The 72,089-nt window shown below is 40.5% G+C and overlaps 2 protein-coding genes and 1 long non-coding RNA gene across 3 annotated transcripts in view; 1 reads left to right on the top strand and 2 right to left on the bottom strand.

The window, feature by feature from the left end:
• Positions 1–32,031: 32,031 nt before the first annotated feature.
• LOC309385628 (retinol dehydrogenase 14-like) lies at positions 32,032–39,324 on the bottom strand. The gene is made up of 3 exons (XM_081940244.1): positions 38,329–39,324; positions 33,683–34,929; positions 32,032–33,540 (listed from the first exon to the last, which is right to left on the bottom strand). Exons 1-2 carry the CDS (start codon positions 38,704–38,706, stop codon positions 34,312–34,314), a joined length of 996 nt encoding a protein of 331 aa, XP_081796370.1. The 5' UTR covers positions 38,707–39,324; the 3' UTR covers positions 32,032–33,540; positions 33,683–34,311.
• Positions 39,325–46,414: 7,090 nt separating this feature from the next.
• Positions 46,415–53,662, bottom strand: LOC309385627 (cytosolic 5'-nucleotidase 1B-like). The gene is made up of 6 exons (XM_081940243.1): positions 53,328–53,662; positions 52,764–52,931; positions 49,942–50,071; positions 48,618–48,740; positions 47,796–47,980; positions 46,415–47,043 (listed from the first exon to the last, which is right to left on the bottom strand). Exons 1-6 carry the CDS (start codon positions 53,481–53,483, stop codon positions 46,681–46,683), a joined length of 1,125 nt encoding a protein of 374 aa, XP_081796369.1. The 5' UTR covers positions 53,484–53,662; the 3' UTR covers positions 46,415–46,680.
• A 2,155-nt stretch (positions 53,663–55,817) lies between these two features.
• The window catches only part of LOC309387737, a 20,726-nt gene continuing 4,454 nt past the window's right edge, over positions 55,818–72,089 (top strand). The window contains exons 1-2 of the long non-coding RNA XR_014174654.1: positions 55,818–56,333; positions 71,249–71,384. This is a non-coding gene — a long non-coding RNA (uncharacterized lncRNA). The remainder of the gene's footprint in view (positions 56,334–71,248; positions 71,385–72,089) is intronic.

Raw genomic sequence — 72,089 nt, 5'->3', positions numbered from 1 at the left:
ACTTTCTCTCAGCCCTAGGATGGGGGCAATGGCAAACCACTTTTGAAAACTTGCTAAGGAAACTGTAGGGACTTGTTCTTTGAAATACAAAGAACAAGGTAACACAACAATTACATTGATAGAATCTATATCTATCTATCTATCATCTATCTATCTATCTATCTATCTATCTATCTATCTATCTATATCTGAGTGTGATATATAAATAGCAATATTTATGCAGATGTTTTTATGATTTTGAAAAATACAAAACATAATTAAAAGTAACCTGAAGGATTTGAGAGATATGACACACTTGTGTGTAAATATATGTATTTGATGCTATAAAACAGAAGTTGGAAGGCAGGGAAAATCCACTCAGCCTAACCTTGTCATGATATCTTCTCCACTTTCCTTCACTGTTCTTGGGTCACATCCTTTTGCCAGAAAAAGGTTAACCACAGTACACTCACACATCATTCAGCAACAGGTTTTTCAGACTTGCAAATCCACACTTAAAGCTGTGACAGATCTAAGTCTCTCAATTCAGGTTTTCTTTCTTTCTTTCTTTCTTTCTTTCTTTCTTTCTTTCTTTCTTTCTTTCTTTCTTCTCTTTCTTTCTTTCTTTCTTTCTCTTCCTTCTCTTCTTTCTTTCTTTCTTTCTTTCTTCTCTTTCTCTTTCTCTTTCTTTTAAAAAAGCCCTTGTGGTTTAAATAAATTGGTGATTCCATCTAATGTCTTGGGATGTTTGGACTTTCAAATTCAACATTGTCGAATTCTCTGTTTAGTGCCAAGAAACACAGGTTAAATAAAGGTCAGGGCTGATATATAAGCTCAGGAGGCTGAATTTAGATTAGCATCTTTCAGGAAATCTATAATGGCTGTGCTACTACTAGCCCAATTTGCTTAATGATAATGCAGAGGGCATATATGTGTGCATTATGCCCAAGCAGATACGCATAGGCTGACACTTAAAGGGACTGTAATTGGCTTTCCCAGTCCTTCATATCATTTTTTTTTCAGTGTCACTTTGCATTTCTGATGTTGCCAGCTGTTTATGCTTTGTATACGAGGTTCATTTATCCATTCATCAAGGCTGAAAATCTATATGGCATACACATGCTTACTTAGGAAGAAGGCCCATTGCAGATAGCGGAGCTTCATTTTAACTAAAGAGATATCCGTATGCCCTCCAAATGCACTTTCTTTTATACTCAATTTGAAACCTTAAAGCAATTGATTAAGAAATGAATTTGATTCCTAAATTCTGTAAAAAAAAATCATGTAAAAGTTTTATTTAGAAATATACCTTAATATAATGATGAGTGGAAGGATATGTTTGCATATTTAGCAGTAGCCTGCTCTCAGATGTCTTTGAGGAATATAGTAACAAATAAAAAAGTTTCACTGTTTTCATAAACGCAAAATAGAGGAGGATGAATGCAAGCAGGTCTTTGCTTCCTTGTTCTAGAAGCTGACCCAGTAGAATGCAGCAAAACTGGAACTTCAAGAGAAAACAAAATGAAAGCAGTTTTTTTTTAAAAAAAAAAAGTACACAAAAGTTGTCCAGAAAAGGGAGATGTAGCAATTTGGGGGGCCGGAGGGTGTTAGGCATTTCTGGAATATGTTTCGGTCTCCATTTGGATGGGTAAAAAATAAAATGTAGATGTTCACAGTAAAAACTACATTTTTCTTCAGCCCCATTCACCAATCCCTAAACCAATCTGTTCTTATGTATTCTTACTCCATTCTTAAATGTCTAAATTTAATTTACTTGTTGAAAACCAGAGGCTTCTACCATATGGTTTGAGCTGGATATGAAAAGAAAAAAAGGTTATTATGAAGGGACCTTGGATAGAGATTAGACACCATAAATTTGATAACTCTACCATCACTAGCAAGCACAGTGAATGGGAGTTCTCTTTGCAACATTTGAGTGCCATCCATTTGTTTCCCCAGCCTTTAAAATATCATTGGCCCAAGTTAATGAACTCTAAACAGTGTCTGATCTGTTATTTCACACAGTAGCTATTCTTCCTAGCTACTTCCACCATGGCTCATTTGATTCTTCTGCATCCAGTCTGCACAGACACCAAGAGTAGCAAGGACAGGGCAGGCTGAATGTGTATTGGATGGCCATTTGCCCGGAATGGTATAGGACCATGATGATGAAGCTATGGCATGCCTGCTTGAAGTGCCATGCAGAGCCATCTCTCTGGGCATGCGAGATGTCACCCATTACTCTTCTGGGTTCTGGGCCACCCGCCAGCTGGTCTTCACACACACAGGAGTGCAGACACCCAGTGCGCATGCATGCACCAGGAAGATGGTTTTTGCACGCACATGTGCACCAGAAACTGGAAGACCAGGTGGCTGGTGCGCATGCACATGCCGAAAACCAGAAGACCATTTTTCCAGTGTGCACATGCGTACCGGGCTGCTGTCCTTCTGGTTTCCAGCACTTGGTGCCGAAAAGGTTTGCCAACACTGGTATAGGATTTCCTGCTTGAACGGGTAGTTGGGCTAGAAGATCTCCAAGGTCTCTTCCAATCCTATTGGTCTAGGTTTTGTGTATTCCCCTCTCCTCCCTCTTGAACTGATAGCTCAGATCAGAGCAGTCAGTTGTGCCCACCAGAACACAACCCTACAATACACAATAGAACTTCACTATGATGTTTAGTGAAAATGCTTTCTATATCCAGTCTGACCTACAATGGCCAATTCACTTGTTTCTTTTGAGGGCTGCGGTTCTTCTGATGGGGAATTCCTGAGAGGCCCTCTTTTCTTAGGCCACTGTCTCTTCAAAAAGGCAGTCAATCTCAGGCAAGTCTTTTAACTCCATCTCCCTATGCCCAGGCTAAGACAAGCAGAACTGATTCAAAGCAAATTGCTGCTACTAGTAATAAATATTTGCTCTCCATTTTACAAGGAACCGCCAGGCCACTGCAAAGGGGAAAGGGGGGAAGTGGAAGCATCATATAGTTTTGTGTTCTGCCTAAAAGTAGCTCATCGTATTTGGTCATTATTGTGCTAAATCTGGTTTGTTTTTTTGTTTTTTTAGTTCAGAAACTAATATAAGGCTGCATAGTTGTCAAATCATTCTTAGCTTTCGCCATGGTTCTGTCAATCCACTGGGACTATAGTGGAAAATTTGTTTTTATATGAATCTGAGTCAAAACTAGCAAGGCAACATCAATCTCAAATTTGTCTTTTGGGGATAGCCTCGTTTACAGGATTGCTACTTTCTTTGTGACATGGCTTTCATATGGGGATAGAATTAGACTATTAAAATCATTGCTTCCAGATGCAAAAGTTTGAGAAGACCAAAAAAGGAGGAAAAATTGGCAGGGAAAAGATGGACAAACTGGTGGGATAATGCTAGGACATACTGAAACAATCGAGACAGAAGATACAACATTAGCCAAGGCTGTCAGATGAATGCTTTCTATATATTCTTTGTTATAAACTATTGCATCTCCTGCAAAATCTTCCAGCCAAAAACTGGGAAATATGCATACAGAAGAAGATTTCCTTGTTTGGCTTCAGTTATTTAGGGCAAGAGCTAGTATATATTATTGGGAAATAGGGCCATTGATTGGGAAGAAACTTACATCTCAACAAATATGAACAGGCTTCCACCACATACCTGATTCTCAACATGTCTATGGAGATTCTCAGTTATCCAGGTCGTGGTTGTCCCAAAGGTGCTTTTTTCAAGAGGCAACTGGACTTTCTTGTTTTTCTTTGGAGACATTTCACTTCTCATCCAAGACTTTAGCCCTGACTGAATGATGGAGAATGGAAGCATTTATACTCTTTGCAAACAGCAGGTCATTTGCATTTTTTTAGCGTCGTTAAGGCCACCAGGAAGTTTTAACAACGATTCTCAACAATTCTCAAACCTACCAGTATACACGCTTTTGAGGAACTTTGGGCTGGCTTTTTCATTGCAATAAATCCTTCCTTTACTTTCAATGAAGTCAGCACATCGTAGTCCTACCAGGTCTCTGTACAGAATCAGCTCTGCTTAGCTTTAGCAAGATTGTTTCCCCTGGCCCTTTAAAGGATGTTTTGGGAGATATTGTTTATACTTTGCAGATAGTGTGCATCAAGCTAGCAATGCTTAAATGACTGCAGAGGCAGAATAATTGCTGGATTATACATCCATTGCTTATACAGCAATTGAATAATATATTAAATAACACTCTGGGTTTGATTCTGTACAGACTTACTTGAGGTATGTAAATTTTTGCTCAACGAGTTAAGATGTGCACACAATTGTGTGTGAAAAGAAATCCATGGCAGATTACTTCAATATCCCTACTTCACCAATTTCAGCCCAGGGTTCAACTTACTGACCAATTCTGAATTTGATAAATATTACCCTCTTCCCCCTCAATTTCCCTTGTCTTATATGAAACACCTAAACAAAGAGCTCTAGACACCATGACAATTTTCCCATCAGAGAAACCCCTTTGTGGTTGATCCTGTTGAGGTGAACTTGGATGGGTTTTGATAGTTACACTCAGATTGATTTCCACTAGGGGTCACCCAAAGCCCACAAAATTAATTACTCCTCTTTATTATACAGTACTTATATATTTTCCAGATGGCTGTCAGAGGAAAGTGCTTAGGGCTCTCTTGATTTGAATGACATTACAAGGTATGCAGCATATATACCAGCTGCCAATGCAACAGCTGAGTTTTTATAAAATGGAGAAAGTTCTCAACATATTAGTACAATCTTAAGTGAAAAGTGTTTGCTGGGTTGCGGATTTGTTGTGTTCCCAAAAGGATAGAACAAATCCCCCTGAAGAGAGACAGTCAACTGGTAAAGCAACTGCAGATGGATTTTCCATTTTACAAAACATATTTTGCCTTATTTATTTCTATTTAAAAACATTTCTCTTCTTCATACTCAAGGTTACTAAACAACTGTGAAAGCCAGTTCTTTCTCTATGTTGCATTATGTTGGAGGCTAAAATCAATCAATCAATCTATCTATCTATCATCTATCTATCTATCTATCTATCTATCTATCTATCTATCTATCTATCTATCTATCTATCATCTATCTATCTATCATCATTATCTATCATCTATCTATCTATCTATCTATCTATCTATCTATCTATCTATCTATCTATCTATCATCTATCATCTATCTATCTATCATCTATCTATCTATCTATCTATCTATCTATCTATCTATCTATCTATCTATCTATCTATGTTTTTCTTTCTTTCCTTCTTTCATGTTCTATATATATATATGCTTGAGAAGGAAGGAAGAAGTAAGTGGCCTCATATTAATAGTCTCTTGGGCAAAAAGCAGGCAGATAAATAGACAAAGAGGGGACATAAAGTAAACCATTAACTTTCTATCTATACCACAAAGTCCTGTTGTAGTTGCCAGCAACAACTCACTTGTGTCCCGAACCTGGATGAACCCATAGCAGCCCACCCCGAGTCTCTTCCCATCTTTTAAATTGCAATTATTTTATTCTTGTTTTTAACTGTTTTTATTACAATATTTATGGCTTTTACATTTCTTTGTCTATTTGTACACCAACCAGAGTTGCTCTATGAGGAAGATGGGTGTCTTTAAATATGATACTTAACTATCTAACTAAGTAAGCAATGATGAGTAGTTTGTTGATTTGTGTAACAGGATCCAGGACCTTTTTATTCCTTGCAGTATTGTGAGTATCAAACATTCCCTCTCTTTTCTCACCTCTGTGGTTCACCTTAGTTGTTAGTTTAGCCTTCCTTCTGTGTTTTAGCTTGTAAGAATTGCATCTGTGGCTTTCATTGGGAGCACATTCTCCAAGTACTTGGCTAGGGGGGGCCTTTTACCAGGTTCGCCTGGTACGTCAGTTGCGCCCCTTCCTGGATCGGGATGCTCTGTGCACAGTCACTCATGCCCTCGTCCTTTCTCGCCTGGACTACTGCAACACTCTCTACATGGGGCTGCCCTTGAAGAGCACCTGGATGCTTCAGCTGGTCCAGAATGCAGCCGCGCGGGTTATCATGGGGGTACCTAGGTGCTCTCATGTTACACCCCTTTTAGGCGGCCTGCACTGATTGCCGGTTGTTTTCCGGGTGCGATTCAAGGTACTAATTATGGCCTTTAAAGCGCTCCATGGCATAGGCCCAGGGTACCTGCGAGACCACCTACTGCCACCAGTAGCCTCCCACCGTCCAGTACGATCCCACAGAGTTGGCCTCCTCAGGGTGCCGTCGGCCAGACAATGTCGGCTGGCAACCCCCAGGGGAAGAGCCTTCTCTGTGGGAGCGCCTTCCCTCTGGAATGAGCTGCCTCTGGAGCTTCGCATAATCCCTGACCTCCGGTCCTTCTGATGCACCCTAAAAAGTTGGCTTTTCCAGCAAGCCGGCCTGGCCTGTTAATTTTATCTAATTTTAAAAATGTTATTGTTATATTAATTGTGTTTTGTTTTTTTGGATACTATCTAATTTCCTTTTAACTTTTGTGATACGTGTTTTTTAATGTTTTACGCCGCCCTGAGTCCCTTTGGGAGAAGGGCAGCATATAAATCCAATAAATCCAAATCCAATACATGGACTGCTTTACCTCAGTATTTGTCCCCCAGTCTGCATCTTGAAGCGGACACCTCACCTTCTCAGTCACAGAATGATTTCTCTGCCATAACTTTCTCTTCCCAGGGTATAGTCACAGTGTGGTTTTATGCCTAATCCTTTTCTTTTTCAGGTAGGTTTTAATGTTGCTTGCTACCTATGCACCCCCATTGTCTGTGGAAAGTCTTTGAGGTTTTCTTCTCTAAGGCCACATATTCTTTATTTTTTTCCCTAGCACTTGACCAAGAACCAAAATGGGTAACTTGTGTAATTATTTATGAACATGCAAGTGTATACATTTCCATCAGGCTTTAATGGCTTAGTAGCTTGGCCTATATGCAACATGCACACCTGGACTGATTTACAATAGCTGTAAGCTTTCATTCTCCCCTCCTTTTTACTAATAGCATCTGGATTTCTGGATCCTGCTTTTTTGGTCATATATTTATGTAATTTCTGTGATGGCAATTCTTCACTGTCTTTTCTTTATCTTCTGCACAATCCAATTCAAATAATTTTTCTGGAGCAATTCTCTGTTCTCGGTTATATAACAATGGTAGCCCTTAAAACTTACTTCACAGCCACTTAGTATGATATATTGTACTAACCACTGACTTATATTTTAAATGTAAGGCAATCTCTGCTTTGCCTAATGTACAACTGAATATGGTGAGGATGTCTTTCTGTTAGCAGAGCAAATGTCTGATAGACATTCATTGAGTTCTGTAAATTTCTTTCTGTTTGATCAAATTAGAGATTGCTGAAAAATCTAAACAGACACCATTTGATGGTCCATTTGCTTCGACATTCGTTGCTTTATTGCCTATCTGCCTTTTTCTTTTGCTGGGCTTAAACAAGTCAAGGCCTTTGGACTGCAGTCTAACAAGTTTGTATTTTCTCCCGTTCTTAGTTTAAGAGGTTTATAAATGACCTGAGTTATTTGCCTATGAAACACTTTCTTTTTTCCCCCCTCCTGGCCTTACCAGAAAATTCCTGATTAAAAATTGCATTTTGTTCTTCCGAGTTATGTGAATTACTTACAAAAAACTCAAAACAACAAACTTATCTAATATTCCTTCCTATTTCTCCCCAACAACAACAACCCAGTGTGTTGTTTTGGGTTGAGAGAGAGTGACTGACCCAAAATCACCTAGCTAGTTTTTCATGGCTACTGTAAGACTAGAACTCATCATCTCCTGATTCTTAGGCCAGCACCTTAACCAACATTCACAAGCAATTTACCATGAAACTAACATTTGTTTTCATTATCTTTGTCTGTATTGCTTGGTAACTTCTAGGCAAAAAAGTGCTATTTATAATCATTTGTTCCAGTGGTGGGGTTCCAATTTTTTTACTACCGGTTCTGTGGGCGTGGCATGGCTTGGTGGGCGTGGCAGGGGAAGGATTCTGTAAAATCTCCATTCCCTCCCCACTCCAGGGGAAGGATACTGCAAAATCCCCATTTCCTCCTGATCAGCTGGGACTCGGGAGGCAGAGAATAGATGGAGGAGGTATTTACCAGTTCTCCAAACTACTCAAAATTCCACTACCCGTTCTCCAGAACTGGTCAGAACCCGCTGAATACCACCTCTGATTTCTTCCTATAAGGGCAGGTTTAGTCACAAGCTGATTGGCAATAGTTTTTATTTGATTTAAATACAGATTTAGATCCCTTCCCCATGCTTGCTGCATTTCTGAAAAGATGCACTTTAGAGACTGTTTATTTTTCCTTGTATAAATCTGAGGGGCTTTTTCAAATATCTTCGCCTTAATCTAAACCTTTGAAATGCTCAGTAATGAAGTCATTCACCATCAGGCAGATCATTCCAGCTGTTCTGTTATTTTCAGTGGCTCAAACTCTCTGTCTCTGTGGGTCTCTTTTTGTCCAGACAAAGGTGAGTCCCTCAGACCGCAGGAGCATTTTTGTCTTGAATGCCCAAATGGAGAATTCCGACTCTTCCAGTTTCTCCATGCGCTGAAACTTTCCTGATTCCCTTTCTGATAGTTTTCTGCTTTCTTTTCTAAACTCTCCTTTAGCTCCTCAGGACGCTTGCCTTTTTTGGGTCTCCTTTTATGGAACCGCTTTGCATGTTTACTTTAAGTCTTGCAGTTGTAATCTCAAATACCACCTTGACCAACCTGACAATCAAAATGGGATGTTCATATCCATAAATACAGAGTCATTGAAGATTTTTCAATTATGACCTAGCTGCTTTTATTCTCAAGTTTTATATTGTTTTTGAAGGTTGCTGCAAAATGCCAAAGATATAGGTGGGTGGGTGGTTGGGTGGTTGGGTGGGTGGGTGGGTGGATGGACGGATGGACAGATAGGCAGACAGATCTTTGAATCTTGAGTCTCAAAACAACGGACTGAATCAACCTACCTTCAAACTGGAACCATACATTTGAATTTAATTATTTTTTCTTTTACTCTCAAAGGTTCAACTCGAATCAGAATTTATTCAAAATGATCGATCGATCGATAGATCCATCTATAAGTGTCTCATCCCTCTCCTATCCATCCATCCACCCATCCATCCATCCATCCATCCATCCATCCATCCATCATTATCTATCCATCGTTATCTATCTATCTATCATCTATCTATCTATCTATCTATCTATCTATCTATCTATCTATCTATCTATCTATCATCTATCTATCTATCTATCATCTATCTATCTATCTATCTATCTATCTATCTATCTATCTATCTATCTATCTATCTATCATCTATCTATCTACCAACTATCATCTACCATCCACCTTTCATGATTAAGAGGAAATGTGACAATGTTTTCTCACTGTTTCTCAGTACATGCAGATAGTATCAGCCCCAAAAGGTATTCTAGACTAAGTAATTCCATACAGGCCAAGATTACTGCAAAAGATATAGTAACAGAATCTTGTAAACTTGCATATGCTTCCCCTTCCTTCCCTTTATGTTCATGTAAACTCAAGAGAGGCCTCTCTGAAATGTTCAGTCAAACAAATTTCTTGACTTAGGCTCGAGTCCCTCTTATCTAACCATTGTCTTGGTAGCAGCTCTTCCTCCTGTACTTCAGGGCCATTCTCTATGTCTCCTACAGATGGCTTGATATATCTTTATTTATGATTCACAGTTGACGCTACACACTCTATCTGTTCTATATTGAAAGTGGCATGAAATACCTAACTTTATTGGCTGTTTTTCATGCTGGTAAACATCAACATGGGGGATATAATCTGATTTTTCCAAATTGGGTGGAAAATAACAACTCATGAGCATGTGTTTTGGTGCTCTGGAGCTTCCCAGAATTGATATCGAAAAGTTTCAGACCTATTTCCATTGTTGTTGAGTTTAGGGGTGGAAGGGGTTTAAGGGTGTCTTAGTCCTTGTTGACACTCACTCTTCAAAATCTCCAACACCCTCCAATAGTTCAAGACCCTACCTGTTTAAGCAGTGTAAGATCTGAGATGTAATGCTAAAACTGGAATGGCCTTGGCCAGCAGAAGCTCAACATTCTAGGCCAAAACTCTACATTAGTACAGGAGTAAACAATGGAAGCTTCTCCAGTGGTTAATGATCTACAGCTGCCTTTAACGCCAGCCAATACAGATAGTGATATGAAGAGCTGCATGTATTAGATGGGCACAAGTTGGCTATGTGTTCTTTTGAACGCGTGTCACTATTCTGGAAACGTATCAGTTTAAATACTTTATTTTGGTCATAGGAATTTACTGTGCAATCTTAAATAAAATCCTTTGGGTAGCTATCAGCAAAATAATGTGGAAACTCCAAAATGTCCAGGATATGTTGAACCTATGACTTTTTTTTTCCAGAAAAGAAAAGCAATCACAAAAATTAACTTTTGTGGAAATACATGCTACATTACCAGCTGATGTGAAGGTTCCATGTAAAGAGTTTAGAAGATGACCTTGAAGGGGAAGGGGAAGTATTACCAAGGCAATGACAGATAAACATGGCTTAACCCTCTAGAAAGAGAGGTGTTTATGAAAATGTCTCATGCAGACAGCTCCTCTAATTCAAGAAGATAAAAGAGGAAGGAAGGGAAGCGTATTTAGACTTGCAGGATCCTGTTAATGCAGACATTCTAATAAAAGTAGTTTTAGGCCTATATGGCACCTGTTTCTTGGTCTAGTCTATCTTGTAGGGCTAACAGGACCAGAGAGAAGAACATTATCTTAACATTAAACACTATTCAGGAGGCGATATGCCATGAGTTTATTGTGCTTCCAAAGCACATAAGTCTTTCATTGTCTGCAATGTTGACATGCCCAGGCTTGTTTTGTTCTTTTCTGTCCACACTGTAAATAGCTCTAGTTATACAACTACTGTAGAATATGCAGTGTTTATTGCAGGAGTTCTACTGTGATTGCATGTCAAAATGTCGTTGCAGTTTGAAAGCAACTACTTGGACAGCTTTCTACCAATCCAGTTTAATGCAGAAACGCTATAGCACGAGCAAAAGAAAATATGATATCCAGCCATTTACATAAGCCAATACAATAAGCTTCTGTAAGGTGTTTTATTTCTTGTAAGACATGTAAGAAACTTGTTGACTTAACCTTGAAACTGATCCAGATTTTCTGAATCCTGGATCTTAACCTCTATAACATTCTTGTTCAAAAGTGACCATCAAGATGAAATCTGCTACAATCAATTATTATTTTCCATTCCACTGTCTTAAAAGCTTATATCAGAAACATTACTTGGAGAATTCATAGGATTCTATTTCATTTTACTAGTCTTGACAATACACACACACACACAATTTCCTAAGATCACCTTTTTCCACATGAACTGTTTAGTTTATGAATGATTTCTCTTCACTGAATGTTTCAGCATTTCTATGTTTTTAGAACACATGTTTATAATCACAAAAAATTATGAGCAACTCCAAAAGGCTTTATTATCTCTGAAATCAAATTTACCCAGGGGGGCTGGCTTCCAAGAAAATTTAGTCAGGATTAGAAAATGGAATTTGCTAAAGCTCCAATGCTTTCTTTGCCATCATTTTCTGTTTCTTTCCTCCCAAACTTCTGCCTGTTGTTCTTTTGTACTTTGGAAGTTTAGAATGCAAAGATTGTGGGAAAGCAAGAGAAGGAGAAAAGTCAGCATGACTTCAAGTATGCCTAAATTTAGTGGAGAAAATGGCTGATTGGTGGGTCTTCAGATGTATGGAAGAGACAAAGAGACAGAAGAAGAAAAAAATGCATTTTAGTGAATAGGGAGGAAAATCCAGCGGGCTCTGCTGTGCCATATTTTTATGCAATTTGCTTTTAAGCTAATAACTTCTCTGATAGAGAAGAATTTGTTTTCCACTGGGTTCTGTTCAGTGGAACTCAGTCCTTCCAGATTTGTATTCCAGCCATGACCATCATGTAAGAAGTGATGCCGATCAAATCCTATTTCTTTTCTCGAATAAAAATCTCTAGTTATCCCTAAAACATGAGTTTTTGAATGCCACATACTTTTTTGTGTGCTAGAATTTCCTATGAATAGGATTCATCTCCATCCTAGCTGCTGCTTCTTCTTTTTCTTCTTCTTCTTCTTCTTCTTCTTCTTCTTCTTCTTCTTCTTCTTCTTCTTCTTCTTCTTCTTCTTCTTCTTCTTCTTCTTCTTCTTCTTCTTCTTCTTCTTCTTCTCCTCCTCCTCCTCCTCCTCCTCCTCCTCCTCCTCCTCCTCCTCCTCCTCCTCCTCCTCCTCCTCCTTCTTCTCCTCCACCTCTTCTTCTTCTGCTGTCTTGGCACCAGTCTTTGCCTATAAATTTGGTGTAATCTTATGAGATTTAACTCATCAGACCTGCAGCCATCTTTTCTTTTGGATCTTTGGCCTGCCACACTTTCTATTATTCTACTATGCATTTTCTATGGGAAAATGGGAGGGGGGATTGTATGGAGTTAGATGAAATGTAGCTATAACAAAATTCTTTCTAGAAAGCGAAAGTCATCCTTTGTCTTCGCACCTCTGCACCTGACCAGAACTTGATGGGTGGAACTGCCAGCATGGCAGTGGAAGATTGGACCATGTGATGGGCTTGTGGGTGTGGGGCAAGATCTTGAACTTTCAACTGGGTGGGAAAAACTGGGAAGCTTTCATTATTCGGGTTTCCCCAGGTATGCCAACATGGCTCTCTTAATACATTGGAATTTTGAGCAATACTTTGCCTTGGACTCTGATTTAATTTTGGATGCTATTTGGGACCCTGAAAACTCCATCCTTTCTTTAATGCCACTCTAGAGGATTTAGTGAGACATTTGCCAAATACCTCCTTTCCCACTTGCTGAAAGATGAATCCCACCTCTTCTCTGGAGGCCCTTCTAAAGATGGCACAAGCTTTTGTTACCCAGTCCAAATCCTTCCCAGTGACATTTTACATACCCAGTTATTGATTTCTAGGATTGTATACACTCTTTTCGTATCATGACCCACTCACAGGAAGAAATGATGAGGAAATAAACTACCTGTACTCCCATTTTCTTCACCTTGTGGCCCAAGATTTTATGAACTCCAGAAATTATTTCAAGGCCTTTTCTGGCCATGTTATTTATCACATGGATTAGGAGGAAAGGAGAGTTTTGAGAGCATTTAACTGCACTTAATTGCACTGTATCCCCTTCAGAAGGACTTACCTGTTTCTGAGGAAATCTGGGAATTAAAGTCCACAAGTCTTAAAGTTGCCAAGTTTGAAGACCCCTGCTCTACAGGAAGAGGTCAACATTAGATCCTGAGCTCCATTGGTACTAAATGTCTCTTTAATGTCTTGCTTCTGTGGGTCACATTCTTCCATATGATTGCCTTCGCCAAAATTTGCCCTTGTTATTTACTGTTCTCTTCACTTCTGTGAAGGGACATGGTGGCTCAGTGGCTAGGACTCTGAGCTTGTCGATCAGAAAGGTCAGCAGTTTGGCAGTTCGAATCCCTAGCACTGCGGAATGGAGTGAGCTCCCATTACTTGTCTCAGCTTCTGCCAACCTAACAGTTCGAAAGCACATAAAAATGCAAGTAGAAAAATAGGAACCACCTTTAGGGGGAAGATAACAGCGCTCCGTGCACCTTTGGCATTTAGTCATGCCTGCTACATGACCATGGAGACATCTTCAGACAGCGCTGGCTCTTTGGCTTTGAAACGGTGATGAGCACCGCCCCCTAGAATTGGGAATGACTAGCACATATGTTCAAGGGGAACCTTTACCTTTACTCACTTCTGTGACCCTCTTAGAGAGCTTCAGCTCTCGGTGGATTTGTAAAATATGTTCACCCATCATACCAGATTTGTGTTTGCATTTACACCTGGACATATTGCTCATCTTGTATTTTCTTCAGTAGGAATGCATTTTTCTGGAGTTCCATTGGGATTAGGAGTTATTAACTTTCATAAATTACCTGGCTGGAGGCAAGCAATTACAAATTTCCAGATGATACATTGGCTTGGCTAACCTTCTATATGAAGAAAGCCTGCATTGCTTGGCTCACCTTCTATATGAAGAAAGCCTGCATTGCTTCAGGCTTTTTAGCAGTTTTGAGGGGTCCCCCCCTTTCTTTTGGTTTAGGATGGGTAGATGGAAGAACATGACTAATCGGGAACGTTATACAAGGTTTTGATGTTCTGCATGATCAAAAGAGGAAAAGTGAGTAAAAGTCTCCCTCTTTCTCATAACACTAAAAACCAAATCTTTCATGGCAATATGTTTAGGACTGGGGGAGAAAAAAGAGAGAACTCATAACATAAGCTGAATGTTCCAGACACCAGGGATAGTTCTCAAGTCCAGATGGCGTTAAAAGTAAATTAGGCAAAATTCGGGAGGAAGATTGTTAGCTGTCTTCATAGCTATCAACTATGATAGATAAGTAGATCTTTCAGATTCAGAATTGGGATAGAAATCTTTGTACAAATGACAATATTGAAATACACTAGCATTTTTTTTTCTTCTAGGAAAAAAAATCAACAAAAATCCCATTTGCTCTGCCAAATAGGCATTCAAAAATTCTATAATTTCTTAAGGATGATATAAAAGTGACTGCATAGAGTTTGAAAGTTGTGGTTTACTTAACAGGTATCTCTGTGAAGCCTGCAGTTGCTGTGATTCAAAACAGTGAAATCATTTTGCTTTGCTGGCAGTAGGAGTTGATGTATGTCCAGGCAGAAACCACTGTTCACAATGTGGATTCTTTGATCAAGGAAGACCTCCCTCCTTCCCTCCCTCTCTCACTCACACACACACAAACAAACACAGAGTGAAAAGCCACATCATGGTGGATCACATAAGTTCCACGTGCTGAGAGAGCGTGACAGAGGGAGGGAGGGAGGGAGGGAGAGGAAGGGTGGGGGGAGAGAGGGAGGGAGAGAGGGAGGGAAGGTGGGGAGAGGGAGAGAGAAGGGGAAGAGGGAGAGAGAGGGAGAGAGGGTGGGGGAGAGAGGGAGGAAGGATGGGGAGAGGGAGAGGGAAGAGAAAGAGAGGGAGGGGGAGAGAGGGAGGGATGATGGGGGAGGGAGGGATAGAGAGGGAGGGTGGGGGGGAAGAGAGGAGAAGAAGGGAGGGAGAGAGGGAGGGAGGATGGGGGAGAGGGAGAAAGAAGGGGAAGGAAGGAGAGAGAGAGAGAAACAGAGAGATTGATTTTAGATTGGGTAACTTTTAAAAACCTTGAATTTAAACAAAGGAGGACAACGGGGGATTTTGTCACAGAAGGGATACTGAGAAGATGTACGTATATTAAAAACTGCATAAAGGGGCTGTGCATATAAGCTCTGTATGTTAAGGTGTGTAAATAAATATTGTTAAATCTTAACAAGGTTTTCATAAAATCTTAACAAGGTTTTCCTAAATACTCAAGAAATTTAAAATACAGCTCTACTTTGACAATAATTCTTATACATTTATTTATTATCTATTTATCTGTTCATTCACTTATTTATATTTATCAAACTTGTATGCTACCCATGCGCACACTGGGAACAGGCTCCAGCTGTTCTTCTGCTCCACTGATATCTGACTCCGAAGGCAGCTGATAACTGGCATACGGCCCTGGCCCCCTCTCTGCCTCCGACACAGAGCCCTCGTCAGAGCCTTCCCCAGACTCCAGGACTGGCCCATGTTCCTCCCCAACCTCCTCAACTGTCTGAATCTGCCACCAGCTCTGCTGGTCACTGGTGTGCCACAACATGAACTTCCTGGCATCCAGCTGGCTATTGTGCAAAGAAGGAGAATGATCTTGATCAACTTGATGATTTGATAGGAACTTTTTATAATTTGGTAGCTTAATGGAATGACGGTGGCTTTGATTTCTATACAAAACAATAAATCAGACCTCTTGGACTAAGAAAAGCAAAGGATAAAGAAAATCCTGCAACCACTTTTTGCCCTCAACATTTTCTCTTTTTTTTAATGCTGTATGTTTCTCACAGGAACTTATAGATGGGACTGTTCCAAAAAAAAATTCTGATCAGTTGTAGGAGTTAAATCTATGGATCTGAATCAAGCTCAAATGCATACATCAGAACAAGAAAGCTGAGCCGAAGATAAAATTAATGGACCTTTAACATCCTGCCTCTGAAGGTATTATGGAAAAAGTGAGATTTCATATTAAGAAATCTTTCATATGGTCTAAACATGTCTTACATTTTAAACACCTGCCTGGTTAAATGCAAATGGTAGAAGAGGAATCCCATATGTGGGATATATTTGAAATAGTTTCTGTAATCTTCCTGTGAGGATCCTTAATTATTCGAAGAAGCTCCACATACAATAATAGCAAGTACAGGAATACAGGAGAACAAAGTCAGCCTAACTTTCCCATTTGTATTTCATTGGCACCATTTCTTCTCCCTCTATGGGTGCGTTCATCACAATCTTGCCTTCTATTGAGCAGCAATGGCTTCTGCTGCATTCCTTGACTTTAAAACATTGATATAACATGACAGCAATTCAAACGAATGGAGCAAAATACCCGCTTGCCCCATGCTGGGGTTTTCACATGGATTTTATTTCCAAACTCCCTTCCTAACTTTGAAGGGAAGCAAGCATTAGCTTCTGCACTGTATCACATGTGATATTTTGATCTGGTTAGTAAGTGATTTGTAGTAGGCAGCCAATCAGGCTGCTTAGATTTCTAAACGTTGTTGCAGTCGACAATATTTAAACATCAGATGGAAAGGAGACGGTAATGCTAAGATCCATTTTAATAATGTTATCTTTGTACTGCATTCTGTTCCTGATAAGTTGCAGCATATATTGCTTAATAAACGCATTTAGGCTTGCTGATCAAAAGAGAATCCTTTGTTTTTATAATAATTTTAAATTAAAATTTCTAATTTTGGATACAAAGGGAAATAAAGATAGCAGGGAAATGAGGAAGGGAAATGGGGGAAATAAAAGTGTGGGGTAGGGGGTCAAAGAAGAAAAAAAAACCTTAACTCCCAACATTTTTCAGTGCAGTAGAATAAAAATAGTACAGTACAGCCTCAACTCTTTAGTTATATATTATTTTATATACTAGCCATTTCTAAAACAACAAACTTATTTAATCAGCAAATTGCAAAGTCAATCTTTCATTATTATTTTTTTTACTGTCTTGAGGCATCCTTTATGATGCAGTTAGGACAAAGAAGTTCCAATTTGCTTAACAAGTCTATGCTCTGGATCCAAATTGCTCACAGAAAATAATGAAATATAAAGAGAAATAATTCTGGATAACATACTGTATACTTTTCCAAACTATTAGTAGGTGTCTAAATAGCTGGGAATCGAATGTGTTGGGTGTAAGAGGCAAAAGACAGTTGTAACTTAAAAGGAAACCTACAACCACCCCTTTCCTCGTAGTATAAAAGATCATGAGAACGAGAAGGAAAGCATTCCCTTCTCTTCATTTGTGGACCTCCATGAATCAGAGAATTTCCACAAATTTTGTTTAATCAAAATTGTGTTGGGATCCTAGCCAGATTCCCATGGAAACGAAGCCATTGTTTCAAATACTAAAAAAAAATAAAAGAAAGAAAAGAATCTTAAGAATTTGAGATCTACTGAGCTATCGCTAGCCTCTTGAGTGAACATCCGCCAAGATAATATACAGTATGTGAACTATTGGCAAATCTGAGCAGGACAAACATTAATTTTTTTGCTAATATGGTCAAATATGCCTCATACTGGCCATGCACCTATTGGAAACAGCATCTCTCAAATTATTTTAGGTCACTGTTACCTTAGTTGAACCAAGTTTTCATAACATCCCTTATCCAATTTTATATGGATCGTAATTTTTCAATAAATTATTTATTTCTGCAAACAAACAAAAAACATTTTAACAACAGGTTAGGTGGCCTGAACAAACTGGAACATCCTTGACGGCAGCCCATCAACTGTAAATTTTGTGGGGAAATGCATGATTTGAGGATAAGATATTAAGGAGGAAGTCTGCTTTCACTTTGCATTTATTGCACCAGTCCCATGCATATTGTTATCGAAACCAATTATACAGAAAAGGGTAAGAAAAATGTGGCAATGATGGAGGACTTAATTATAAAATGTATAGAATGTTCCTGCTTAATGGGTTTGTGATGCCTGACATGGGGAATCCCATAAAACTAGCCACTTTCATCTATTCCGTGTCTATGCAAACAAGTCTCAATTGCAGTAAGCACAAGTAGTTCAAGCACTTTTTAGCAATGCTCTCTTTTTTTTCTACTGGTATGTAATTCAAGATTTTCCATGCTTGTTTCCAAACTGCAAACAGAACTTAAGTCCATCATCCTGAAAGATTTTGAACAGCTCTGCTTTATCCACTCCTGCATTTTTGTTTGTTTTCTGTTTTTATAATTAGCAATATTTTTAAGGGTCCATTTAACTTTTCTTTCCAGAATGCCAGGCTGTGCTTCAAAGGACAAAGCTATCAATTTTGGTATTCTTTTGTATATTTCCTCTGTGTATTCGTTTTTCCTCTGTATATGTTTTCTCTGTGTATTCCTATCGTCTCTTTGTGATGTCTTCTTTCTTCCGTAGATCTTTACTTTTTTTTTGTCTTTTACCCTGTTCCTCACTCCTGGTTTATTGCAAACGTCTTAATGGCAATTTAGTTTCCATCAATGAAATTCCCAAGAATTGTGAATAGTTAGAATCGGGGGTGAGTTGCTGCTGGCATTACTGCGCACACAATTTTGCATGTGTGCGCACGCACAATTGCCCATAAATAGGTCTGTGCATGCACAGAACATTTAAAAATAGAAAAAAAACAACATGCCGTGCCGACCGGGGTACCAGTTTGGAGGCGTGGCAGGCATTGGTCGCTGCTGGTTCTGGAGACCCAAGCCGGCAAATCACTACTGGTTTGGCCAAACCGGGCCGAACAGGTAGGAACCCACCTCTGGTTAGAATACTGAACTAGCATGTAACACAATCTGGTGCATCTGATACAGTATCTATGTAAGAAGTAAACCTCATTGAATTTAATAGGAATGGCTTCTTTTGATACAAAATTGCAGGTACAATATACCTTTGTAAAACAAATGTTAGCAGTCCCAATTCAAGACAACATTGTGATTTGTTAGTTACTAAAATTTAAAAACATCAAGGGATGCTTCTGTTTTAAACCATTCTACTTCTTCTTTGCACTGTAATTTAGTTGAGAAAATACTTTGAAATTTTCTTTTTAAAACATAACACTAATGCCTGCTAATCAAACTGTATAACTGTAGATTAGCTATTCTTCCATTAGGGTAATAGTTTAAAATAAAAAGGTAGCTTATGTTTACCTATATCATCTTCCAACACAAGAATCCACATAAAGGGAAATATATCGCAGTTGTTATCAGTTGTGTCAAACTTACATAGCTAGAAAAATATTCCACGCATTCCAAGGCCTTAATTGGAATGTTTTCATAACTGGACATTTCTAATCTCCTTGGACTTTGGAGCAGATGTTTGTGACTTCAAATAATTCCCTTTCAAACGAAATCACTGGGCTTATTATAATATTTGCAATATGTTTCTTTTGATCCCAATATTGTGACATAGTTCAGGCATCTTCACTGTTTGCATGCTGTTTCTCCAACACTGGTGACAGATGATGTCACTCTGACCTTGATCCAGAAGGCAACTGGTGAGCCATTGGCCTAGGTTTCCTGCTGCTTGAAGTCAGCATGCCTTGCTTCAGAGTTGTTGGATTAGAGTTTCAAAATTGGCACAACAATAAGAGAGTTGTGGAGAAGATAGCTGGAGGAAATCTTCAGTGATAACAACTGTAGAAATTGGAAGAATGAAGCTTATACAGATGGTGGGTTTCAGCCTTAGGAAAGGCAGAATTTGAAGAGCGAGCTGGAGATACAGAAAGACGGAGTTTATAAGATGCTTCCCTTCAAAACTGATTAAGGATAAGAGGCCCTGTTCCTTTGCATGTAGATGTAATATTTTTGAACTTTTAAAGTATTAAGCTTAAAGTGGAATGCTACAGCAATTGAAAAAAGAGAGACTATAATTTGAAAAGTTTTCTATAGCAGTACTATATATAAATATATTACATAGTGATATGGAAGAAGCAGTGGTGGATTCCTACCAGTTCGGACCGATTCGGTGGAACCGGTAGTGGTTTGGCGGCCTGGGTCACTAGAATTGGCAGCGATCCTGGCCTGCACACCCCTGAACCGGTTCTCCGGGCAGCGCCTATGGTGCCACCATCTTGTTTTTCGCTTCTCCGCATGTGCAGAAAAAAATTAATTGCACTACGCATGTGCACGCAGCGCGCATCAAGCGTGCACATGAGCGAACCAGCAGTAGTGCCTGCCAGAACCCACCCCTGGGAAGGTGGTGTGTGGCGTGTATCTTCACAATTGCAATGCAGCTTATATATAAACAAGAAGAAACTGGGAACATTTATTATTATATAGGACATTGTCATTCATTAAAGTAACAAGTGAGTGAAAACAACGTTCACAGAATGAGATGGATTTATTCCTCCATTATCTTAACCTTTCAAGAATACTGCTTAAATAGGAGCTATGCTGATTTTGAAGAAAAATTCTTAACCAAATATATGCATCATCTCAGAAAGAAACAATTCTTTACAGCAGGGCTATCAAACTCAGTTTCATTGAGGGCCGCATCAGGGTTGCGTTTGACCTCGTGGGCCATGGTGGGCATGGCCATCTTGACATCACTCATGCCAGAGGCGCCTGTGGTGGCCTGAGCGCTCTACCAGCGATCCTCCTGAGCTGTGTTTTCACTGGCAGAGGGTTGCTGGAGGCCGTCCCAGCTGAAAAGGAAGATTGGGAGCTCGTTTTCACTGGCAAATGCACCACGGGCCAGTCCTTTGCTGTTTCCAGGGCAGCCCCATGGGTCAAATCTAAACACCCCACGAGCTGCATCCAGCCTGCGGGCCTTGATTTTGATACTTCTGCTTTACAGTATTTCAAAGCCTGCTACTCATTCCTATGAATTATAATGTTGAAGAATGGCTGCTTCCTTCTCTTTCTCCCATATAATCAAAGAGTGGCTATTCACCTTTTGGCAACATCAGTCTGGAGAGTAGAATTAAATCCAATATTGTTTAACTTTGGGATATCCCATCTAGGCATGGTAAAAAGTATTACCATGTAGTGGTGGTCTGGATTTTTGGAGAAGCACCAGGACTCTTCTCACAGTCAATGGTCCATGTCTTCCACCCTTCAGCTCACTGGCATAAATTGGGCCTCTCCCATAAGCCTAGGAATAGTGCATTATGGCCACCAGTAACATCAAAGCATTCTAGACCAGTGGCCCCCAACCTTTGTCGCTTGGCAGCCCATCTGAGGGAGGGGGGGAGAAGGGAACCAGGCCACATGAGTGCTGGGCTGGCACGCATATACATGGGTGCGCAGTTCAACTTGTGCAAATTGAGCTGCGCTTACATGCTCATGCGGCCTGATTCCAAAGAAGCCAGAGCCTGGTAGCGAGCTGCAACCGGGGATTGGGGACACCTATTCTGGACAGTATGGCTGGATTTATCTACAATTAAAAGGGAAACAGTACTTTAACACTAGAGTAACATAAAATAATTTCAGGCTGCCACTGCAGTGGGCTAAGATAGAAGGAAATTGTGTCATAAGGACACGCCTCTTTAAAATGATTGCTAGTTGGGAAATTCTGGGAGTCGAAATCCATACATCTTTGACCTGCTAAGGTTGAGAAACACTGCTCTAGTATGACTAGATCTCATAATATATGCTAGGTTTGTATTTGAAGGTAGTAGATTTTTAGGATGGAGTAGCAATACAATCCACTGGAATTTCAGAGTTCAGAATTTTAACCACTTTTATCATAGCACTGAGAGGTAGGTCAATATTGCTGGGATGGGGTACATCTTATAAAATGCTATATGAGGGAACTAGTGCAAATACTGCTTGAATCTGTTATCCATATTCTGCTATTTTTAAAGATGAAATATTCCTCTTTGTTGTACATTAATTCATGCAGGTTGGCAGAAAGTCCTAGTATGGTTAGACTACAGCAGAACTGCGTTGAAGAGAGCATCTGGGGTAGATACAAGTTTAAATCTCTTTTTTTTCTTTACCTCTTTTTCAGAGAGCATGTTCTGCAGCCAGGGTGATATGGAAAATGTGGTGATGGGAGAACGCCCAGGTTATTATATCCCTCACTATGTATGCATGTGGATGGAGGGAAGAGGTTGGTCGGAAGCAACTTTGCCCAGGGCTACCATACATGATGATGACCCATTCTTGTTCTGGATTAGAAGAAACGAAGGAGCAGACAGGAGAAAGGAATTAAATTCCTCCTGCCACCAGCATTTTTGCTCCAAATTGCTTTCAAAAAGCTGCCTTCCATCTGGCTAAGCTGTGTTCAGAGCAAACCTTTATCAACCCCATTCAAAAAATAAAAATAAGCAAAAAAATCGTTTCAGTGGAAATCCCAAAGTGAGAGGAACACAGCATTTTCTGTTTTTTCCCTTACTGTTTAATTCCACTTTTTGATTCCACCATTTTATAAGCTTCTGGTCAAATTCTGCTTGGGATCTGCCCCTGCTGGCTCATTGCACCCTGAGAGCTGCCATGTTTGCTGGCTAGCACTGTTCCCAAATTATGACGTTGCTTATTAATGATTGTTCTTGCTCTTTTTTTTATTATTAGTGTTATTTCTGGGTAATGTGCCAATGGCTTCTGCCAGTACTACAAAAATAGCAAGGAGTCTGACTCCTTGGAATGAGCTGGCTTCCTACACAATGAGTCTAGCCAGATGGTGTATTGCTCTAATGGGGCACATTTGTAATACTTCAGGCACTGAATTAATAATAGTTAGTTTAGCCCGTTGGGAATAGAAACCTAATAGAGTGTCTCCTCGGCATATCTGGCCCCCATCATCGTGATTGCTTTGTGCCTGTGAGGTTTTCCTTGAGGTTTAAGGGTGATCGTTCGAGAATTCGGGGGGTTTAACTATGTAATACATTTCAGAGGCATGGAGAAATAACAGGTAAGGGTTGAAGTATGCGTTTTACGCACACACAAATGAACGAACTAAAAAGTGTGACTCTTAAGAGGCTTTTTCATGTCTGTATCCTCTAAGGATATTTCATTTTATTTCAGGCTTAGAGGGGTGTTCCCCTGCTCATGTGCAGGACTAACATGTGTATGGGAATTGGAGTATGCTCATGAGCCCATCCTTAGATGTTTGGGTCTGTAAAGAAATCCACGCATGTTCTGGATAATGCAAAGAATTGCAAATGATTTTCTTTGATTAAGTTTAAAATCCTGTCCCCAATCAGAAACTCTAATTCAGCTGAGTTCCAGAGTTCCAGAGCTGTAGAAATCTTTTCCTTCTGTTGATAAGCGGTTTTACTTAACATCCATAGAGTTAATTTTACTATTCCAGCGACTGTTTCTTTTCTGTACATTATTTCATCCTGAGCCTGATACTTTGTTTAGTTCTAACGAAGCCATTCTTAACTACAATGTGTTGAGCAGAATGAATCGCTGAAGGGCTTCACCAAATACACAAATTCTGGAATTCAAAATCCCGTCATTTTCAAGCAGTATGAAAACACCTTAGAAAAGCAAAGGCAATGAAGATACGGCTTTCTAAGTTGCCTTAAAGACTCACCAAGGGAACAAGTTGGGGCACCAGCAATCTGTCAGCTCATTTAGAAGGAAAAATAGAATAAACAGAGGCAACAATAAAAAGACTAGAGGTTTTGTCCAGCTCAAAAGGTAGTTGAGAAAATAAAATTGATGGAAGCAAATATTGGGTTTTAAAAGGGAATTGTTTTGTCCTTGAGAAATTTTAACTAGGCAGTGTCAGCGGGCGACACCTAGGAGTAGGTCCTTCTCTGTGATGGGCCCAACCCTCTGGAATGACCTCCCCCCGACATTCGAACCACCACCGACCTCCGTTCCTTCCGTCAAAAGTTAAAGACTCACCTATTTCAATCAGCTGGCCTGGCACTTTCTTAGTTTTACCTCCCGGGGATTTATTTTAATTGGGTTTGGGTTTTTAATTGGGGATGTTTTTAGGGTTTTAGAATATATTTATTTCTTGTACAGCCTATCTCCTCCATCCAAATGCATTTAATTGTTTTATGATTGTATTTTTATCTGCATTGACTGTACACCGCCCTGAGTCCCTTTTTGGGAGAGGGGGCGGTCTAGAAATCCAAGAAATAATAAATAATAATAATAATAATAATTTAAAAATAGTATTCTTTCCTTCCATATAGTGAAGGCAACACAAATGGGATTTGCCAGCAGCATTGAAATCTGTGAGATGGTGGCTGTGGTCTGAAGATCCATGGTCTTGTCTTCTTCTAAGAGCATAGAGGTTGGGGCTTGAATTGTAATGCCATGTCCATCATCTTGCAAATTGTGACACCTTTCTTCCAGAGGTGATATTCAGCAGGTTCTGACCAGTTCTGGAGAATCGGTAGCGGAAGTTTTGAGTAGTTTGGAGAACTGGTAAATACCATCTTTGACTGACCCTGCCCCCATCTATTATCTACCTCCCGAGTCCCAGCTGATCTGGAGGAAATGGGGATTTTGCAGTAACCTTCCCCTGCCACGCCCACCAAGTCACGCCCACAGAATTGGTAGAATCCCACCACTGCTTCCCTCCATGGATACCCTGGGGATTTCCAAATCTTCCCCTTTGTAAATTACTTATACTGGAATTTTAATATTACTTCGCTATATCTTTCATGAAAACTTTTACAGATTTCTACTATAAAGTATAAACTTTTTTTACGATTAAAATGTATCTACTATACAGGAAGAGGGCTTCAGTATTTGATACCTGTTCATCATACACATTTTTGTGCATATGGTACTTTATTAGTACTAAGTACTATATACAGTTTCAGTTTCTTATATTGGCTTCATTCCATTTCACTATCAATTTGTTTTAAAGTTTACAGAACTTTAAAACAAAGCATTACATTTTCTGAATGCACTTTTTTCCATAATATACATATTTTTTCTATGTAATTACCACTCATATCATGTATTTTTGCGAGCTGTTTAGATATTCTCCTGGGTTTTACAGCATACTTTCCCAAATCCATCCAAAATATTTAAACAATGTAGTTTGAAGAAAAATATAAACATATTAAGGCCTGTTTAAAATTTTAAAATCCCCAAATTAATGGCAAAAGAGAATGGAATCAGCAATAAATTATGCAAAAGTAGCATGATTAGATTTCAACTGATTTAGGAGTCCCAAACACTGTGAGGAATATACTTAAAAGGTAGACTTGCTTTTCCGCCCCGCTTGTTCATTATCACTGTTATTTACCTTTAGACTGAATCTTTTAGATTTTAAACTGGCAAATACTTCCATTATTTGTATATAAATTGCAGATATGTATAGTTAAAGTACATGGGAAAAATTGTCTGTGTATGTGTGTAAAATAAATGACCAAAATTTCTGCCACAAAGAATCTGTCATCCTGAATGGTTTATTCATAGCAACTTTCAGGCTATTATCTTAAAAATTAGCAAGATTCTATTACACATGCAACATACGGATATTCAAAACACACACTTTGATAATAAAAATAACTTTAACTAGTAATACAGCACACAGCAAACTACTAGCCTGGATTTGATGCCTAGAAATGGGTAGTAGGAAAATTAAATTTCTTCAAATCTGAAATTTTACTGTCAAGAAAGGAGAAGGCAAATCAGGAGAAATGCAAAAGAAAGGGGAAAAAAAGCAAAAAAAAAAAAAAAGAGGCAAAACTGAGCAACCCAATGTTGTTTTTACATAAGTAACTCTAAAGAGCCAAAAATATATTAAATGCGTAATGAGTGAAAGCTTGAGAAAGTAAACACAATCCTTTCTCAGAAACCAAATCAAATCATAAGACCAAAAATCAGTAAATGAGAAACAACGCTGCAAATACATCGATAAAAAACAGAGCCATCCATTAAGCACATGAGCAAATAAGTAGCAATGCCCCACTGCAAACTTTAAAGCAAACAATATGCTTTGCATAAAGCAGTCAGCTTGCTCACTTGTTCCAGAGAACACGCAAGCTGTTCCCGCTTGCTGAAAGGTCTCAACTCGGGATGGCAGAGTTGGGTTTGACATTAATTGGTTCAATAAAAGCCAAGGCTTCACACTCCTGGATTCAGAAGAAACCCTGATGCAAAGCAAGAAGGAAACAATCCTTGCCAAGAAGCTCAACGGTTCCTCAACAGCGGGCATTCCTGTGGCCCAAAAGTAACCTGCTTTTAAACAAGATGTCTAAGCAGTAAGTCTCAATGATGCTACTTTTTGAGAGGATGGGAGGTAGACGGAAGGGTCTGGACATGATCTCCTCCAATTTGATGCCAATCCATGTTGGTTAGTTAGCATTGTGCCCAACAAGTGGCTAATATGGGATGGTGGAAACTGTAGCTGTCATCTGGAGTTCATCAGACTGAGAAGACTGCTTCACAAAATTCTTTTGGAGGAGTCTATAGTGCATGCCATGTGCCTGAGATAAGTCTGTTCCATGTTATTTAATGCTAAATACTTTTTTAAAATCACTGATTAATTTTTAATCAACATCCCTAATTCTAAGTACTCTTGCGCTTAGAATCTCAACCAGCTGGAAAAATAATAAAATCCTCCATCGTTCTAGATGGAGTCAGAGAAATTATGAGTAATAGGAGAGGGCAATTTACAAGAAAGGACATTAGATCTTACATTAGAACTACAGCAGCAACCCATGTATACATACTTTTTATTAGGAGCTTGGTTGGGACTATCAGATTAACAGCTGATGAATACAAAATTCTATTTTTAGTCAGGGATATTGTCCCAGATCTTCAAGACTAGCCTTAAGGGCACCAGATACAGATACTGTCCCAATAAACCAGAATGTGGTGCGTAAGGACTTTTTCTGGAGAGATTCAGTTCAAATCTTTGTCTACCTACACAAAGTGGCTTGGACCAGTCTTGAGATTTCCTAAGTATGTAGATGGGCCACTGTGGCAAATGCCTTTGATTTTATCCAGCCTTCGGTCTGCATCACACTAGCTATGTTTAGCTTAAAGTTGATATTTTAAATTATATTATTCTGAAATGGAAGAAGACGATTTGCTGAACCTAGAAAAATAACCGCAGCGCTCGCCTTCTGTGGAATGACCACTTACAGGGCAAACTTTGCTTCTTTTTTGGGGTTCTGCTTAGGATGTTTGAACACTGTTTAATATTCAGAGAAGTTCTTAGATCTTTGGCCAATCACAGCAGACCTGAAGGTGCTGGTGGTTGCTGTGAGACTGGGTGGGATAAGGCCATTTTCCTCTACAGCAAACAACAGCTCCATTCTCAAAAATAATACCCTGCTGTCTAGATTGCTTAAGCTGTTTTGCCAGGTGACGAATACATATAAGACCGGCTTGGGAAAAAAAAGCAACATGAAAAGCAAAGAATGGCAAAGAAGCTGATTTGCATTTATTTGAAATACTTTTGGAATTTAATTTTTTCCATCACCTTAAGTAGAAAAGAATTAAGGTAGCTCAACTGGAAATCAACTCATTTCCTGATACCCTGTTTTTAAATCTGATTCTTAGATGGAAATCTCGCTGCTTCAACAAGTATCCCCATAGTATAGCTTGATGAATGAAAGATACATAATATACAGAAACAACTGTATGTTATGTATCTAAGCATTCTTGCTCTTTTTTTATTTTCATCAAATGTTTAGACCTGCTTCAAATTGCACAGGCAGGGTATCATTCAAAACATGAGGGCTTTCAGGTGTAAGCGGCATTTTAAAAAAGGTTTTATTTTGTCTGGCTGCCAATTATAATATCTCTTCCCACTCTGTTACATCTCACTCTTTTAAGCTGCCAAAAGTATTCTCTGCAAAAAGCATTGCCTCTTTAGGGTATGAGGTTTCGTATTTGAAAAGAGCCAGTTGACTTTTGAGAAGCACACTGAATATATCCCCCCATTATAAACTTCAACACGGGAGTATGCTATGCTTCCTCAAGTAAAAACAGAATTCTGAAATAATCCATATAGGTGTGTATTTGGGCCTGAGATAAAATGCAATGAATCCTTTTGTAGTTCTAGAACCGGGGTGTCAAACTCGATTTCATTGAGGGCCGTATCAGGGTTATGTTTGACCTTGTGTGTGTGTGTGTGTGTGTGTGTGGTCAGTTTGATGTCACTGGTGGCCCGAGTGCTCTGCCAGCAAAAATGGACTTCCAAGCTCTGTTTTCAGCTGGGACGGCCTCCTGCAATCCTCTGCAAGCAGAGCTCAGGGTGGGGCTGCTCACAGTCCTCCCAAGCTCCATTTTCACTGGCAGAGGCATGCACCAGGAGTGAGCTCTATGGTTGTGGGCTGGCTGCTGGAAGACTCTCTGTCCGGAAGACTCTCTGTCCTGCAGCCGGCCCACAACCATAGAGCGCACTCCTAGAGCGGCCGCTGCTGGAAGACTCGGCAGCAGAGTTTTGGAGTTTGGAAGCCGGAGGAGAAGTTATGCTTGGAGCGCGGCGTGGGCAGAACAGGCGCTCGCGCAACCCCCCTCTCCAGCTGGGCAGAGCTCCATGCACTGACTTAGGGGGTATCCCGAATGTGCCAAAAGGCAGGAGCTAGGGAGCGGGCAGAGCTCCACATGCCTTGGTGCCTTAGGGATACCTCCTAGGTCAGTGAATGGCACTCTGCCTGGCTGGAGAGGGGATTTGCCGGGCAGTTGGTCGTGAGCGTAGTCACCTTATGGCTGCTTCGACCCCGAGGCTGTGCCCAGCTCTTTGGGAGCCAGTTCGCAAGGGTGCAGCTGCCCGGCAACCCCAAAACAATAAGCCCTCCCCCTATAATAAGCCCTAGGCCATATTTGGTGGGGCAAAAGAAAATAAAAACGTTGTCTTATTTTCGGGGAAACGCGGTATTTGTTTTCGTAGATTTTCATGGGTACAGGTATGAAGGTCTTGGCGTATTCGGGTTTTTTCCTGTGTAAGATTGAGAGTATCTTGGCGACGTTTTGACGAGGTTCCACTCGCCATCTTCAGGCTGGTGCCTTCGGCTTTGTGCTTGTGCGAGCAAAGCATGATCGGAGCTGCCGTCTTTCTATAAATATTGGTGTGTGTGTGTGTGTGCGTGTGGAGTGCTGTCTTTGTTGCTGTAAGTGGGTTGATTGGCTGTGTTTTAACATCTTGATTAGTTGATGGAGTTGATGTATGGAAATTAGTCGGCTGTTTCGTAACATCCTGTGGGGCTGAGGTACTAGCTGTGTGCCTATTAGTCTTTTGTGTTGTAATGACCTGAGTAATGGGCTGTGTGATGACATCCTGAGCTCTAGTGCTTGTCAGTAGGGCATTTTCCCTTTATAGATGTGGTGGACTGCCTAGAGGCTATAGGAACTTAGCAACACAGATACCTAAGTGTGTGGCTATGGCCAATTTGTGTTTGTGTACACACATATAATAGCATTTTTAAGTCACCTAAAAGAGGAAGCATTTCCCTTGTCATTCTAGTGGTTGGCACACAATACAGAAAGCACTTCCAAATAGAAGACAATGGAACTAATTACAGTACTAGAGAAATGGGAGGCTCTCATTCACTGGGGGTGGTGACATGGAAACTAGTTAGCCACTTACCAGGATGCCATTCAAGCTTCTGATTTCATGTTTAAAGCCCTTTGTGATATAGATCCTGACTACTGTATATAAGGGACTGTTTATCTCCCATTGTTTATACAATCAGTGTGTGGGGGCCCAATCAATTAAACAAGTTTATTCTACAGGACCACAAAGCAGTCTTATTTTGTTGCAGCACCTGCCTTCTGGAATGATATTCCCCTAAGAGATTTGTGCAGCTCCCACCCTCATGACATTCATTAACCCAATAAACAACTGACTATTCTCACAGGTCATGTGGTAGGGCGGTTGCAAAGCTCTCTTTAATTATATTTGGTTTATAATTGGTTGAATTGTTCGCCCAGACAACCAGGATCTCTTTTTTACCCAGTATAAATTTCTTGTCAACGCATCACCAGATTCATCAAGGAATCGGGCCCCATTGAAATTGCAAATAAATAAATGTTTTAATTTTGCCCTGAACAAGGAATGGACTGAAAGGTTCACAAAGCCTTTCTTCCAGTTTTTAAATCTATGAAATAAGATGTTAGATTAATATGGGAAAACATACAATTGAAACGCTTTTTCAGCACAATGGATTGAAATTTGGAGGCAAGTTAGTAAATTGGAAAGGATAAAACGGCATAACTTTTCACTGTCATTGGGGGAGAGGTTTTTGAAAGATGTGTTTTTTCAGTTAGAAAGGAGATCAAATGTGGTAGGTGGGGTAAACTTTCTGATAGCGATTAATGAAAAAGGAGCCAAGAGGAAAGAGTCAGATTATGACATGACATGGCAGACAAAATAGTGGCTATAGGAAGATTTTCTGAAGGAGGACGTTTTTTGTTTCTTTTTGGAAAAGTCTGTAAATGCTTATTACTTGACGTGAGGTATCATGCGAGCTTTAGCCTGAAGGAGAAAAAAGTCAAGGAAGTCACAAGGACAAAGAGGGATGGGAAACCGAAGCATTTAGAGGTTCTTAGGAAGATTCCACCCCGATCCCCCCATCCCCAAATCTTTTTTCTGGCTTCAGATAATACTAATCTCTTGGGATTAAAAAAAGTCTGGTACAGCAGCTGACAGTTCTGTTATGTGGGTTGTTCCCGTCAGAAAGTGAACATGAAAACAATCTGCGCATTGTACTTGTTTGCATTTTTTCCCCTAGCTTTATAAACAATTAGCCAATAACCCGGCATTGCCAGAGTATTTTTTTATAGGGGGGAAATGACCAGACCAAACGTAATCTCTAATGTTGGATTTTCCCTTACCAGAGGGAGCCCCCTTGTGGACTACTGTGAAGCCGTTACCATGGCAACTCCACTGCACTGTACAGTAGAAGCCATTTTATAGCAGTACATTTAAAGGCACAGCAGGCTGCATCTTAACAGAACGCACACCACAGGGTGCTAGGGGTGTCTTACCCCCACAGTATTTTTCTCCATAGAATAAGTCATCTGTGTACCAAGTTTGGTTGAAATTGCTTGAGATGTTTGAGTTATGCTTCATTGATAAGGAATCCTGTTATTTGGTGTGGATGGATTTTTTATATGCTTAAATTTTGCATCCAATTTAACACCTTTCACTGCTACACATTCCCAATCATGTTTTGTTTGGAAGAACTCAAGACTTTTGCCTGCCCCTATGTCAGGGGTCAGCAACCTTAAACCTCAAAGAGCCACAAAGGTCCTAAACGGGAACACCCCCCTTCAATTCTGGAGCTGACTGGAAGTCGGGTTCCCACACCATAGTGTCTCCTCGTAGTGCAACATCCTTTTCCCTCTATCTGTCCTAACTGAAAGCCCTATCAATTGTGGAGCCGACCAGTGACAGGGAGCTGCAGCAGAGGGATGAAAGAACCATGTGAGTCTAGAGCTGTGCGTTGCTGACCCCTGCCTTAAGTCTACATGAGGGAACTGAAGGAAACATAGGCAAGGCCAAACCAGAGATCTCCGTGCCGCTAAGATGTCTTTCCCTGTGTTTCTTCTGAGTCATGTTTTGGTCCAAGAACCATATCAATTCCCTCCTCCCTGCCCCCAGCCCACATCTGTAAATGTCTGTATGATCTCTGCAGCATAGACACAAATATACACAACACCTTTATCTTTGTGCAGGGATTTCCCCCTCAAACTAGATATTCCCAACATCCTGATAGCTTTTTTAATTTTAAAAACTACTCAGCTGTCTTTTTATTTATTAAACTAGAGATTCCCAACATCCTGATAGCTTTTTTAATTTTAAAAACTACTCAGCTGTCTTTTTATTTATTACAACATTCGTATTTTGTATGAAATATCCGCGAGATCATCCTTTCTCCTAAAGCATTTTTACTGTAGTGTTCTGTCCCTGTCTCTCAGGCACAAGGCTGCTGACTGGAAAAGGTACAAAGCTTCTCATTTAAATGAAGAAACAGAATGTTGCCGTGTTGATATACTTTATTTCAGTATTTATGAAACGTACATTAAAGCAAAAACGAATTATGTGAAATATTAACCGCTCTGCATGGCAGAGATTAACTGATGCAAATCAATACTAGTTTAACTGTATTTTGGATAATGTGCTCATACCTACAGTTATGTATAGATTTTGTATGTGCAGATGTGTGTGTCTGTGTATTTCATCTCTACTCCTCTAAATGAATTCATTCATACAGAAAGCAAATTGTCACTTCAAACACTGAGGAAGACAGGTTGCGTACTGCGATAAAAGCCCTAGGAATCACTCGTACCCAGCACCTTTCCTTTTGAGACTTAAATCTTTAGAATGCAATCGGTTTCATTGCAGCAGTGCTTAATAGCCAGGAGATATGCCAGTTCTAACCACAGTCCAGGGCCGCTTCCTCCAAATACAGCCTACTTTTACAGTTATGCATTAGGTGGCATTCTTTGTGATTTATGAAAGGCAGTTTCTGCAGAATTATTTATGCATTTGGTAATTAAATGCATTTGGACTAAATTCTAATTTCTAGCTTCATGTCAAAGTCCCATTCATATTTTATTACTGCATATTATTCAAAATTATCCTGCAGATACTAGACCCAACTGATAAATATTCTCCTTTTTTTTAGGAAATAAAAATATAAAGACAAAACTAAGGGAATGAAAAGATAAAAGGAAAGTGATCTCCACAGACCACAGGTGTCAAACTCGCCGTGTTATGTGACATTTTGCGACATTTTCCCCATTCACGGGGCTGGGGTGGGCGTGGCCTAGTATGATGCATCTGGCCAAGGGGCTGCCAGTTTGATACCCCTGCTATAGACTTTAGCAAAGGTTACTTATATAGCCTAATAACTTGTCCAGAGAAAGCAATTGGCCATCTTATGGCTCACTGATTCTGGGTAAACATTCTAATCTTAGAAAGTATAGGCAGGAAGGTTGGGTGAATTTGAATTCGCAATATTTCTAAGAAGCTTCAAGCTCAGTTTAATCGAATTTCAAGAGTGTACACAATGGGCTCTCCTCCAGAATGCTTCTGGATTCTGGCATTTGTAGATAAGCAGAGAATGGCATCCACAATATGAGCCGAATGCTTGAGAAACCATACTTCTGAAATAATACAGGCAGTCCAAACAGGTTATATTCCCCAAAAGGAAAAAGATAGGGCAACCCAGCATTGATAACAAATGCACTAAAACACATCCTCAGAAAAAAAAAAGAGAAGGGAGCAGTAATATCTTTCAGACGCAGAAACAGCCTTCAAACAACTTTAAATGGCCTTTCTTATTAGAGAGTGAATCCAGGAGAAGAATTTAAAACTTTATGGAGAGTGCATATCGATGGCAAACAGCAAAGATCAGAACAAACAAAACCGTCTCCACAAGTCTTCCAATAAGCAAAGGCACCAGAGGTGTCCATTTTCCACTCTCATTACTTGTAATGGCTTTAGAAGTTCTAAAGGATAAGATTTGGCGAGACAAACAAATGCTTCAGAATAAGATTAGGGCAGGGGTGTCCAAACTTGGGAACTTTAAGACTTGTGGACTTCAACTCCCAGAATTCCCCAGCCAGCCGCCTGGGGAATTCTGGGAGTTGAAGTCCACAAGTCTTAAAGTTCCCAAGTTTGGACACCCCTGGATTAGGGAGACAAATACAAGTGGGAGTGCTATGCAAATACCGATGCTACATAGATGATTAACCACAGTGCAACCATAGAGCTCTAGAAGGCTTTCATGGCAGAGCAGAAAGGCCGGCATGGGGTATCACAAGCCAGAGTTTCTCTTCACAGTTTCTGACGAGGCTTCCTACTTAAAAGCAGAAATGTAGGCCACGCTGAATGAGACATAGAAAATAGGTCTCTTGGTTGTTGTTTTTTTTCTTTAATAGAACATTGCTGCAACACATTTCAAATATAGCACCATGCACAGCTAATTCAGGTACGAAGCACTGAACTCTGAGCACACAATTTGAAAATAGCCATTCTTCCTTCCCCCCTCCCCCATTTTCACAGAAAAGTTATATCTATATCTCTTGAAATATATTAACATTTTTCTTATACTCTTAACTCTTTTCATTATATATTGTTTTTTTTTCCTATGGACATTTTTTTTTAAAGTGGAAAGAATCAAGAATCGACACAGACTGCTCTGAATCTCAAAATAAGTGTCTCAAAAAAACCAAGGGGATAAAGTCCGAGGAAAATAACGGAAGTCTCAAAAATAGCTCTGACCATTGTTTCAATAAAGTGCTTCTTCTAGGTTACTTTAATAACCCCACCATCACCTCACTGATATCCCACACTTTTCTTGCCACCAAGTCATCTGTGGCCTTGGGCAACAACTGCTCCTCCTTGCAGTCTCCAAAATATTTCCCAGATATGCCCTCAACTTCAGGAGAAGTGGACAGATAAACAATGGTCTGGGCTCCTTCTGATGGAGACTTGAAGAATGCCCAAGATACCAAATTGAAAAGGGGCTTGGCTAATAAAGGAATATGTACATACCTACCTAGATTTGTTCTGACAATACCAGGATGTAATACATTCACAGTGACACCTGTGTTTTGTATGCGTCGGGCTAACTCCCTGGTAAACAATATGTTGGCCAGTTTACTTCGACTATAGGCAAAGCTTTTGTTATAACTTAGTTCACTGTTTAAGTCATCAAAGTTGATTTCTCCATGTTTGTAAAGCTTGGAGGATACCACTACAATCCTACTGGGAGCAGAACTTTTTAGAAGACCAAGGAGAAGATTTGTGAGCAAAAAGTGACCTAAGTGATTGACGCCAAACTGCATCTCAAAACCATCCTCTGTCTTCATATAAGGACACTGGAATATCCCGGCATTGTTGATCAGGACATCCAGTCTTGGCTCTTCCTGTAGGAGAGAGGGAGAGAGAGATTAAAATCTTGTCTTCTAAAGGAAAAATGGTTCTTAATATTTCATGTTCACAAAGCATCTTTGATATCCTTCTTCCCCAAATTTTCTAATTGCACAATTTTGAAAGCCTGTCAAACCTACACAAAGTTCCTGAGACGGGGAAAAAAGAAACCTGTCAAATGAAAGTCAAGCACCACAACACAAAAGGAACATAGCCAATCCTTACAGCTTCGTTCATGAGGACTTGATTGTTATGTGCTTTTTTTAAAAAAGACACACATTTATTAGAATTGCAATGCATCTTTTATTCAGCAATTTGCATGGGGATCTCTTTCTTATTCCCACAGAAATAATCTTGTGAGATTGTCTGGGTGAGAAACAGTAATAGTTTCTCAAAGTTTCCATAGATGAAAGATGATTTGGAACCTGTGTTTCTCATGCTGGCTGCAAGGATTGGGTGGCCATCCAGTTGTTACAATTTCCAGAAATCCTAGCCACCAAAGCCATGATGAGGTGTATTGGTAAACAATATTTATGAGGCTCACAGGTTTGTGACTATCCAGCATTCCTCCCTATTAGTTGTGCCAGTTAGGATCAGTAAGAATTACAGTACAGCAGCCACAGGAAGTGGGCACAAGTTCTCCATTTCTGCAACAGGATAAAATCTATTATTAGCTGAACTTCTATCGAACAAGCAAAAGCAAACCCAACATTGCTCACGTATATATTTTGTAATTCTCTTCATATGCTCTGGAGATGAAAACATTCCTACATCTTAGTCTGACGCAGTCTTCTATTTGATTGAGGTAATTTAAAAATAAAACACCCTCCTCTGTTCCTTAAGATATAAACATAATTTTACATCTTACAATTTGTATACAAAAGAAGCAGAGAAGCCTGAAGGACGAGCATATCTAACTCATCTACCCAGTTTTAAATCAAGAGACGACTGTTCCTGTCTTAATTTTATAATGTTGAAGTGGTGCTTGAGGTTATGAGGCACTCAATTGTTCTGAGCTAGTCTGCATTTCAGGCCTCACATCCTATCCTCACCACTTAAAACACTCTGCAGTGCTAATATTCATGCCGGAAAGGCTGTTCATCGCTTCTTCAGCAATGTCTGGGGGGAAAAACAGTCTCTTGATGTTGCATGCTCCCAGTGGAAAATCACAACTATTTTAGTTTATCAATTTGCATGCACACAATGCAACGTATGTATTTATGGCCTTTTCCACATCTGCTGGATATTAATTCCCATAAGCTGAAGTGGTTTCTCTGGAGATACTAGTGGAAGGATCTGAACCCCTCTCTACATCTGCAAAGCATGCACTGTCTCTGAGCAATCCACACACATATGCTTCCTTACTGCAGCTCACGGATGAGGAGAGAATGATAAACAAAGCTCATTTGCACTGATGAAGAGGCTGGATAAAACTTGGATCTTTAAAATCCAATACAAAGGAGCCTCCTGATTTCACATTTTTTTAATAGCATCTACCAAGATCCAATATTAAAAAGTAAACTGGTTGCATTGTTGTCTAGTTACATTTTAACTATCGTGGATCTATTTTCAGCATCATCATGCTGCAAAAATATGAATGTAAAAAATGGATCCTCTTAATGTTGCATGATTTTTACTTGGAATACATAAGCAATTAGTATACTACAGATAACTTCCAACTACAAGCAATGAGTCATCTCAACCATAGAGTTGACTATTTAAAGTACCACCTGTAAGAGTTGCTTCACAAGCTATTAGGATGGCCAGTAGGAGTTTTCAAAACAACAGGTGCAGACAAATCTTTGTTACATAGGAAAACATGAAGGGGGGGGGGAGCAGAACTAGTTTATATTTTGCCTATGTATAGACTGCTCATGTGAAAGTGCTCACTGGAATTGTTATTTAACATACTTCATAATAAATTTTACTAATCAGGATATGGACACTTCTTCTTAGGGCTAACTGTTTCAACTAGAGGCTGCTACTATGGTAGGAGCCGGACATCATCTGGTGCAAAAATTTAGTTCTATGGCATGATCCCTCATAAATCTACACACTTTTTCATACCTGCATCATCCTGAATGCAATGTCTACAATGAACCATCACAAATATGGATCTGAAATCCATATTTGTGATAGTTCATTATAGACATTGCAACAACCCAATAATTACATAAAACCATGTTGGAACTGTTTTTGTTATGACTCATTGTATACAGATGGGTGTAATCAGTGATTTGACAGCTTTAAGTTTAGCTCATATAAAATAAGGCAAAACACCTAGGTTCTATATTTTGTATACATGTTTGCACTACAGTTACATCATCACAATGTGGCCTAGGATTTAATGGTGAGGTCATATAGATCAAATGGATTTGTGATCAATGCTGCCAAAAATAGTCACATCATGACAGTCAGGATTCCCTGTAAGCAGGCCGATGTGTTATCTGATGCTGGTTTCATATGGCTAACATGTTTTTGTGTCACAGCAATGTCAACAGTGTGAGATCAATTGCAGATATTTAATGGGATGGGGACTGAAAGATTCCATGTAAGAAAAACATGTGGATCTATACTTCATGTATGTCTTTGTGCCATGCTGCCAGAACCTGCATATGATATTCATGAACAGTGATGGCTTGTTATGTGCAGCTGCTAACCCTGCTCACGATTTTTATGACGAGATGAAAAACATTTGAACCACAATAATGAGATTCAAGGATAGACCCCAAATGCCTCCCAAATCTTCCCATCTGTGACAAGATAGTGCATGGAGGTGATACTGTCTTATGACTTTGCTACGCTCATAACTGAACCTATGTAAAAATCAGGCGAATGAAGAAGAGCCATTTTCCAGATTCCTACTTTAGCAATGGGGGTGGGGATCAAAAATAGTCGAGAGTGATAATTGTCAGCATGCATGTATAACTGTTAGGTGATGCCCATGAAAAAGCAATGGGAAATCAAGAGGTCTATTAAGAACCCATGTTTTTTTTCCTGTTACTGGATTAGCCTCAAAGGGCCTGACCTATTTTAGGGTGCACTAGGCATAATCTGCTCAGATTTCAGGTGAATCCCATGTAAAAGGCGCACCGAAGGAGAGAAAGACATTATGTTTGGTTTCCAAGGGCTGCAATGCGGACCCTGAGAGTAGCCATCAACCTGCTGCAAAAGAAATGTGGCTGCCTCGGCTAGGCGGCAGCTTGCAATTAGGCGAGGGTCCCTCTTTTACCTTCTTCCAGGATGGTCCAGCGGGATTCCTCCTGATCGTTCCACGCACGAAGGAGCCCAGGACTCCCTTTATGTTAGACCTCCTCTCCGCGGGGTGGCCTCAATTTGGGGTCCCCCAATGGGTTAAAGTCCATCCACCCCTCCCTACTCCCACCCGACCGTACCTGCAGCACCTGCTGGCAGAAGCTGCGCACGGAGCGGAGCGAAGCCAGGTCGAGCTCGTGCACCACCAGCTCCCCGCGGCATTCGCCCCCGCCGCGCGAGCAGAGGCCCACTTCGGCGCGGAGCTCGCGGGCGGCCTCCTCCGCGCGGTCGCAGTCCCGGCAGGCCATGATGACCCTCGCGCCTTGCCGTAGCAGCTCGGCCGCCGTGGCCCGCCCCAAGCCGCTGTTGGCCCCGGTGATGATGGCCGTCTTGCCCTCCATCAGGCCGCCGCCCGGCATCTTCAGCGCGACTTTTCTGGCCACGGAAGAGAAGCAGCGGACGATGAAGAGCAAACCTCCCCCCACAGCGGCGGCCAGGAGGATCCCAGCCGCGGCCATCGCCTAGAGCCCCAGCCTGGACGGGATTGGGCGCGGACTGGGCCGACCAAGGGATCATTCAAGAGTTACGACCCAATGACATCGCGCGGCGGGCGGGGGGAGGAGGAGAGGGAGCGAGGAATCTCCGGGAGTCCGGTAGGTTGGCCCGTTGGTCTCGCTTGGCATTCTGGGAAACATAGTTAGCGGGCGCGAAGTCGGGATTCGATTTTTACCTGTCGCCCACCCTGCTCCGTCCTGATTGCCTTTTTTTCTTTTTTGTTCTATCTTTGTCATTATTATCACGATAATAATAAATAAAATAATAAATAAAATATAATAATAAAATAATATCAAGGGGCGTGCATAATCGCATACCGTCCCTGTCCTACTGTCCCCATTGATACGTACCCATTTCATTCATACTCATGTTTATTCTTACACCTATTTTGTAAACGATTGACAAATCAAATAAATAAATAAATTACTATGCAAATAAATGAGCTTAAATGATTGTCATCTTGCTTTAAAACAAGTTGAGCAGGTGCAAAAAGAAACCGGGTTTATGACTTACATCCACAAAGCTGGAAAATAATTTGCTTAGTTAATTTGCTTTCATCAGTGTCTATAGTTACTTATAATTTATAATATAGTGCTTATAATTTGGTATTCGTTCACGTTCAAACTTCTTTCTGACCTATTAAATCTAATTTCCACTTGCTTAACATTTTTCCTCTGTACCATGTGTAGAAGATAACACTTTATCTATTTGATGAACTGGATTCTGTTCTACAGTTTATGGTGTAATAAAATTACAGTGTTTAAAATTGCCATCAGATTCTTCTTTTCTGTTTGCAGTATAAACAGAAAGATTAAATTATTCATATCTAGTTTCCTGTTTGATTTAGGATCTCCAGTATACTTACTTAAAGGAGAACAAATTCCAGATGTCTGCATTCAACTGTTACAGGGTGAGGAAGGTCAGCTTAAGTAGATATACTTTTACTACTTGGGATATGTTTTATTTAATAAATGTTAGAAATTCAACCAATGCTGTTTATGCTTGTGTATGTATTACAAAACACTTATCTGTAATCACACATCCCATGAAGTCTCATTTAAATAACTAGTTGGGTAGAAATCAGTGACGTGCGGTGAGGGTTATGGCTGGGGAGGCTGGTGACGTCATCAGGAAGGCGGGGAATGGAACCACGTGTGCAGACCACGTGTGCAGACCACGTGGTCTCGTTCTCCGCCTTCCTGAGTGAACATTAAGGGGACCGCGGCGTAGCATTACTTCCTCCACCGGCACCAGTCCCTTTCACCCCGCTCAAGCCTTGCCGCCTGCAGCCACCGCCCGCCCTCGCTGCTCCTTTCATTGCTTGCCCGCCCGCCTCTAAGGCACGCCAAAGCCTCCTTCGTCCCCCCCCAGCGCGCGCCCTTTTTATTTCCCGCGACACCCCCCCCCATTTCGGGAAAGCTTTCCCCATTGCCTGGGGGGTGAGGGGGGCGGCTCCTCTCCCCCCACTCCCTCCGTCCCTGCCTCTCTCCTCAGCCCCAAAGCTCCGTCCGCGCGACTCACTTCCAAGGCGGTGGCTGCTCCATCCCGCTCCGGCTCTGGAAGCGACCGAAGATCAGGCTGCGTCGCTCGCTCGCTCGCCGGACTGCTTCAGCGCCATTCTGGCTACCTTCGTCCATCCGCGCCCGGGAGATGCGGAAGCAGTCCGGTGGACGAGTGACCGAAGATCTTGCTGCCTCGCTCGCTGCCTCGCTCGCTCGCTCGGTGCCTCGCTCGCTCGCTCGCCGGACTGCTTCGGCGCCATTCTGGCTACCTTCGTCCATCCGCGCCCGGGAGATACGGAAGCAGTCCGGTGGACGAGTGACCGAAGATCTCGCTGCCTCGCTCGCTCGCCGGACTGCTTCGGCGCCATTCTGGCTACCTTCGTCCATCCGCGCCCGGGAGACGCAGAGGCAGAAATGTTGTCGGCGCCTCCAGATGACGAACCAGTCGCTTGCTTTCGTCATCGGGAGGCCGATAACATTTCTGCCTCCGCGTCTCCCGGGCGCGGATGGACGAAGGTAGCCAGAATGGCGCCGAAGCAGTCCGGCGAGCGAGCGAGCGAGGCAGCGAGCGAGGCAGCGAGATCTTCGGTCACTCATCCACCGGACTGCTTCCGCATCTCCCGGGCGCGGATGGACGAAGGTAGCCAGAATGGCGCCGAGGCAGTCCGGTGGATGAGTGACCGAAGATCTCGCTGCCTCGCTCGCTGCCTCGCTCGCTCGCTCGCCGGACTGCTTCGGCGCCATTCTGGCTACCTTCATCCATCCGCGCCCGGGAGACGCTGAGGCAGAAATGTTGTCGGCCTCCCGATGACGAAAGCAAGCGACTGGTTCGTTATCCGGAGGCGCCGACAACATTTCTGCCTCCGCACCTCCCAGGCGCGGCCGGACGGATGTATATAATATTATATATATATAGTATATAATATTATATACTATTATTCCATGAAGAGAGGTGAGGCCCTGCCTCCCTTGCCTCTACTGACCGCACGTCACTGGTAGAAATAGTACGATTACTGAGTGATACCCGTTGCTTTGGAAAGTATGACATGAAAATTTCTGTCATTTGAATGATAGCATCATGAAACAAATGACATCATTTAATCAGGTCTGATGTCATACAAGTTACTAATTGCTGCAGATGATGTAATTTGTGTCACAGAGATGTGAATGACATCATTTAGATTACTTTCTAATGAAGTTGTCAGATGGTGGGGTCAGGATAGGAGCTGATACAGTCACACACAGGGACAGCACTTAAACAAATGAGGGAGTTCTTTCTAAACACTGCCAAACAAAGCCTTTAATCACACATTTCCACTGTCTGAAATTCCTTAAATATGGCACGATCTCTTCTGGTCTTTTCATGCATGCATAACACACTCTATATTTTCTCCCTGGCCTGCTTCCTGCCTGCCAGAATCTCTGCCTGCCAGAATCTCTGGACTTGTAATCTCCACATCGTTCCATGTTTACCAAGTGATGTCCTCTCTAGCAACATGTCCTGCAACATCTGCAATTTTAAAAAAATCCCTTCTCTGCTTTCTTGCCTCTTTTTATATCATACCTATGACATACATGTGCCAGTCTACAAGTACCTTCCAACATTTCCCTATACCTGCCTATGTTCTAGCGGTCTTGTGCTAAGTTATCTGTCTATTAAAACCCATGACGTGGGCACAGACCCAACCTCTTTCCTTTAACTGGGCACTTCAATCTGCTGCAGATGCCCTTGTTCAAATGGGGTAGGTTGCAGCAGAAATCCGATGTGCTGCATGCCATATTTGTTGTGCTGATTATCTGGTAAGATTTCACTGTATTACCTTTGGATAACAACTTTAAACAACACCCCAGGATTGTTCTAAGTCCAGTTTTATCTATTTGGAAAAAAAATAGTAGTAAAATCATTTAGATGAGATGACCATCTAGAAATGTGATAATAAATATAAGTGTATTGTGAACTTTGCCGACTCCTTGCCAGCCTCACTTTTAATTTATATCATCAATGGTAGATTCTATGGGTGGGATGTCAGAAACAGCAGCGTGTAGCCTTTGGTTGTGGCTGAACACCCCCACCTCCCCCAATCCATATCTCCTTTATCTCAAAGCAAGATCTTGCCAGGGACGTCATGTTCATGCTCACTAAGCAGAATGAGATTCCCCTCAACCCCTCCTTTTTCTAAGACGTGAGGCTTTTTTTAGAAACTGAGAGAGCTCTTATATGGGAAGAAAGAAAACAAAACGTGTGTGCTGATGTAGAAGGTAAAAGCTGAGATATCAGATTTAAGCTTGGGGTTTCAAAAAAAGAACAAAAACAAGAAAAATTGAATCAAAAAGGAAATATTGCTTGGATAAATATTAGCAAGTGACTAGTTAACATTGCATTGTTATTCTTTATTTTCTGTTTGCTAGTCAAAGTTGCTATTTCTGAAGTTTATTTTATCTATATAAGCTCAGTATGAATAATGCAACCTGGGATAATTAATTAATTACCATATTGAGAGCTTCCCTATCTTAGATTCATAATTAGGGGCAGGTATGTTAAAATATAAATACAGAAAAACAGATACATGTAGAAAGAGTAGCTGGGACAAAACCAGACTCCTCAATCACAAACCAACATAGCCAATATACAAGCTCAGTCTCGCCTCCTGATTCCCTAGACCATGTGTCACAACATTGTTAGCCTATCCATCATAGTCTGTGATTTAGTTAATCTGTACATTTATTTATTTATATCCCACTTTATTATTCTTTACAAATAATTCCATACAGAGAATTTATAAATCACCTTCATCTTCCTATTTTCCCCATAACCATCATGTGAGATGGGTTGGGCTAGGGGTGGGAACCTACTGGTTTAACAACCGGTTTGCTGCGTGCGTGTGCGCAGTTTAGAGAAATCTCACCTTCTGCATTATTATCAGTGAGAAAAAAACAGCGGAGGCCTGGAAATTAACTGCCGCGCCGATCCACTGCGCTTCGGAAAAGGAAATATAGGTGAGTATAATGCAGGGGCGGGTGGGCGCGCCCACTTCAAAGTCGGAGTGAACTGGTTCGCTCCCAGCTGATAGTCGGAGCTACTGGTTCCCCCCGAACCGGTCTGAACTAGTAGAATTCCACCCCTGTGTTGGGCTGAAAGAGAGTGACTGACCAAAGTTATACAGCTAGTTTTCATGATTAAGGTGGATCTGAACTCACACTCTCCTGCTTTTTAGCCTAGTGCTTTAACCACTAGTTTTCCACTGAGTTTATATATGTAATAGTAGTACTATCTTGATATTTTCAATAATCATTTGAAGAGTTACATCTTTATCATATGATAACTACCATTTAACATTGAACATGCAATGCTTGCACTAAGGAAGAGGGAGAAATACAATGTCTTTTCTATCTTTTGTTACAATAAAATGTTGATAATTATTTATTAGGAATTCTATTCTTTGAGAGAATGGTCATTCATTGATTATGGAAAAACAATATATATGTGCAGAGTTTAATTCTGTAAGATAATTGGTTAAAATGTGAACGTTCTTTGATGAAAAGTTCTTAAGTAGAAAAATCCTGAACATTTAGATTTTATTAAGATGGGAAAGTAGTTTTAAACAGAGGTGGTTTGCTTATAAATAACAAGATAATAGCTGACATTTTCAGTTCACAGCACATCATCATTCAGAAGGATAAATAATGTAATACATTTAAGAAAGCAAAGGGATAAAAACAAAGCTACATCTGATTCCGTTGTGAGGAAAGCCTAAACTGGGGTGGTTTGATCAGAGAGAGAATGAATGGAGATCACAATGTAAAACAAATAGGAAGAGTAAATAGGTTGAGGAAAAGGGAAAGACGGAGAAAGCCATGGCTAGATGGAACTGATAAAAGTCCTGAAGAGGTGAATAGTTTAATGAATGAAGGCTGGAAGAGGTGAATAGTTTAATGACTGGAAGAGGTGAATAGTTTAATGAATGAAGGCAATATAGGAAACAATCTATGGAGGCAATGGAATGAAGGATAATTTGGAAGGCTAGAGAGGTAGGGAATACTGTAGTCTTGATGTAGACCAATGTTACCTGTATTTTGCTTTTCTTATTTTATGCCCTTAATTTCTTTTGTTATTTCTTATTGGTGTCTGTGTTCTTCATACGGTCATGCAACTTACCATGAAAGGAAATAGCACAATAGATATGTATTTATGTATGTTTCATCAAAGTGGATCTAAATCATTTTTGAACTCTGGTAGGAGTCCTGCAATGGTCAAATGCAGTGAGAAATATGGAGCTGGAGCAGGATCAGTTTAAACATTCATTTGGCAGTATGCTTTTAAACTATTATTATTTTTCTTCCCAGTAGAATAGGTACTAGGGCTTCAGATCCCACAAAAAACCTTTGAACCTGAACCTGTTTAAAAAATTATGTATAGACAGTTCTACATTTGTAGATACTCCTATTAATTCTGCAAGTTAGTTTCAATAATTTTGGAATGTGTTGAGCAGTACATTTTTAGTTTGTGCTGAGCTTATGGCTATAACAGACTTCCACAAAGCCAAGGAAGTGTTTGAAAAGCTCTGAGGTTATTAATTTTCAGGAAAACTGGACTCACGTTCCCAATTGCAGTGACTTGGGAGCTACTATGATAATAATCAGCAAAAAGCAAAAATCACAACACTCACCATCTGTAAATGGATGAAGATGTTCACCATAGCCTGCTTATGTATCCTTCCAAGGCAGATTCCCTCAAGCTCATCAGAAATTTATGGCTATACATTACACAGAGCAGAGATGTTCACTGAGAATTTTCTGCCCTACTTCTCATTAATTTGTTTGAAAGGCCAAAGAGCTTTACTTGCAGGTTCTCCTATGTGGTGATTAATGAGAAAGGACAGTAACAGCAGCCCAAACGTATGCTGCTGTATTCATTAAATGCTGATTATGTTGACCTAAAAGTTCTGAAGTTTAAATTAAAACAGTATGTATGTATGTAATGGCAAACCTTTTGGACTTGGTGTGTCAAAAATACAGATGATGCCTGACTTGACTACTGGTATGTCCCATGCCATCCACCCCTTTTAGTCCACCCCAAACAATAGCACCACAAGCCTGTGCCTCAAGTAGAGACCCAGACCTTGACCCTAGCATTACTGCTATTACTCAAAAAGGCCACCTCACAGTTCCCCAAAACATGTGAGCCTTGGGGGTTGGAATCATTGCCCTCATGGCACAGGGCTCCCCAGAACTATTGCTTCACTTCAGGTGCTGTTCTTTCTGTTGACAAGGCCCCTCTGGGCTACCCAAGGTTGCTCTGGATCAGGGGTCTCCAACCTTGGCAACTTTAAGCCTGGAGCAAAGCTGGCTGTGGAATTCTGGGAGTTGAGGTTCTCCAGGCTTAAAGTTGCCAAGGTTGGAGGCCCCTGTTCTGGATCACCCTGAGGCATTCTTTCTTGAAGCAGCTTTGGAAGAAGCCCTTTCACAGCCTCTGCAAAATTCACAAATGTCACATTCTCGCACCATTTTCTGAGGGTCCGGAGGCCACACACCCGATTCTTGCACAGCCACTGCAGCCTCCAAAAACCATACAAGAATAGGGAGTTCTTTCAAGAATAATTGTTGGGTGTTGTTGAATGCTGACATACCACCCAAAATGGTGTGGCGTGTCATCTTTGATGTATTATAGCTTTGTCATCACTGGTATAGGGCTACCCAGCTCCACTTCATAATTCTGGGTGGCGAACAGCAAATGTCAGCTTTTCTTGTTTCAGTAGAAATAGTTTTATTCTACACTATTGAGCGTGGCCTCTACTGGGAGCCTATAAGGTCTGACAGACTGTATCTTACAATACAGTATCTAGTAGTAGGCAACATAGTTTCCCAGTCCCATCTAACTTTTAAAATCTATTTATCAGGTATCTATCCATCTATCATCTTTCTGTCTGTTAATCTGCCATGCTGTAAAGCATAACACAAGCTTCTCGTAACACTTCTTTGCAATGGTATGTTGGGGCTCACTGGTCACTGGTGATTGGCCACTGGTCACTGGTGATTGGCCATGTCAGATGGCAGCCATTTTTTTTTTTGAAGAGGGAAGTTTCTACTACAGCTTTTTCACAAAAGTTTAAATCTGCCCCCAGCTCTACAGACAGCTCTACAACATAAGCAAAATTTCATTAAAAACTGATTATAGTTTGTGGGCAATGATTGTTTATTAAACTTTGCACTGGGCTGTACAAATTCCATAGCTTTATTTCCTGACATTAAATAAGTCAAAGCTAGAAATGTTGTCTAAAAACAAATAAGCTTTGCAGCATTTAAAGTGTTTTATTGTTTATTCAAGAATGTGAATATAAAAATGTGCCCCCCCACCCCCATCAATATAGCCTTGATAGAAACCCACATGTGGAAATATTAAACTTAATAGCAAATTTATGGGCAAGGTAAATGGAACTAATTTTTGGCTGGGTCCTCTTTCAGTTTGGATTTGTGGTACTTCTGTCCAATGCCATACGGTACATGTGCAGCGATTGTGCCCAGCTGCTGTGCTCCTTCAATGTGAAACATCTGATCGTCGAAGAAAATGTGAGGTCTGATTTTTGCCAAGATTGGACCCTTGGGTGCCCCTGCAAGGAAGAGGGCTTCGTCAATCTGCACTCCCCAGCTTCGAAGAGTCTTCAGCACTCTAGCTCCAGAGCTGGCAGCACTCCTGGCTGTCACCAGATAAGTCCTGATTGGTGAGTCCAACCGTTCGTTCTTAAGGTAAAACTTCTTCTGGAGCATTCCAAGGTCTTCCAGGAAACATTTCAAAGGACCCTAAAGGTGCAAAAACATCACAAATACATTTAGAATTCTACACCATTTTTTTTTCTTTAAAGAAAGAGTCAGGATTGCTGATCATTAATGGGACTTTCAATGCATTGCAAACTTGTTGACTGTCACGCATATGTAGATATATCTAGACCGCCTTTGTAATTTCAATTGAGGGGCCAATTCCATGAGGGCAAAGGCTTCATTAAAAAAATCCATCCATTAAATAAGGGTGTATAAGCTGTCAGAATCCAACACCATCCTGAAGTTAAGATTATTTATCAACAGGAGAGATGGCAATCTGTAGCTACACGTGGCTTTCAGCTCATAGTGTTCCCCAAAATGCACCATCCAATTTTAGCAGCCAATTGAAAAACTGACAGCAACGTTTTTGTCTTTTTATCTTTAAGTGCCAATGTCATTATGATTCTGGGTATTTTTAAAAATTATTACTCATTTTATTTGGTTTTGCCATATTTCTTCGCTAAAGTAGTCCATTATCAGATCCTTTGAACTGGTTATAAATATTTCAAATAAATACATAAATAATGAACAAGCTGCTTTATGCATATCTCCGCCAAATTATTTGCAGTTCTTAAAAGCTTCATAAACATTTTGAGCAAGAAGTTCATACTTAAATCAAAACACAAATTCCTCAGAAGGAAATTTTCAGAAAAAAAAAATTAAAATCAAAACACAAAATGAAAATATAGGCCACATGAGAAGGACAAAGAAAATGTAGAAGGTGGCCACTCTACCTTCGCCAGAGGTGTATTTTCATGGATCTTCTCATGCTCAAAAAAAATATCCAGGCCATGTTCTTTCACAATGATTTCAGACTCATCAGAAAAAAGAACAGCATCTCCATCAAAGGCTACTCGGAGTTGTTTTTCATCAAAAGGCACATTCTTATTTCCAGAAAATAAAGTGGCAGCAGCAATTCCTGCAGAAATATTACAGAAACAATTCAGGATGCCTTCTACTAAATCTCAAGGCCAGCATTAATGAATATTTCAAAAATGTACAAAATTGTCAGCTAGTTATGTGAGCAAAAATTGCAAGATCTAATGATTTTCTGCCTTTCTCATAGAGAACTAGAATTGCCATTATGAACATGCCCACGTAGACTAAATGGAACACATTTTTTTTTCTGTTCAATTGTGTCAATTTATCGGAGACTGTACAAGTCCCTGCAGTTTTCTTGACAAGGTTTTTCAGAAGAGGTTTGCCACTGCCTCCTTCTTAGGGCTGAGAGAAAGCGATTATTCCAAGATCACCCAGCTGGCTTTGTACTCAAAGTGGAACTAGAACTCATAATCTTGTGTTTAACCACTACACAAGAGTCCAGTATACTTGGAGACAGAAGACACAGCTGCATTGCCTTCTTATTAAACTATTCTCAAGTATGTAGAATCAGACCCATATTTTTAAATTTCTAATTAAGGTTTTGATTTAATCAAAAATTCCCATTTTTTTTAAATTAACAAATTGACCCAATTAAAGATTTTATTGAAAATGCAAATAATTCATCAAAACTTTGCTTAGTACTCAACCAAAGCAATGAAAAATTCAATGCAAACCTGCTTCTATGGCTTCCTGGACTTTTTCAGAGTCAGCAGAAAGATACAGATTGGTAAGGTATCCTTTCAGGTACCCGATGGGACTCTTGCCTCCAGTCATACAAAATCGTTCAATTAGAAGACCTAGATATTAAGAAAAATTCTCAGTGCCAACTCATGCAGAAAAACCTCTTACTTGCTGCTGTTATTTATGTAATAGTTGTGTCCCAGTTACAAACGGTTTGAATCTGCTTTAAATTTTGTTAACTTGACATTATATTTATGTGCAATATATCTGAAATCTTTCTAGCTGCAAAATGCTAAAAGAAAGCAGCTGAAAAGAACCAGATATTTCTTGTTGAAAGAATACATCTTCAGCTAGGTTGGAAAAAATCTCTCTGTGTGTCAGGATTCTACTCAACATTTCAAGAGAAAAACTATTTTCCTCCAGACTGATATTTTGCTAATATAATTACCTACTAGTATAATCCAGGGGTAGTAATGCTGGCATAGAAATAAAAAGGGTCACAGACTTCCTAAATGCGGAAGAGTACATTTCTAGGTAGAAGACTGAGCTGCAACCAGTTGTATAGCTCCGCTTTTAAGAATAGGAATAGGTCACACATAGCTGGCCAGCATACCTTTTATGGCTCAGAGTAATTAAGATTAGATATCTGAGCTCCATTTTTGTATTTTGGGCTTGAAAGGCAAAGCAGGTGGCCTAAAACAGAGGTGTTCCCGACCTTTCTAGTCAATGACTGACAGCGGTGGGGGGGGGCATGGTTTCACATGCGCTACCTAAATCCCACACACGTGCAAATTAAGTTTCAAGTGCTTACTGGCTGCTTGCACGGCCCAGTTCCCAACAGGCTACAGACTGGAGGTTGGGGACTCCTGGCCTAAAAGATAAGATGGTCTCAAAAGACCCTATCTCTCCTTACTTTGGGGTATGACCTTTGATGAAACTCTTTGGCCAACAACAACTGCAATACAATGATGCACTGCCCTACATTTGTCTATGGAGATTCTCAGTCATCCAGATCACGGTTGTCCCAAAAGTGCTTTTTTCAAGAAGCTGAAGAAGCCTCTTGGATGAGAAGCAAAACGTCTTCAAAGAAAAATCAGAAAGCCCAGTTGTCTCTTGAAAAAAGCACTTTTGGGACTGTCCTACATTACATTTAACTCTGTAGTGCCATCAAATCTTCACAGCTCTGCTTTTCACACAAAAGGAATAACAATTAATGAAACACCCTTCTTTTAGTCTTAGAATTCTATAGGATGCAGAAAGATGAAAGATATCACAGTAGCCTAGCCTAATGCATAGGCAACCAGACTTCAGACTCACCGTAGTGGTTAATGCTGTTGATAAGTCTCACTCCCACTTGGGCATGATTATTAGTCATGAGCACAATATCAAACAGCTCTTCATCATCAGGATATAGTTCACGAAGTCGTGCATTTACATGTTCCACCGCCTATGAGGAACAAGTGGATAAACACATATATTTGCTCAATTATTTCATCAAGAGGCCTGGGTGGGATATGCCTAGAAGAAGAATGCACTTACCAGTCTAACCTGTCTATGACTTCACTTTTTGACCTCTCTTCAGGGATCTGTTAGGGCTTGCTGGAGATGTATCAAACCCAATTGCCTTCCTTTAACAACTACAGTAACTAAGATGCTGAAGAACATAAATAGGGATGGCTTCATTGAACAGAGAGAGATGGGTGTCCAAGCAGCAGTAGCTTGATACACAACAGGCAACAACCTGGGTTGGACATAGATGACCTGTCCTGTGTCCCTTAGGCTAGCTTGTTCTCCAAGCATGTGGAAGAAAGTGATCCATTTGCATGACTGAAAAGTCAATTACTAGCATGATTAACTTCAAGCGCCTGGAATGGGTGGAGGGCATAATGTTGCCCTTTGCCTTAGGGAATAAAAGTTACTTGAGGTTTCCCTTGATAACTCTGCATTGTATGCATAGACTGCAAGTGACTCATCAGCATTTGTTTACAAGTCTTTCTCAACCTCACCTGGTGAAATGGGAGGCTGAGCATGAAACTTTGCCTGATCTGCTTCAGCACACTTTCTCAGCTTCTGTCATCATTCATTTTCTGCTTTTTCCCTGAAATAGTATAATCCCCTTGATGAAAAAGAAGGGAAGTTTAAGATAGAGCTATGAATTAGCTAGGTTCTAGTTGGATGAATTAACTAGGAAAGGGCCCAGTGGAACAGCATATTACTTGCATGGTAAATAGGTCCACAGCTGAGTATCTTCAGCCACCATCAGTCAACACAGCTATACAAATGGAACACTATCCTAGTTTAAAGTTTAAAGTAATTTTTTAAATGCCCCTAAATTAGGGCTGCGGCAGAAGGGTGAAAATGATGCAGTGGCTCAAATAAGGGTACATACTGAGAAATGGATGGAAAATGAAGTATTGATAATGAAGAGGTGAGAAGTTGGAAAGAAAAGGACATGACAGTAGGAATTGTCTCTTCTAGCCAGTGATGGGAAGCTGACTATCTCTATAATAAAGAAGCTGAGGGAACACCAAATAGGGACAGTGGTGCAACTCACCCCATGTTTTTTACACAACAGTTTCTAGCAGATCACAAAGGAGGAAGTAAAGTATTTAACAAGTACTATAGAAAGAAGTAACAGCAACAACTCCAAATTAAAACAAAAACTGCTCCATTAGCAGCCTATTTTGATAGAATGTTGAAAACATTACAAAATTAAGCACTGAAATCCTTTTACATCACAGGAACTAGCAAATTTCTAACAAGTAACTTTGCCAACTCAGATGGTCTTTTTACCCATGTTTGAGTGCTGCCACACATACATTATGACCCAAAAGCTGCAGTCTAAACGTTTTAAATTCTGTTGAAATCCATGAGATTTAATGTCTGCACGAATCTCTTTTTAAGATAGAAATCCATGCAATTCAAATGTATATTGATTTAGTACAGATAGAATAACTCAATGCTTTTAGGTTTGACATTGTTCCTTTTTCAGAAGACAGAAGGAGGTGTAACGTAATAGAGTAATCATTATTTATGTGCAACTCCTCCTCCCATTTATAGCTCCAGTGACCAAGCTCTCTGCAAGCTGAAAAAAACATTAAATTAGGATAGGCAAATAGGAAATGTCCATTAGTATAAATGTACATCTTGACAAAAACCTCTGAATTTATATTTCAAAGTCTCTTAGAAGTATGAATCTAGTCATTAGAAAATCTGTAACATCTAAAGAACAGTTGCTGGAATTTGTTATGTCTAGCTTAATGAAAAGAAGGACATGACAACTGTGTTCCAATAACTGAAGAGCCATCATAATGACAAATAAAGTACACAATGAATAAAATAGCATATCATTTTTGGATAGCAATGTTCCAATATCCAAAGGGTTGCAACAAAGAGGAGGGAGTCAAGCTATTCTCCAAAGCACCTGAGAGTAGGACAGGAAGCAATGGATGGAAACTAATCAAGGAGAAAAGCAACCTAGAAATAAGGAGAAATTTCCTGACAGTCAGAACAATTAACCAGAGGAACAACTTGCCTCCAGAAGTTGTGAATGTTCCAACACTGGAAGTTTTTAAGAGATTGGACAACAATTTGTCTGAAATGGTGTACGGTTTCCTGCCTGAGCAGGGGGTTGGACTAGAAGATCTCCAAGGTCCCTTCCAACTCTGTTATTCAATTCTATTCCTAATTCTAATTCTAATTTATACATATTCACTGCATCTTTTTATTTAATAGGATTTAAAGATTGTAATATCTTTGTAATTAACCAGGAATTTCCCAACCCATTACCAAATATTGGGAGGCATCTCCATTGGTGTCTGGTAGATGGCAGAAGTATGAAATACAGTCATATTATTTGCCATGCGCTCCAGGGGAAAGGAAGGGAAAGGGAAGGGAGAAAGGAGAAAGAAAGAGAGAAAGAAAGAAAAAAGAGAAAAAGAGAAAGAAAGAAAGAGAGAGAAAGAAAGAAGAAAGAAGAAAGAGAAAAAGAGAAAGAAAGAAAGAAAGAAAGAAAGAAAGAGAAAGAAAGAAAGAAAGAAAGAAGGAAGGAAAGAAAAAAAGATCAGAAGCTGCACCAAAAAAAAAAAAAAGGCATGGGGGAAAAGCATGAGCTAAACAGATCTCTATTTAGAGTTTACCTTGACAAAGGCAAAAGCAGGGCCAGGTTTCAGAGTGACGTTCTCGTTGGCCTGTTGGTATTCCACGTATTTTTCCAGACCTTGCTCTTCATAAATTTTCCTTTCCTCCACCATATCGAAGAGAGCTCGGGAAGACACTGCGATGGTGATGGCATTTTGAGGCTTGGGCTGAAAGAAAGAGGAAGGAGGGGCGAGGGGGGGAAACCAAAACAAAACGGTTGAGCCCAAAACAAAATAAAGACGGGGAAGTCTTGGGAGAAGTCAACACGGAGTGGTAATGGGGGGGGGGCGCCTAGAGAAAAACAAAAACAAACCAAGGACACGAGAGGGAGGGGGGAGAGCTCCACGGAAGCCCACAAGTAGGAGTGGCGGGGAAAACAAACCGCACGCGGCGGGGGCATTTTAACAGCGTGGAAAGGAAAAAGGAAAAGCCGGCATGGTCCCTGCCCCTCTTGAGACAAGGGAGTCGCCGAAGCCGCCCCTCACCCTTCCCGCGCTTTGGCTCGCCATTCTCAGCGTCCCTTCTCGACGGAAACGCCCACCCTCCTCCGCCGCAACACCCACCGGCCGGGGTCTCTTGGTGCTGGTGAGGTTCTCGTAGGCAATCCTCGCCGCCTCCCAGTCCATCTCGGCTCCGTCGACCTCCCCTTGGGGGAGCTCCGTTTTGGTCTCCGCCTCACTCTTCTGGGGTTCCCCTTTGTCTGGGCTAGAGCCGCTCATGGTTTTTTGGGGGGGATTCGGGCAGACGGGAGGGAAAAAAACGGGTCTTCAACGAGGCCTGGAGAAGAAGCTGAGAAACCGCACTCCGCCAGGCATCCCCGGCCCCGCCCGCTACAGCAGGAAGCCGCACAACCGGCTCTTTTACGCCCGGAGCAGCGGAGTTTCTCTTGGGCTACGCGCGTCTATTAATGCCTTGCTTCGCCACACCCTTTGCGCTCGAGCTGCAGCTGGGCCGAGGCGGAGAAGGACGAGTGGGATGAGGAGCAAACGGTTCTCCGACTGAGCCCCCAAGGGCGACTTTCTTGGGTCTTTTTTTCCTTTTTGACTTTTTTAAAAAAGGAAACCTTAAATACAGGTAGTCCTCGGCTGACGACCACAATTGAGCCCAACGTTGATGTTGCTAAGCCAGACAGTTGTTAATGAGTTTTGCCCCATTTTGGGACCTTTCTTGCCACAGTTGTTAAGTGAATAGCAATCGCACTTAGGCTTATATACTGCTTCACAGTCCTCTCTAAGCAGTTTACAGAGTCAGCATGCTGCCCCCAATGAGTTTCAGTAACAATAACAGAGTTTGAAGGGACCATAGAGGTCATCTAGTACAACCCCCTGCTCATGCACAGAGACCTGTACTAGGGATATGAACCTGCTGACCTTTCTGATCAATAAGCTCAGTGTCTTAGCCACTGAGCCACCTAGTCTGGCACTAATCTGGGTCCTCATTTTACCGACCTCGGAAGGATGGATGGCTGAGTCAACCTTAAGCCAGTGAGAATCGAACTGCTGGCAGCCGGCAGTCACCATAAATAATCTGCAAGTATTGCATTCTAGCCACTGTGCCACACAGCTCTTTCACTTAACTGCCAATCACTGCAGTTAAGTTAGTAACATGGTTTAAGTGAATGTGGCTTCCCAGGTGACTTTGCTTGTCAGAAGTTCACAAAAGATGGCCACATGACCCTGGGACACTGCAACCATCATAAATATGAACCTGTTGTCAAGCATCTAAATTTTGATCATGTGATCATGAGAATGCTACAACAGTTGTGTGAAAAACAGTCATAAATCTTTTTTTTTCCCCAGTGGCATTGTAACTGGTCACCAAGTGAACTGTTGTAAGTCAGGGACTACCTATACATTCAATCTATCTGAACAAAAAGGGAGTAGTGGTTCTTGACTGTTGGGTTGGGGTTAGAAACGTTGTAATGCCAACTTAGAAAATAACCGCCAATGAGCTCCATAATGGGGGTTCCTTCAGGAAAATGGGAACGGAAGGGATTTTAATCTGAAGAAGCAGCCTGGAAGCAATTTTCATTTTTCTTGTTTTTTTTTATCCACCTTAGTTCTTATAGCTCTGTCAGCTGAGAGTATATGAGGCAACAGGTGTTGCTGCTTTTGCTATTGGTGTTGCTTGGATTTGTGCTTCAACAAGCATCAAAAGGGCTGATTTTGTTTCTTCAAGAAATGTACTAACTAAATGGGATTGCTTCCCAGTGAATCTTTCCCAAAATATGTTTTCCAAGGAGGTTAAACGGTGTTTCTCAACTTTAATGACTTTAAGTTGTATGAACTTAAAAGTCTCAGAATTTCCTAGCTTAAAGGTTTAGCCCAATGTTTCTCATCCTAGGCAGACTACGTGTCTGGAAAACATGGAAATTACAATTAAAACATTTAGAGGGCATTAAATTATATAAATTAAAAATATTTAATTTAAAAACTACAAAAAATGACAAAATATGTATGAGAACATTAATAGATCTTCAGTCTTTATATGACATTGAAATATCCAAGATTATATAATATGAAAGATGTGCATTGAATTTCTGGGAAGAGGTGACTCTTGCCCAAATAGAATAATGTCTTTCAAGTTGTGTTTTAAATTTGGCTAATAAAGGAAAAAGTAATAAGATCTCTGAGATGGCCATTCTATAATTTAGAATTAATGGTGCTTCATCTTTGATACAAAAGCTGGTTTTGTGGAGTGATTAAAGCATGAGGATAGAAATTAGGTTAGATTGGAGTTCTACTTTATTGATCGATTCATTACAACTGTGCTGACTGCATGACGGAGTGACTAATGTGATCTGGTGTGAAGTATGTTGGAAGCATATATTAGCTTAGCATCATGTTTTTCAAATTTGGTAACTTTAAGATGTGTGGACTTTTTTTTATTTGCCCCCTCCTATTGGTCAGCTGCAGTGAGTACCTATTGGCTTGTTAAGTCTGGAGTAGTGAAGAGCTTTAAGAATGGTTTGAATAGAGTGGAGAACAGAAATGCTATTGGGGGGAAAAAGGAACAGCTGAAAATAACTGATAATACTATAAGCCAGTGTTTCTTAACCTTAGCAACTTTTAATATATGTGGACTTCAACGCTCAGAATTCAGAACCAGCCAGCATGCTGGTTTCAGCATGATATAGCATACTTTCTGGGAGTTAAAGTGCACACATCTTAAAGTTGTGAAGTTTGGAAAATACTGGGCTAGAGAATTTGTGGGGCTGAGAAAAAAAGTGGTCTCAGTGAAAGCTTATGCAAGCAGTAGTGAAAGAAGCTATAGTTTGAGACGAAATGTAAAATGCCTTCCCAAGTGACTCAGCCATCTGGAATCTCCAAGAGTCAAAGAGAACGGCTGTCACAGAGCCAAGAAAATACCTTCACTGGGTAAACAGATTGAAAGTGAAAGCCGTTTCAAGGAAGAGGGGAGGATGCCTATATTCAGTACAGTATTGAAAGCAGCAAATAAGAGATACAGCAAAGCAAATAGTAAACAGCAAAGTAAGAGTTTCAAGGAAGGAAAATATCTACACTATAGTACAGCATTTAAAACAGCAAAGTAAGAGATAAAAGCAGAAGGTATGTTTTTAATTTCAGTGTACCAAATGAAAAGTATGTGTATAGCCCAATGCGCTATATGGGATGTGATGATGAAACTAAGAGGAAAACAAAAAACTCTGCAAATAATATAATAGGCTTGTAGGAAATAATCTCAATGTGAGCGTGTGCATGCGTAGGACCTTCAGCGCATGCGCAGTGTCAAAATGACATCCGGGCAGGTGGGCAGGGCCTGCTACCGAATGCGCCTGGCAAGCAAGTAAGTGAACAGTGAGGTGAGCGAAAAGCGAGGTGGGGGGGGGAATCATCTGTGCCACACAATCTAGATTATCTAGAAAGCAGGATAAATATGCATATCATGCAAATTGGAACGAGAATTTAGATTTGGTCTGAATTCTACTGAAGGCTAGCTCCAGTCCTGTGAGTTATGGTTGTAAGCAATAGACTACTTAAAGCCTAGATATTAGTTATCTGTGAAACAAAGTTCTTAAAAAAATTAAAAGGACAATGGTAACCTCTCTGTACTGTTGCCAAGAAAACTACATGAACCTCTCTATAAAACCACCAGGAGTCAAACTGTACTTCATTTTTACTAGAAAGTCTCAAACTGATTAATTAATTTTCTTTTGACTGCTCCATGAATTTTCCTCTCATTTTCCAGATGTGTGGAAAAATAAAAGAAGAGTTTATTAAGCTGTTGCTTAAATGGAAGCAACATTTTAAACACTAGATCAAGAGAATGGAATTAACAGTTTTGATCATTCTGTGGTAAAATTAGGGAAAGTTAAGGAAGATCTCACTTAGGGCATTACCTAAAGCCTTTATTAAAATGCAATTCACCAATATTTGAGACAGTAGAGATGTCTACTAGTTTGACAAGTGTGGCTGAACCCAAGTCTGCTTGTGTGTGTGTGTTTGGGGGGGGGATGCTCTCCCAACAGTTGTCACCTAGAACAAATTAAAATAGTGCTTTCTCTTGGTGTCTCCTCCCACTGAGGATCACTTGCAGGTATTACTAACAACATCAATTGTCTTCCTTAAAGGGTGATGAGATAATGCTAAGTGTAGATATGTGCTTTGAATGGTGTGTTTAGCCATCTGGCAAACTCCCATAACTAAGGATCTCTCATAAACTGCCAAGAAGCAGTTTTCACCTGCCAAACATAATGCAAGCAAATGCTTCTGCAAAATCTAGTTCCCCCTCTCTTCTGCAGCCCAATCACAAATAACCATAGATTGTAGTGTCCTGAGGAGAGAGAGAAGGGCTAAGCAAAGAAGAAATGAGCTGATCTCAATTGATGTTCATGTCATCAAGCACTTGTAGAAGAGGCTTGTTATGCCATGACCAAGGCAACAGTTGAATGGGGAGAAAAGAGAAACCATACATAAAACTGGAGCAGCTACTGTAGGCACAGAAAAAGAATTCACCGGCTTTGTGAATAATAACAAAGAGCTGACAATTACGAAATGATAGAAATGTTGCAACTGCAAATAGCAGAGATTGCAATGGATTACTTTTAATGAGTGACAAACAAAAATATGGAGGTACATTCTTCTGCTCTTTAATGGCAAGATCATGAAAATTTCAACATTTTGCCTTCTTTTAGGCATTGTCTTTTTATAATTGTTGTGTGAGAATTTACTCAAACTACTTATACCTGTATCATGTAGATCAGGGGTGTCAAACTTGCATTGCCACATTGCCATCACATGACATATTGGGACTTTTTCCCCTTCTCTAAAACAGGTGGGCATGGCCAGCGTGTGACGCATCTGGCAGCGAGTTTGATTTCCCTGATATAGATTAATAGTTAAGATTGCATCAGAACACTCTTAAAATGCAGGAAAGTAACACATAATTTTCATTCCCTAAATACCTGCTCATTGTAGACCACCTACAGATCTTCCCTCAATGCAGTATTTCCTTTCAGTTAAATTTCTATATGGATGGTAACATTTTCCTAAGTTTGAAATGACCATATGAGATCACTTGCAAAATTAGTTTTCCCCCAATTGCTGTGGAGATTTTCTTGCACAAATGTGATGAAACAACAGTTGTGTGTTTCATATGCCCATTAAAGAAATATTGGGTTCATACATAGTAATGCTTTTCTGAAAATTCAATACAATACAATAGTAGAGTTGGAAGGGACCTTGGAGGTCTTCTAGTCCAACCCCCTGCCTAGGCAGGAAACCCTATACCGTTTCAGACAGATGGCTATCCAACATCTTCTTAAAGACTTCCAGTGTTGGGGCATTCACAACTTCTGGAGGCAAGCTGTTCCACTGATTAATTGTTCTAACTGTCAGGAAATTTCTCCTCAATTCTAAGTTGCTTCTCTCCTTGATTAGTTTCCACCCATTGCTTCTTGTTCTACCCTCAGGTGCCTTGGAGAATAGTTTGACTCCCTCTTCAGCATGCTAGTCATGCTGCCCCCAGCTGTTTCATAAGTCTGCTTCAGAAACTCTAGTCTGGATTGTAGTGTATTGGGAACAGGCTGGGCCAATGGGCCATTGGACTGTGGCACTGCAAGATCTCACTGGTCATTCCTCTGTTTCTTCTTCCTAGTCATGCAGGGAAGGGATGCCTCACCTACATGAACTGGTCTATTAGTGTCCGCTTTTTTTAGGGATTGTTCCTTCTTACTAGTCCCCATGGCTTTCCCCAGATGTTTGCCCCCATAGATGCCTTCCCCCCTACTTTATCTCTTTTGACCCTAAAACAGATCTTACTTTCCTTTTACCCTATTATAATACCATTCATAGGGACACGGTGGCTCAGTGGCTAAGATGCTGAACTTGTCGATCAGAAAAGTCAGAAGTTCGATGGTTCGAATCCCTAGCGCTGCATAACGGAGTGAGCTCCCATTACTTGTCCCAGCTTCTGCCAACCTAGCAGTTTGAAAACATGTAAAAAAATACAAGTAGAAAAATAGGAACCACCTTTGGTGGGAAGGTAACAGCATTCCATGCGCCTTTGGCATTTAGTCATGACCACATGACCCCGCACCGTCTTCGGACAGTGCTGACTCTTCGGCTTTGAAACGGAGATGAGCACTGTCCTCTAGAGTCAGAAATGACTAGCACATATGTGCGAGGGGAACCTTTACCTTTACTAATACCATTCCTAGCTCTGATGTAAAACAATCAAAGCAACAAGGAACAGGTTGCTCTTCCATTCCTACCTTCTTTGGTAATCCATGGAGAGTTTGTAACAAGGAAGAACTTGATATAATTTAGCTACGTAGTAACAAAAGAACAATGTTTCTCTGTTGCAATTTAAGGATGCTTAAAAAGTGGAATGGGATGGAATTCCTTGGAGTATGGAGGTATAGCGTAGAAAAGCGAGGGGAGCATAGTTCATTCAGTTTGGATTGGTGGGGGTGGAGTGTCCTTTCATGCCTCCATTAAGTTGCCCACCAAAATGTTACCCATGTATCTGCTTGTGGCTGCCTGCTTTCCAACTGCTGGGTCATTAAGACATAGACAAAAGACCCCCTCTCCCATGCTAATGATTAAGACTGAATACTTGTAAATATTGGCATGACAGAGTAAAGAGACGATAGAGCAAACTCATCATTTTGGGGAAGGCCAAGATAATCTCAACACTTCATAAAAGGAATGAGGAGAAGTTGGAAATTATGCTAATAAATATAAAAATGTGTAGGCATTTACACAGCAGATAAAAACAAGGGAACTGTTTTCAGTAAGTACATTCTAGTAAAATGTCTTTCCATTCTAAATGCATATTATTCATAATGAGACATTAATATTCAGAATTACTCAAAATCACTTAATATAGATTAGTTGCTTCTTGTCACAGTTTGAACAACTTTTTAGATAATCTGTTGCTTTCCTTAGAAATACACAATTACGTTCACTACGAAATAGGTTGACTGCCTTCCACTCCTAAGCTATTTGCAATATGTAGTCTAATGCAATTTTCAGTAAATTGGACAGTTTTGTTTATTAACTTGCAGGATTTTAGTTTGATACAGGCCTAGGTTTGCTTACCATAAAGTAGTCTCTGCAATTCTGAATGGGATTTAGTCCCAGGTATTTGCAAGAAACACCTTATCAGTTAGCACCTTCTCCAACTTAAACCAGCACACCCATGCATCAAACTCATTGCTGAAAGTTCTAGAACCAAATAGGATGATATTTTCACACAAGTTCCCTTGTTTAAAAATATTTTCGTTTAAAAATCTAAAATAAATATACTGTAGACAAATAAGAGCCAATGCCACCATTTAAAAAGCTGGAGCCTCTTTCCCCAAGCTCTTTGATTAGTGAAATCTTTCCCATACAGTATACTGTAGATACATTTAAAAAAAATAAAAAAAATGTAAAAACACATTTGAGGAGATCAACCCTGACTTGCTCTTCAGAAGGCCAGATCCTGAAGATGAAATTCAAATACTTTGGTCACCTAATGAGAAGGTAGGCCTCATTTTAGAAGAGCCTAATGCTGGGAAAGATTGAGGGCAAAAGAAGAAGGGGACGACAGAGAATAAGGTGACTGGATGGAGTCACCAAAGCAATCAGCGTGAACATAAATGGACTCCAGATGATGGTAGAGGACAGGAAGGCCTGGAGGAACGTTGTCTATGGGGTCACAATAGGTGGGACATGACTTTGCAACTAACAACAACAACTATTAATCCTACATCTATGCAACAAGATGTACAAAGTTTTATTTTTAAAAGGACTAAGAGATAAATTAAATTTCACTCATCCTTTGCATAGGAGTATCCTAGGTTGAATTGCAGCATTCTGTATTTTTATGTTTTTAATATGCCAGTAAGCTCCTCCATGATATACTGTATATTTTGTGTACTATATAGTTTAGCCCTAAGAATGAGCAAATAACAAGAAATGGAGCTGTAGCTTTCCCCTGAAATGTTGGGGTTGGATTAGCCCCCTTTGCATAATAACAATTTGAAAAGGCACTTAATTGAAGGAATATAGTCACCATTGATAGGGATGCGGTGGCTCAGTGGCTAAGACACTGAGCTTGTTGATCAGAAAGGTCAGCAGTTCGAATCCCTAGCGCTGCGTAATGGAGTGAGCTCCCGTTACTTGTCCCAGCTTCTGCCAACCTAGCAGTTCAAAAGCATGTAAAAAGTGCAAGTAGAAAAATAGGTACCACCTTTGATGGGAAGGTAATAGCGCTCCGTGCACCTTCAGCATTTAGTCATGCTGGCCACATGACCACAGAGACGTCTTCAGACAGTGTTAGCTCTTCGGCTTTGAAATGGAGATGAGCACCGCCTCCTAAAGTTGGGAACGAGTAGCACATGTGTGAGAGGAACCTTTACCTTAGTCACCATTGAAATGTATGGGGTTTTTCTCCCTCTCCCCATTTCATTCTCAGCAGTATTGTCATTGGGATTGCCTAAAGGCTATCTACATTTGTTTGTTTGACTCTGAGGAGAAACCTCATAAAACGGAAGCCTGATTCATACCTCCTTTATAAGTCATTTCTTGTTTAAGCATAATAATTACCTAATTATTCATTGGGTTCACAAAGCATTTTATATCACAGTTTGCTTGATCCCTCATTTATTGACTAACTTCCAATTGTAGGTAGCTGTGAATGCTAAAGATGACTAGATTGAGATTCATGAGAATGACTATGGGTGCTCTAGGAAATTAATAAAATATGTAGCCCAGGGAAGTTAATAAGATTTATAGACCACTTTGTATCTAAATTTCTTCATAGATATGTTCAGCTGCAATATTATCATCATGAAATACCGGTGTTTTTTTTTAAAGAATCATTTTAGGATAAATTTAGAATAATGAAATAATTTACATATTTCATGTAGCATAAAAATGGATCTTTGCATTTTTACTAGGAACACAAAGGTGAGAACAATTTCCTCTCCAAACTTTGAGCAAGGGAGGCACTGAGCAATCAGATAAGATCTACAAAATATTGAGAAAGAGGATATGGAGAATATGAAGCATAAGACTGGCTGTCTCAAAGGGAAACAGGAATAAAAGGAAATTTGGTTTGCACATTTCAGAAAAAAAGCCACAAAGCTTTGCAATATCATAAGTCACTGGATTTGCAGCCTATATTTAAGTTGCTGCAAACCTAAATTGGCTTTGCTTCTCTTGATCCCCCTAATATATTACTTATACTTTGGGTATAGAAACCTCTTGCTCTAGGGAAAAGTTTGCATTTATTATAGGTGCTTGCTCATTTTTGTTCCACTCTAGAAAGACCACAATGAACTCTGCTTTCTGGGTCTAGGAATTCTTCAGCAATAAGTCTTTTGCTTTCTGTTTTCTGCTGTCTCTGCTTTACAGTTAAGGAATCTCAGGATGTAGCCAGGTATTAACATTTCCCCTATATACAATAGACATATATTTTAGCATTTAAGCCTTTTCAGTTTCTAAACTGCCTAAGCTTCCAACCACAAGGCACCCACATAATATTATTCAAGAGTTGAACACCGATAAATTATGGTCATAGATTCAATGGGCAGAACCTTCCTATCTAACTTCACAAAAATAATTTTCTTACATTTTTTGCCAAGATAGAAATGCTAGTATAATCTTGAACTGAGGTGCCTCCTGGATAAAGGAAGCAGGGCCTTACTTGACCATAGAGCTCACTAGCTACCGGTACTTTGGGCTAATTATAATCTCTAAAGCTACTTTTTCTGGGGAAATTGTGAGGTAAAGACACAACCTGTATGTCAGCTTGATCTAGAGCAGTGGTTCTCAACCTTCCCAATGCCGCGACCCTTTAATACAGTTCCTCATGTTGTGGTGACCCCCAACCATAAAATTGGTGTCTCGGTTCCTAAGACCATCGAAAATACGTGTTTTCCAATGGTCTTAGGCGACCCCTGTGAAAGGGTCGTTTACCCCCAAAGGGGTCCCAACCCACAGGTTGAGAACCATTGATCTAGAGGAAATAACTCAAGTAAATAATTAAAATTAATTAATAATTTAAAAAGTTAGTGTTAATTAAAAGTTAATGCTTTAATGTTTTAAATATGCTATTTTGTATTGTGTTTTGTAATATTGCAATAAATAAATGAACTTAGCAAGTCTTAGTGCATGTTGGTGCAATTTTCAACTTACTTGAGCTGGGCTGGAATGTTGGAACATACTTCAACTTTGGAAGTTATGTACCACCTGCCCACTATATTAGTTATATTTAGCAGAATAGGGTGTAATGCAGGAAGATACAGAAGGAAACAGAAGTATAGGATGATTACAAGTAAAATGGGTACACCCAGTTACAATGGCAGTACAGTGCATCATTGGAAGAACTAAAGGACCAGGTTAGAGATTATCATGAAGAAAATCCATGTGGTTGCCAGGAGTTGAAAACAACTTCATGGAACATAATCACTCATCCTAAGTTCCCCTCTTGTCCTGTTTCAAGTTTCAAACTTGCACTGGCCTCACTAGGTGACAGTAGCAATTTACTCAAGGTGAAGAGACAACAGCAGACAAGGAAAGGAATGTAGATCAAAACAGAGTCTCTGGAAAAGAAAGCTTGTCTGAGTGCTTTTACTTTCAAGAAGCATGCTAAAGAATAGTCAAAATCCAGTTCAAAATTCAGAGAGCCCAGTAGGGTTTGTCAACAGTCCAGGGTCAGAGTTTCTCAAGCAAGCTTCACAGAATAATACCCCAGAACTGGAAATCAGGAGCTCATTTCCAACATAGATATCTTTTAAATGAAGCTATACTCAGCTGTTTGTTCCTTCTTTCCTTGGCAAGGAGTCTTATTGAATGTCTTTATTCTGCTATCGGAATCTAAGAGCTTTGATGCAATACATCCTTACTTGACTGCTCCAGCTGTTCTATTGGTGCCTGTGTTGACCAGGTGTCTTCCGAGGCTGGCATTCCACTGGTTTAGCTGGACCCTTTCTTCAAAGTTTGAGTCCTGGGCCACAATAATTGCAAGGGAATAAGCCCTGTTATGGAAAATTTAATGCTGTACTTATCTTTCAGAGGATTCCAATCTGTAGTTCTATTTTGGGCTTAATTGAAAAATGTGTCAGAGTCCCGGCAAAGGTGGGAGGGTGATATCTCCATTGAAATGTTTTGGGTCCACTTTCTCCAGGTTGGTATATTAACTTATACTTGGCTTGCATTTTGGTCTCTCTTGGCTCACCAGTGTGTAACTCTTCCCTTTAACATTATTGGTCATATGGGAGAGAGCGGCTATGTTGATTTGAACTGCTGAGAGCCTCATCAACTTTTCAAACTGATCATCTTGGGAAATACAAGGTACCATTAAAGAGAAGATAATGCCTATATTCCAGGAAATTCTATCCCAGCCTAGAGAGTGCTTTATCAGGAAGGAAATCCTTCTCCTGAACAATTTGCCAAAATAAATCTCTGATGAAAATGAATTACAAAGGGCATTCCTTTCAGCTTATTCTTTGACAACCTGGCACTTTAAATATGTCAAAGCCAAGAGTTTGGTTCCTATACTCCAGACATATGATTCTGTGGGTTTCATATAGTCCCTGTCAAACATGAATCTATATAATATTCCCAGACTGCAGAGGCTGTCATACTCACATTTTAAGTCATCTACATAGTTCAACTTTTAACCCCCTTGGCTTCCTTTTTGCCATTTGGAGGGAGAGAGAGAGAGAGCCTTGACATAACCAGCAAAACCTGATCTCCTAAGATAGCAGTTTTAGCACCCATTAAGAAGATCCCACTGCCTATTTTGATTGGTTTATGATATACTGACTGAGACTGCAAGTTTTGCAGCAAGGATAAAGAAACTCTTGCCTTTTAGATGCTGCTGAACTACAGCTCCCAGAATTCCTCACCACTTTCCATGCTAGCTGAAGCTGCAGCAACACTCTGGGAGGCCATAACATCCCGATCTCAGTAGATTTATGCACACTTACCTTGTAGGACCGTGATGGCGAACCTATGGCACGCGTGCCACAAGTGGCACACGGAGCCATTTGTCAGGGCACGCGAGGCGCTGCCCTGTCAGCTGGCCAGCGCGCATGCGCGCGCTGGCCAACTGAGTTCACCTGTTTAAAAGCTATTTTTCGCCTTCCCCAGGCTCCAGAGGCTTTTTAGGAGCCTGGGGAGGGCGAAAAGAGCCTCCCCCGCCCCCCCGGAGGCTTCAGAGACCGTCCCTGAAGCCTTCGGAACGCTTAAAACCACCCTCCGAGCAAACTGGAAGTGACTTCCGGGCTGCTCTGAGGGTCGTTTTAAGCGTTCCGAAGGCTTCAGGGACCATCCGAGGCTTCCCCGATGCCTTCGGAGCGCTTAAAATGACCCTCCGAGCAACCCGGAAGTTTGCTCAGAGGGTGGTTTTAAGTGCTCCGAAGGCTTCAGGGACCGTCCGAGGCTTCCCTGATGCCTTCGGAGCGCTTAAAACCACCCTCCGAGCAACCCGGAAGTCACTTCCGGTTTGCTCGTAGGGTGGTTTTAAGCGTTCCGAAGGCTTCAGGGACCATCCGAGGCTTCCCTGATGCCTTCGGAGCACTTAAAACGACCCTCCGAGCAACCCGGAAGCTCAGAGAGTGGTTTTAAGCACTCCGAAGGCTTCAGGGAAGCCTCTGGACAGTCCCTGAAGCCTCCGGAGGGCCTCCAGGGGGTCGGGGGAGGCTCTTTTCGCCTTGCCCAGGCTCCTATAAAGCCCCTGGAGCATGGGGAGGGCAAAAAAAAATGTAAAAATGGGGGGGGGTCACGCGTTTTGCGCACATGTGCACTGGGGGGTCGCGCATTGCATTATGGGTGCGGCACGCCTGCACTCGACCCCCCCTGCGCTCCCCCCACTTGTGGCACGCGAGCCAAAAAAGGTTCGCCATCACTGTTGTAGGAAGTCTTTTAGACACAGTAGTGAGGTTTCTTTTTATTTGTTTGTTCAATTTATGGGGGGAGGGGCATCTAATGAATGTGATTCTGGGTACCTCATGACAGTTAAAAAACAATGAATGAAATACAAATGGAAACCAACATACAAAACCATAATCTTTATTAAGCCATATTTTAAAAATTGACAAAAACATAATTGGTGACATTCTTAACAATTGCCAAGTATGTGTGCATTGGGACATGCAGTTTAATGTAGATATGCCCGTTTAGTGGCATTTACAAGTAGAAATAAAAAAAACCTTTAGTTTCTAGATGAATTGGAAGAAAACACATTTTGAAAAGAGGATTCTTTTTTCTCTTTTTGATCAACGAGATTGCAAATTATTTGGTCCTGCTGCATTTTTACAATAGGAGGCACAAAAATACTTTTAATAATTTTCAGTAAATTAAACTGTATCTTGTTAGATATATTTTTCACTCTGTCCGAACATTTGTACGTTTGTTACCCTGCAGGGGAAATAAGTTTAATTAATAAATGAGATAAATAAAAACATTCACTTGGCTTAAATTTTGGCAACTTTCACCCTTTGGGATTGAATAACTTGTTAAAAAGCCCAAAAGTGAAGAATGGGTGCTTCAAGTTAGTTAATTAAAAGACTTCATAATATGCCAAACTGGTAAATAATATTTTCTGTTGCTTTCGTCTCATGATTAGCTTCTGCAAACGATTGTCTAACATAGATCTTTGATGATGTCACTGTTTTCACTTGCAGGGAAGGCTGTGTCTTCTTTGCCATCTTGAACAATTTTCCTAGTTTATTTATACTGTCACAATAAGGGTACCTTTGAAAGCAACACTCTCTACTGGTATTCTAAGTATTCTATTGTTCTTTTATTAAAGACTTCGTCATTTCTCTAAAACAAAATTCTTACAATAATAAATCAGCGACACTTCAAGGCTGTGCCAAGTTAAATATATATGGTTCCTGGCTATTATGTAATTTCCAAATCTGCTACAATGGCTGTTGCTGATAAGTCAATTGGGGGGAGGGAAGGGGGGAATGTTCCAGACTGATCTTTGTTATACTGTGTCCTTCAGTGATGTATGTAGACCAGTCTTTCTGTTCACTGCTCTTTTCTTCCCTCTCTTTTTTTAAGAAAGGGGGTGAAGAGAACATAATTGCAGCTTTCCTCTCTTTTGAATGACTCTTCATCATAACATTTTATATCTGGAAAATATCACAGAAAATGTGAAATGGGGGTAAGTTAAAACCAAGAAATCAGACCTCTCTGTTATTAGCAGAATGGTTCAAAAAACATTTCTTGGGATGTGTTTGTAATAGTTCTGCCTCGTAATAGAACTCAACAGTGATATATTTCTCCCCTTCTCAGGTTGATTTGGCACTAGGAGGCCAGACAAAAGCAATTTGTAATAAGGTCCCTGATCCATGCCTGTAACATGCAGAAGGGGCTCAAAGGGCTCCATGCTCATTTAAAGCTCTTTAAAATGATTAATAGCTAAAATGCATTGCATATTATCAAGTGCTTTCCGTGGAGAAAACAGGGAGCTTTTCAGGAGATTGCCATAACATTTCCTCTGCCAGTAACCAAGGGTAAGAAATCAGACAAAATTAGCAATTGCAGCACATGAATGAAACAGAGCATTCATTTCAGAAGTTAATCCAGTGGTCGGGTGGGTTGGGTTTTTTTTTCTCATTCAGTTAGTGTATTTTGTTTACAAAAGACTCAGCTGTCATCATCCGCAGATGGGAAAGGACTTACAACTAGCTCATGAGACAGAAAAATTAGCTGAGCTGTGTTTAATTTGAAATTGGTGGAACTTTAGTTACAGAGAAATCTCTTGTGGGATGCGGGGGCTTCTGAAGCTCAGACCTGCCAGAGGTCTTACTAGAGGTTCCCACTCTTTCTAGGTGGATGGATATTTTGGGATTTAGGAAGCATGTTATGGACACTCTTATAGGTGACACCATTGTGGGAAGCAATCAGGCATAAAACACCTATTTCTTAAAATGCAAACAGGTGTGGTTGCTTCCTGTCACCCCATTTTGCTTCTTTACTGCTTACCTTTTTGCTGATTTTCTAAGAGTGCCTCTGAACATAGGTGGGATTAGAGGAAAAGATGCTCGTGGCTGGAAGTTATTTTGCAGCATGCTAGCCACGTAAGATTAAATAATGAAGTGGGACAGAAAGTGTCCAAAAGTGATAGCCAGTCCTGATTTCACTGAGGAAGAAATAGCCACTATTGCATGAATCTAATCCAAGGCTGGGTTACTCCAAAGTGGTCTTTGTGGGATGGGCCTTGGTGATGGTCCAGAAATTGTAACTAGTCCAGAAAGCAGCAGTATAGGTGGGGGATCTACCATATCATATCTCTGTAGAAACAGCTATCTTACTTGGCAGTTGTTTTTCAAACCCAATTAAGGATGCTCATTATTGGGTACGGTGATTAAGGCCAAATTACCGACAGGATTTTCTACTCATATCCAGTTTGTCTGCGTAGTTACATTTTCTATAGATCCTCCCACCCCACACCTTTGCAAATCCTGTCATAATTACATCTAACACCATGAGTGAACTTTTCCACTGTGGTGCCCACAACTGTATAATACATTGCGACTGGAATTGTGGCAAGCCTCTTTTTCAGCCAAGTTTAGGTTTAAAATTACTATTAGTAATTTTACTAATATTATTAATGCTAATATTACTAATAGTTCAAATGTTTTTAGAATTTTTTGATATGAAGATACATAATTTTGTGAGTGTCACCAGTCAGATGGCCAGAAAGCACATCAAGTTAAGCATAAATCAAAATACATGATATAGCACAAAAAGATCAGTCATTGTGGTAATTTTATTGTCAGGAAGAGGGAGAGAGACACACGGCCTTTTCTGCCTTAATGTGTACATTTCCTCAAGTTTAGTTTGAGTCCTCATGTACACACTATATGGACCTATACATATGGACCTATACTGTATTCTTGGCAACAATCAAAAATGGTTTTTTATTGCCTGCTGTACATTTTTCCATAGTTTCATTTAACTTATAACTACAAACTTCTCTGGTTATCACCCACCTAAATAATCACCAGGCTTGATCTTTTATAGCTTCAGAATCCATATAAAGACTCTATCTCCTGTTTTCTTCTTCAGTTGCTAAAATAATTTCCTAATAATTAGGAAATAGAACTATTTCCTTCTTTAGGCAATAAAATGTCTTGGGGCAGCCCTGTTTTTAAATTCAGATGATTATTTTTAAAAACTTTCTGGTTAGTTATTTCATTAGCATGGCCTGATACCTCCAGTTTTATCCCCATCCATAAGCCATGATCTAAACATTCTTATTCTCTTCCCTCTTTTTGAGCCTACAAATGTTATATAACAGCAAAACATAAAGAGAGTGATATGGCAAACAGAATCAAACAAAGTATTATTATTTATTAATTTTGGTACCACCTAATATTAATTATTGTTATTATCAGTAGGTGATATTAAAAACTGCTAGAAGGGATACTTTCTCATTTAAGACTAACTTCACATTCTTTGGAACAAGTTCCCTTTTGTATTTTAAAGCCATAATAATAATAATGAATAAAGTACACAATGAATAAAGTAGCATATCATTTTTGGATAGCGGTGTTTCAATATTTAAGAGCCTTGCTACAAAGAAAAGGAGGTCACACTATTTTCCAAATCATCTGAGGGTAGGACAAGAAGCTATGGGTGGAAACTAATCAAGGAGAGAAGCAACTTAGAACTAAGGATAAATTTCCTGACAGTAAGAACAATTAATCAGTGGAACAACTTGCCTCCAGAAGTTGTGAATACTCCAATATTGGAAGTTTTTAAGAAGATGTTGGATAACCATTTGTCTGAAATGGTGTAGGGTTTCCTGCTTAAGCAGGGGGTTGGACTAGAAGACCTCCAAAGTCCATTCCAACTCTACTATTCTATTAATAATTATTGCACTTGTGGAGATGATGTTGGATTGTTTATAATAGAGAAAGAGGGCTGTACAGTTATTTCTATTCATTCCCCCATTCCCATTTCTCCTTTTCCTCACACTGGAAACTTTGAAAATACAAGTTTATCTGAACGAATTTCATCATCTTTCCAAACTTCAGAGTAACAACATTTTGGAGGCAAAGTGGCCCCATACTATATGTATATTCCAAGATCATTAATTTTCTTAATAACCCCCTTTTCTGGATTTTATCACCTTTACAGCAGTTACACAATGAAGTGAAGTTTTTACTGAGTTGTCCAAGAAAATTTCAGGTGGTCTTTGATTTGTCTCTCTGAGCAACGTCTCCCTGCAGAATGTGTACTTTAGTTTCATCTCTTCTTTTTTCTTCTCTCTCCAGTGTGTATCTCTTTACACTGACTAAAAGTGAGCTGTATTTGTCTTTGGTAAGTCTTCCTTACCTACTTTGGAAAAATGATTTTGAAGCTCTGGGGAGTTCTCATCCTACTGTTTTGCATAATTTGGTGTCATAGCATCTTGTTTAGATAATGTTGAACTTCATCTCCCAGCAGCTCCACCAAGCAATAAAAGGAGCTAGAGGTTGTAGTTCAGTAACATTTAGAAGGTCACAAGTTCTTCCTCCTGGTCCATTCTTAAGATTAAGCAAGACCCTGGTAGCATAGCTGATGATTAGGGGTTATGAGAGTTGTAGTCTAAAATATCTGGAAGAATCAAATTGCCTTTGAGCATGTACCTGCGTACTCTTATATTCACAAAATGGTATCTCTTCTGTTCTCTGCTTCCTTTCTTCTGTTCACCTAGATATGCAAAAGTCAAAAGGTGATGCCAAGATCAAATCACAGGGTATGCCCTCTTTTACATGGCAAATTTTCAGGAAAACCCAGAGCTTCATTCAGTGTTCTCCTTTTATACTCTTCAACATTCTTCAAACTGGTCAACAGATGATTTTGCAAGTGAAGTCATGGGAGTTTTAAGATTTAAAATAGAATTTTAAAAAGTTTTGACTGTAAGAGACATATTTTACACTTTTTAAAAATGGGGAACTACTGAATATTTGCTTGTTCTTACTGTGGGAGAGCCCTTGTGCAATTTAAGACATTTTATTCTCTTCCAGACAGGAAGGATGCAGCTCTCATAAGAAATCACGTTGATCTCTGCTTTCCTGCTCTGAAAATCCGATATCTCAATAGCTAGGGTACTGCAAAGTGAGAGGTTCTGCTCTTTCCCCTGTGTTTTCTGCCAATCAAAGAGTAGGTATCACTTATATAATATTTCATGGATGGATTTATCTCCCTTTCTTGCGTATGAAGGGAGAGTTTGCATTATTTCTGGAGGAGATTTGCAACTCACCTGTCTCCCAAATCCCAGGGTGGCTGGTTGGCTGGACAAGTTTAAAAATGCTTAAATGTATTATATTGGTATGCCATTATCAGTAAATGTTAAAAGAGTTCAGAGGCATGCTATCATATCTGAAATGGTATAGGGCAGGGGTGTCAAAGTCAAGGCCCATGGGCCAGATCTGGCCTGTGATGTGGTTGGATTCATTCTGGAAATGGTAAGGGTCTGGCCCACATTGCTTTGGCCCATCCCATCCCATTCTGGCTGTTTTTGCTTGTGGTTGGAGAGCAGGTCACCACTGGTCATCTCCTCAGCCCTCTTGCAGCTCCTGCCTTTGGACCGCATGTGGAGTGTGTTCCCCATGCATACCTGACACCCCTGTGGGCCACTGCCACCACCAAGGCCATCGGCAGCTTGCGCAGGTCCATTACGCCACTGCCATCACCACCTGGAGCACCAGGCCCGCCCAGCTCGAAGGAGGCGAAGCGGCCAGCTAGAAAGGCCGAGTGGAGGTGACAGAGCATGCCCAGGCCCAGTAGGCAAAAGTGGCCACGGCGAGTGGGAAAAGCCAGATCCCCATTGGTGCCATGGTCACCCAGGCCCAGCCGGGATTGCAT

This window comes from Natrix helvetica (genome assembly GCF_964273705.1).
Source record: "Natrix helvetica genome assembly, chromosome: 2".
Taxonomy (NCBI): Eukaryota; Metazoa; Chordata; class Lepidosauria; order Squamata; family Natricidae; genus Natrix; species Natrix helvetica.
Note: the sequence above shows the minus strand (reverse complement) of the source record. Positions and strands in the feature narration are given on the sequence as shown.

Bases quoted from the DNA above. Each gene is read 5' to 3' on its own strand.
- LOC309385627 (XM_081940243.1), bottom strand. From the start codon at position 53,483: ATGAGCGGCTCTAGCCCAGACAAAGGGGAACCCCAGAAGAGTGAGGCG. The intron at 50,072-52,763 runs GTAAACTCTAAA...TGTTCCTCATAG, and splicing joins CTGCTTTTGCCTTTGTCAAG to GCGGTGGAACATGTAAATGC. The intron at 48,741-49,941 runs GTGAGTCTGAAG...CTTAATATCTAG, and splicing joins CAACAGCATTAACCACTACG to GTCTTCTAATTGAACGATTT.
- LOC309385628 (XM_081940244.1), bottom strand. From the start codon at position 38,706: ATGGCCGCGGCTGGGATCCTCCTGGCCGCCGCTGTGGGGGGAGGTTTG. The intron at 34,930-38,328 runs GTACGGTCGGGT...TCTCTCCTACAG, and splicing joins TCTGCCAGCAGGTGCTGCAG to GAAGAGCCAAGACTGGATGT.